We start from the raw sequence: 72089 nt of genomic DNA on the forward strand, positions 1-72089 counted from the left end.
TGGGCCTGATGGATGGCAGCAGCAGCCTCAACATCTTCTTCCTCGACACCCTGGCCAAGATGGGGAATTCCTTCTCTACCCTGCAGCCCTCACCCATCGGCTTCCATGGGCTCGTACCGAGATATACGCTCCAATATTTGTACTAATGACTCATGAATCCACAAGAAATTGGGCTATACATGGACTAAATCAAGCACATATATGGGCAAAGAGGAGATAAGAGGAGCCAAGTGGGAGGCACAACAAGTGCACCAGAGTGCAAGATGGCATCTCATATGACTGCACATGCTTGTATGTGCGGTTGTATGAGGTGTCCACGGCACCGTCTTGTCCAGCCCTACAACTATTATTAAAGGGCCAACACCAGAATCAGATTAGAACAACTCGCAATCATAGAGAGACGCCGCAACTCCATCTTCATCATCAGGAGTATCCATAAACCCTAGTCACCGCCATTTCCATCTCCATAGCCATAGCCACCTCCATCATCATCACAACAGCATTCATCCCCAAGTTCGCCACACCTTGTAATCGTGTATCGCATCGGGCAATTATTGTAATACCATATTATCAATCATTCATTCATGTTGATGTGTTCTTCAATGGTTTCTTCTTGCAATCTGATCACTAAGTGTGAGTGATTCGGTAAGGTCATGGGTTGAGGCATAGCCCTACAACCCTATGTAATTGTTGGAGGGGTCAATGAAAGTACTTTGAATTCAGGTCCCGTATGTGTGAAATAAACTTATCTTCTAATTATCTATTGTCTTGTCCGCGTTCTTCGTCCCTGCAAGTACCTAGAATCATAGAGATCGAGCAACGAAGGGGCTAAGGGAAGGAAGACCGTGAAGTGCTATTTTGAACACCCGGTGATAGGAGGGTTAGTATGGTAGCATGGATCATTTCACTGAGGATACAACATGTGTAGTCATTAAACGTCCAATGCTTTTGTCTGAGTCTATCTTAACTATCGAGGTAACCCCACGTGATGGATAGGACCTTTGGTTGGACAACTCACTCTTGATGCAGGGCGCGTTTCGGTCCAGACGTTATTTGGACACATCCTTCAATTGGATACGTCGCAAGCACATCTTGACGGGTATCTTCCAAGACACAAATTAATATCACAATGATCTCATTCGTCAATATACGGTGAATCAAGTCCTCATACCCATGTCTATTTTTGCTATAAGTTTCGCACCAAACTGACTATCGCGTACAAGTTTTATAGGACTGTCAGTGTATTTACCTCTTCCTAAAATCATGCAAAATAGTGAGTCCTCTCCCTAAGTTCGGCGAGAATCATTGGGGATTCTACCGCGAGCTGCACGAAGCCATCGGTTAGCACAACGTCCTTGAAATTCTGAATCATCGCAATGAAGCCGATACACCGTGCCTTGAGCTCGGCGCAGTTGTGCGTCTCGGCCAAGCGTAGCATGTCGACGACCGAGTCGACCGACACGGTGCTCAGCAGCCTATGGGTGCACTCGAGCTTGAGGCCGTCAAGCGCGAACCGGTCGGCCGCGGCGAGGAGACGTTCCAACACAGTGCGTGGTGGGCGCGGGCGGTCTCGCCGGCGACCTCAAAGGCGACGTCGGTCCAGGCGGCCGAGCTGGTTCGACAAGGAAGCGTCTCGCGCAACCGTGACCCTCCACATGACAGTCATGTCGTTGACGTTGAATTGGGTGTCGGCGGGGATGAACTCAGGAAACCCGCGGGGACTCCTACAACCGCGGTCGTCCGGCGAGTAGACGTGCACGCATTGGTTGTGGTGGGACGGTGGCGACGATCCGTCGCCGTGCACGGCGAAGGCGTCGAAGGTGGCCATCACGGCATGCGTCGGATGGCTCACGAGCTCGAGGTAGATGGAGGCGAAGCGGGTGAGGGCGGGTACGCGTGGAGCGTCCCCGTACGGGTAGCAGGCCAGCCTCCAGCAGTGGCCGCCGACGGTGGCCATCGGCGAGTAGACGCGGACCAGGCCCTGGCCTATGGCTCGGTGGCTGTGGGACTTCGAGCTGATCTCGAACGCCATGAAACCAGAGCTCGACATTGCCGATGGACGGATTGATGCGCTGCGCAGAACCGTGGTGCCTCCGTCGGAATAAATAGGTGGCTTAGCACGCTTGAAATCACAACCGACTTGATGGAATTTGGAAACACAATAGCACGTCGGTTCAGCATGATTATGGCAAAGACGAACCATTGATGGATTTCTAATCCGTACAGGGTTAGGTAGCTGTTTCTTCCAACATGACTTATTGTTCCGAACCATTTACTGAGCCTCCTGGTTAAGTTTGCGTGTATATTAGGAAAAATGCAAATCCTATAATCAGGAGTTTCTCTGGCAAAAAATGAGCTCAACAGGCCATGCAAGTCCAACCTACATCGATCAGGTCATTCATGGGAAGAAACAGAAGGTAAAACGAACAGAAGACGTTTCAATCCAAAAAAACAGGTCATCCTGTGTGTTCGCTTGCTGGCTCTGTGCTCTTGACTGTGGGTTCCATGAGACCGCGCCCAGGTTATGTAAAACGGGACAGCACCGTTCTGTGCATTATTCAAGAACTCGACAAGAATAGGCTTCATCCTCCTAACTTTACAGCAACATTGTGGTCGGGTTCTCGATGTAGCCCTTGAACGCTTTCAGGAATTCCGCCCCAATTGCACCTACAGATAAACATCATTATTTGTTGAGTTCCCGCCCACATTTCAACTGACTCACGATTTATATGTCACAAAAGATTAAGAGCGTACCATCAATAACCCTGTGATCGCAGCTCATTGTTACTGACATGTAGGAACCAAACTCGTACTGACCATCCGCGCTGCCTGGTATCACCCTCTTCTCAGCTGCTCAAAAAAAAGGATCAGGTAAGCACTGAATAAATCCCTATGGGAGGACTAAGGACATCACAAAATGAATAATGGATCAAAGTAGCAGAAACTAGATCTAACTATGCTACAAAGTAGAATACAGAAACAAAAAGCACAGAACATTAGGACAATGTTCAAGTCCTGCCTACAGAACTAACTGAAGGTTACTCAGAAGTAAGAACGGACTAGGATATAGAATGCCAAAGTAAAGGATCATGCAATTGTCTAGGTCAATGTACTGGGCTTCCAATAGCAGGTTCTGGTAAAAGGTCGACAGGACTATGTTATCCATAACAATGGTAAAATACTGACAAATGCCAAACTGTTATGTACACAATGCAAACTAAGTAGCAACAGCATTTTTGTGGCCAACGTATTGGCAGTACATGACCAAAGTGTAACACGGCTTCTTACCAGAACCAATGGCCAAGATTGCTGACTGAGGAGGATTTATAATAGCACAGAACTGTTTAATTCCAAAAGGACCTCCCAAGTTTGATACTGTGAACGTGCCACCCTGAAACAGAGAACGAAAATGGTCAATGAAAAATGTTGTTGATTTCATACTTATCATCTACTATGCGATAAATACCTCGTAATCTTGTGGTTTTAAGCTGTTATCCCTTGCTCTTTGAGCCAACTGCTTCACCTCCTCACCGATTGTACCAAGTCCCTTCTTGTCTGCATCCTGCACCACAAGTAATAAGTTAAGAGAACGGGGGGAAATGCACAAAACCGAACTAGCTAGCTTTGACTAGCTTACCCTAACTACTGGAACAAACAATCCATGCTCAGTTTGTACAGCTACATTTATGTTCACATTGTGGTATCTGCATGAGATGTACATTTGTCATATCACATTTCTTGCCAATATAATTTGAGTGACAGGTATAAATGCTCCGTAGGAACTCACTGGCGAATAAAATCATTCATCCAAGAACTGTTGCACTCAGGGACCTTTCGAAGAGCCAAGGCTGCAGCCTGCGCAGAACGTAGAGGTAAATTTAAAACTGGAGATCACAGAATCCACATGAGCCCAATACGACTTACAAGGCAACAATGTACGTATAAGAACCGGTGAGTACCTTTATAACAAGGTCGTTAATAGATATCTTCTTTCCACCAGATGCTTCCTGCAGTGGGTTCAGTTCCCCTCGCAACCTGTAGCACAACAAAATGAAAAACTCTTCTTTAGACAAAAGTTCGGTACTAAAATTATCCACTGCAAGTTTTACAAAATCAGGCCTGAAACATACTTGATAAGTTTGTCGACACATGTGTCAACTGTCAAGTAGTAATGTGGGATGGTTTGTTTAGAAGCTAGGAGGCGGTTTGCAGTAACCTGAAAAGAATAAGAGTTAAAACACTACAAGGCAGATAGGATCAACGAAAAAAGTCTCAGCGGCATTCTTCAATGCTGAAACATACCTTTCTTATCTGCGCATTTGGAATATCAGTGTAATCTAATCCTGAAGCTGCGAAAGACTCACTCTTGCCACCCTTGGCTACAGAAGATTTGTTAAGCAAAAATAATCATTAGACACTGGTTGGATCCCATTTGATTCACATAATAGAAGCAAAGCTAAATGCATGACATAATGGGCTGCATGCCCCTAGAGGAAGGGATCAAGCCTAGTTCAGAAATTTTACTTGGATCTCAATAGAATGCTGGTAAAAAAATTGAATACTACGCAATTCGTCCACACACTTTGCAGTAGAAAACTCACGCGATGAAAAAGAAAAAGGAACAGAATCAAGAATGGCACATAAAAAGCATGGAGTTGTTTTTTATGAGAGCGGGTATAGAGGTCTTTACGACATCCAATTGTGTATGTGATCGCCTTAAAGAGCAACAGCAGACTATAAATGAATTTCAGTGGCAAAACTTGAACATCAGTCAAGCTAATTCAGATCACAATGCAAAGGTTTTCTGAACATGGATTGATTTGGTTGATGCTGTCCATGGATACGAGCAAGCACAGGCCAAAAAGGAGTATGGATGACACGCGTAAGAGTTGCAACTTTTTTTCCAGAAAAGTTTCCGGCTCAGCGACTCCCAACTGCTGCTATTTGCAGGACTCTAGGATAGCTAGCAGATAGCACGAGAAGTGTATGTGATGCGCATTAATTACAAAATCCTGTAACCATAGACACTCATATATGTAGTCTTTTGGAGAACAAGTCCAGCTCTACGGAGTTCCATTTTCTAAGCACACATGAAATGAAATGCACTAGCATGTACCACATAGCTTGGAAGGTCAGTAAGTAGTAGACTGTATTTTGCATAACTAGTTAACCTAATTTGGCATGCACATGCAATTAAATGTGTCAAAAATCAATTCTCTGAGCTCTAGAAAATCACACTTAACAAGAACACACAACTACACGGCAAGTCAACAACATAGTACAACCAAAAAAACCTCCAAATCAACAGACATCAAGATTTAAGATCAAGTGCATAGCCAGGTAAATGTCTAGTTAAAATTCAATTTGTATAATGGTCAATGCTGAAGATTTACTCAAGCAGTCATTATACTAAGTTTCTACAAGCAAGAGATACTAGATTAGATCAAAGAACCATTCATCAATCTCAGGAATGCAATTAGAGGAGAAAATAGCATACCCAAGTAATCTTCAATGTCTGCCTTCAGAATACGGCCATCAGGACCAGTGCCTTTTACACTTGACAGTTGAACCTGTTTGAAAGAACACATCCATGTTTTCATTGACTGCACTGCATACAGCAACTACCTAGACTAACTCAAATAAAGACTTACATTGTTATCCTCTGCTAATTTCCTTGCAAGGGGGCTGGCGAATATTCTATCACCAGATCGAGAAGCTTTTCCGGCCTTTGGGGCCTTCGGTTCAGGAGCCTTGGCAGGTACTTTCTCCTCCACTTTTGGCGCTGCAGGTTCTGGTGTAGCCTTTGATTCTGAAGGAGCAGCAGGCGCATCTGCAGCCGACGGTTTGTAATCTTTAAACTTTTCGATGTCACCTTCTTCTTCCACGGTCACACAGATGACCTAAGATCATAGGCCACATAATGCAACCAATATATGTCAGCAAAACATGCAAGCAGTAGTACTGCAATATGAAATAATAGGCAGACAATTATAGGTTCTTTGGACAGTAAATGCATACCTCGCCAACTTTAATCTCTTTGGCACCATCACCCTGAACAATCTTAGCAAGATAGCCCTCTTCCATGCACTCCATCTCTACCGTGGCTTTATCCTAATTAGATGAAATGCATACAGATGTTATTTAGCTTCTGCTGCAGCTGTAAGTATGTGCTGACTAAGAATATGGAACTTGGAGATGAAGAATCTTACCGTTTCCACCTCACACAGAACTTCACCAGGTGAGACTTTGTCTCCTTCCTTCTTAATCCACTTGGCAATGTTTCCCTGCAGACAATACAAGTATCATATTGTACTATAATTTTAAGGAATAGAGACACAGAATTCTGGGTTCAATCTAACCATTATTATAATAATAACTTTGGATGACAAATACCTCAGTCATTGTAGGTGACAGTGATGGCATCCCAATTTCTTGATGTGGTGGCAGGTCTGGAATAAGCAGTATGTTAGGACATCTGATATGGGATCTGGCTTATGCTATACTAATTGGGGTTCTCAAAGAATTGTGATACAGGAACCAAAATGATGGCGGAGATGTGGGACCCAGAATTCAAGATACTATAACTTTTGTACAAAGCAAACAAAATGCTTAGATGCGGCACAAAAGAGAACTACCCTGAAATTTTATATGGAAATAGATGTGGAAAAAATCCTAATATGTTGTAATGCTTAGATATGGATGGAAGGCAGCCTTCTGGCATAATAGTTGCCCGAAAAAAGATACCAAATCTGTTACAAGATTCACAATTTCTGGTTATCGAATGATGTTATTTGATTCAAAGGGCATAAACGAACATCCAAGAGCGGGTGCGGGAGTACCTGCACTACTTGAGAAAGACCTTGCTGAAGCTACTCGCCCACTGAAAAAGGACAACAAAAAAGACAAACACCTTCAAAGTGGTATTCTTGTACATTATAAAGGAAAGAGTACAGCCATCGCGCATTTCTGATAGGAACCACTCTAAATGGACAACGAAAACTCCAATCATAAACTGGGTTAGCTATTGTGCTATAGAAAAGTAAATCACTCTTCATGTATATGACTGAAAAGTGGTGAGGAATGCAACGACTTTTTGCAAGATACGGTTGGTTTTTTCATGATTTATATTAATTAATTGTCAAATATTTCAAGTTAATGTTCCCCTTTTTTGAAGGTGGTTATCCTTTGATACATTGGCATGCAGAAATGTAAAGGCAGCAACGGTGTAACAAGAAAATCACACTATACCATGACAATGAACCATTGAGGCCAGTAACAGCACTTGGGGCACGGTTGATGAGCATTCTTCTACAAGTGGAGCTTCCGTTTACTCCTCCTAGTGACACCTGAAAAATAGAACAAGAAATTAGAATCTCAGGACAAGATGGTAGGATTTCAATTACAGAGCAGAATTTACAGGGACATAACCTTGAAGGTCTCGAGCTCTTTCCCAGGTTGCTTGTACTGAGAAAATCTGGCGCCTCCAATTCTTTTCTCAACACCTGCAGAAACCATAAGGACTAGATTATATATCACCAATAGTGACACACACACTTCTCACTGTGCACGTAAATTCCCAGAGAAATAAAGAGAGCTACTGACTGCAGTAAACAGCAGGGGCACATCTAAAGTAGATAGATGACAAACCACACCATAATATAAATAACAGGGATTAACTCAGTCAGCTGAAGCATGTCTAGTGGGAATACAAAGAATAGTAAAGAGAGTAATGGCACTGGAAACAAGAATGACACATCTACTTAATCTACATTGTCATCTTTTGTTTGTAAAAATGTAAGCATACCAATCAACTATGGTTCATGTTATATACCTATGTACTAGACCCTGCACATTATAAAATACTGTTTGTTATACCCCAAGCTGACTGAGAAAAAAGAAGAACATTGCATGGTCTTCTAGAGGATCTGGGGCAACCAATATCAAACAGCAAGCACAGGCACAACTAGCCAGTAACAGGACACTTACATGCTTGGGTAACATAAGAGTTATAGCAATAGTAAGTCATCGGACAGGGCGTCTCCAACTTAATTCTAAAACAGATCACAGAGGCATAGTAATCACTGGAAGAAATAAGGATCAAGCATAAAATGGCGAGAAACAAGCATACCATTTTCCTTTACGGCAGAGGACCCAGAACCAGTAGAGAAGTAGCGAGCAAGGCTGGTGCGCTCGCAATCTACAGCATTCCGCAAGCTCCGCAGCTGCATTACCAAAAGCAGACGGCAAAGCCACGGATAGTTAGCCAATGGCGTGTTCACAACGTAAACGCATCGACAGGTAATTAGATGCACAAGAAATGTAACCCATGGTTATTACGCGGTTACTAAGCTTACATCAGAGATGAGAGGCAACGGCCATAGAGAGTCAGCCAGTGGGACATAACGACAAGTAATCGGATGAGGAATGTACCAAACAGTTGCACACGGTTACTATCTCAGGGGCTTAATTAACCGGTCCAAGTGTGTGTGGCGCCGCAGCAAGGAATCTACAGCAGTACCTTGCATTTCTACTAGCAAATAATTGGAAGGAGCACCATTGAATCCGAGGGTATCTAGCCCGATGATCATAATTCGCACCAAAGCAAGCGTCGAACGACCTATGATTCTGCCGGTTAGAAACGAACGGGCCGATCCATGCTTGTAGAATTGCACTACAAATCAATCATCACAGGAATAAAGCAAACACATCCGGCCGATTCCTCAGTCTCTGTCGTGGCGCGTCACACCCAACCCGAAATCGCGCCACCGGGGCGTCGGATCTCCCTCCCGATCAGAACGGCGCCGCGCCGCGCATGGCTACCTACCTGCCTACTACTCCTGCCCGCTCGCCCGGAAGCCCGTCGAGCGGGATCCGGCGAGGACACGGCATTGCGCGGCCGGATTCCGGGGGCTACGGCGCGACGCGAGATCGCTCTCCCACGGGGGGGGGGGGGGGGGGGGGGGGGGGGGGGGGGGGGGGGGGGGGGGGGGGGGACACGGACCTTGCGGGAGTGGCGGAGGAGCTGCGCGGCGGACATGGCGGGCGGGCGGCCGGGCGCGGAGAGGCGGCCGGGGTTGGGATGGGACGGCCGACGAGCCTGGCCTAGGGTTTGGCCGGTGGCGGGGGAGGGAGGGGGAAGGTGGAGATGGATGGAGATGGGCGGGGGTCGCCGTTCCGTTCTGTTATGTACGGGATGCGGTGCCACGTCAGCCCGCCAGCCCGGCCCAGGGTCGCCGTAGGGACGGGGGAGGGAGAGGAGGGTTGGCTTTTGGCTTCTCCTTGTTTTCAAGAGGCAAATTCATGAAAACAATTCAAACTTAGATTTTCACAAGAGGCAAATGGAAACAATTCAAACTTAGATTCTCGTGTGGGAGACAATTCTAAAGAACGGACTCTTAATTCGAACTTAGATTCTCGTGTGAAAAACTAAATTACTACAAGTGGCGAGCTTTCGAGACACGCCCAAATTTTTACTAGTGTTGTTGGCTGAATATAGGTTACTATGAGGTATGAGAGATGAGCTCCCCTTGTATAGAAGGTAAATGGTTGTGATGGGAAACATCAGGTTCATCCTTAACCATGTATTCACATTAAGTAAGGTCTGAAATTACATCGACTCATATTTAATTCGATTGGAAATCTTCAAGTATCCGGTCAGCGATAAGACATGAGCATGAAGCCGCGCAGAATAAGGGAGCTATGGCGGACCCATGCCCTGCGCGAGCCCCATGCCCTGGGGTGTGCCAATATGCCTCATGGCCCCACATGGTGCCCTCGGCGTTTCTCTTCAGTCTCATCACTTGTATGTTCAAAATACTTTTATGTCATGTTTACATGGTGATGCATCAGTTGACACGTTGCGCTTACTCGAGCGTGGTTGAATCAACCGGTTGCATGCCTTCTCCCTTGAGACAACCGCAACACCCATCATCTGAAGGTGGGCCCGAGTCATCCGCCCGGCCCGAGGGCATCACAGATGCAAGCACTGAGTAGTAGAAAAATATATTAAGATTGAATAAGGTTTCTCCAATGGCTTATTTCTGACCATTCATGATAGATGTAAATGATATAGAACAATTAATTTGTTGACCATGATATAGTATTGGATCTTTTACCTTTTTGTATTTTAAGAAAAATCCACGAAAAGTAAGGATGGCTATTAGATTTAGGAACAAAGATAATAAATCATATAAGAATAACGAGAAAGAAACCAAGGCAAAAAAAAATAATCCCCACAGAAATATATATTTGATGCGTAATCTAGATGTTGCAGAACGAACTTTCATATTAGCATTTGGAGAAATATCAGTACTGATCATAATGCTCTACATACAATTGTTTATCCAAAAGAATCTCGAACATAACCCCTGCCACATGTGTTCAATCTTATGAAATGCTCAGCATGGGCAAAAAAGTATGCACTTGATCATGCAATCCTAATCAATGAATTTACCAACCAGCTCACCACATCTAGCTTTTGTGAATGCTGAAGAGAGAGAAGCGGTCAGGTGTAAGTTACATCGAGAACGACAATGAGTAAACCATCACCTTCACGAATCTGTGTAATGGTTGGTTCAAATTCTCAATGTAACTTACACCCACCACCTCTCCCTCCTCGGTATTCTCAAATGGACAATTGAAGGACTTATTGCTACAAGTGTCAAGCTTGACACACCAAAAGCTAGATTTTACTAGTGTTGTTGGCTGAATACAGGTCACTTGGAGGTATGAGGAGAGGAACTCCCCTTTTATAGATGGAAAAGGGTTGTAACCCGAAACGTTGAGTTCATCCTTATCCATTCATTCACATTAAGTACGATCCAAAATTACATTGGTTCCTATTTGATTCGATTAAAAGCCTCCAAATATCAACTAGCATTAAGTTATGAGCATGAGTCGCGCATGACAGGGGCCATACCCACAAGGGACCCATGTCATGGGATGTGCCACCATGCATCATGGGCCCCACATTGCACCCTCCGTGTTGCCCTTCGGTCGTATCACTTATATGTTCAAAAAAAATTATCCAATGTTTACATGGTGCCGCATGGCCTGTCAGGTCGTGTTGGACTGACGATGGTTGAATGAGTCGCCCGCCTTCTCCCTTAAGACGACCGCCACATCCATATGGGAGGTGGGCTCAATTCATACACCAGACCCAAGCCATGGTTATTGGGCCGACATTTAACATGTGTGACCCTACTCGAGTGCCACATCCTTGTCAAACACTGCTACAATTTTTTTAAGTGATTTTTGATAGTTTCATTGGCAAAGTACATGTTTGATGTTGTGAACAAACAAAGCATCACGTATATAAAATGCATGTCGAACCGTATGAAGACATAAGGAGATGTGGAGAGCACCGGAGCAAGGATGGCTTAAAGTTAACACGGATGGGGCACTATCGAAGCATGCAGACAGAGGACGAGGAGGTGTGGTTCTCAGGGATCATTCTGGAGCTTTTAGGGATGGGTGTCATATGCTTTTCCAAGTGTATCCAATCCATAGGTAGCCGAAGCCTTGGCCTACCGTCTTGCAATTCTGATGGCGACTCAAGAAGGTGCCACAAAGGTTCATGTGGTAGTAGATAATAAGGAGCTAGTAGTGATGTTGAACGAAGAAGACAAAGAACATGTCAGTGATAGGGCCAATCGTTGAGTACATAGAGAAACAACTGATGGGTTTTGATGGTGTTAAAGTATCTTGGGTGAGAAGGTCAACTAATAAAGGGCCTCACATCCTGGTGAGAGAGGGTGCTTCTTTTGAACTTGATAGATTTTGGCTTCAAGAGCAACCAGATTGTATTTTGCATATTATCTCAGATGAGATCCCAAGTATGGGATGATTAATAAAGGTTGACTAATTCTATAAAAAAGACATAAGGAGGGGTTTGCACCTTGGGCCTTAGCATGGTGGGCAACACACGTGATAGACCGAGTGGGCTGGTCGAACCGAACCTTTAGTATTTTGACATTCTAAACTTGGAGAAGGTCCTAAAATTCGAAGTTGGAAAAACATGGATTCATATAAAAAAGTCATAGTTTCAAAATCACGGAGATGCGCATTCAAAAGAAATAGTGTCATGAACCGTTCCAAGCAACAATCACATTTTAACAACAAGAGATTAGATGCACGCCATGACTACACTCTAGTACAACTATTAAGCTTCATCAAAAGAGGCCTTGTGGTGCAATGGTGCTTGAGGCCTACTTTTCGCAGGTGCTATAAGCAAAGCAGATGGGCTAGTTATGTAGGGATCTTGGCCCAACTTGTACGTATGTATGGTGTGCGTGTAGATCTTTCGCATCACTGGTGGCATGGTTAGTTGAGCTGTAGTCCGCGCATGTGTGAAATGGGCGGCTTTAGTCTCTGCCAATTTTTGCTGCCACTGCCAGTGTAGGAACGGGTGTCATGCATCTTCCTCGACGAAGAAAGGGGTTCATTGAGCAACCAGCCTTTCGTTCTTTTGCACGACACGGGCAACACTTAAAAAATTACACAAATAGAAAAAAAATCCCAAAGCAGCACAACAAAGCACACGACAATTTCTAGGCGCTTGTAAAGATGAGCAAACCAGAAAAAAGAATAAATACTTCGAAAGCGCAATGTTTGTCTGGTATTATAGGACAAAACAATTGTACTAATAAACATCGTAGGGACTTAAGATGATACTTTGGATTTGTTCTGACACGAGTGTTACAACTACAAATAATCAAAAACAATTCTTTTTCCTAACATTACAGTGTTTGGGTCCATATTATAGGTTGTTGTTTTCTTGGTTAATATCTAATCTGTTGGTGTTAAGACGCCTTCTTCGTGGCTCGCGGGTGTCATCATCGTAAAGGTTTCCACTATGATCTCAACCTCCTCCTCCATCGTCCTTTCTGCCTTTGTGTTGGTTGTGTCTTGTTTGGCAAGAATTAGAATTCTCGATCCCTCTCAACCTCTCTTTCAATTTGTGGAAGGAACATACACCCTTGAATCTTATGCTGCATCATGTAGTAGAACAACTTTCACTCGCAAAGAAATTTGAGCAAAACTAGATTAATTTCTTGATTACTATCCCCAATGGTATTATGTGCGGTCAACCGTTGTTCTTTTTTTATCTGAATTGTATTTGTGACATTTTAGGGGGGGGAATGTTCATTAAAAAACTCAAATGACTCTTGCTCTCAAAATTTAATCCCTTTGTAAATTAATATAAGATGTATTAAAATAAATTCAAACTGTATTTGAACTCAAATGGCTATTACCCTTAAATAAACTCAAATTGAATTTGAACTCAGTTGTATTTATGTCATTTCGAAAAAATGTTCATTAGAAAAACTCAAATTACTGTTACTCTTAAATTGTACTCTCTCTGTAAAGTAATATAAGACGTATTAAAATAAATTCAAATTGTCTTAGAACTCAAATGACTATTACTCTTAATAAACTCAAATTGAACTTGAACTCAAAGGTTTTTTTAGTAAAAAACAAATTTGAGCTAAACCACTACACTTATTTTGGATCGGAGGGAATATTATTTATGCAAGGATTTAGTAGTATTTATACAAAGTCAAAGTTGTTTCAAAATTGGGACTGTTCTTTTCTTTAGAAATGCACTAGCGTTCTTTGCAAACTAGAGGGAGGGAGAGAGAGAGAGAGAGCACGGACCTTGCAGGTGTAGGGGAGGAGCTGCGCGGCGGATGTTGAGTATATGTGTTTTGTGCATATTGTGTATTGGGTCCACCTCCTAGTTTCCTTGTATAGTCGAGGATCGTGGTCCATCATTGTACATCATATATGCGTGCAATTGCACCTGATCAATACATCATGCAATTCCATCATCATACAACGAACAAGGCGGTCGGACGTGGAGTGGCGGCCTAGGGTTTGGCCGGTGGCAGGGGAGGGAGGTGGAGATGGATGGAGATGGGCGGGGGTTGCTGTTTTGTTATGTATGGGATGTGGTGCCACGTCAGCCCGGCCTAGGGTCGCCGTAGGGACAGGAGGGAGAGGAGGAGGGTTGGATTTTGGCTTTTAATTCTTTTCAAGAGGCAAATTCATGAAAACAATTCTTCTTTTTTGAACACATGAAAATAATTCAAACTTAGATTCTCATGCAGTATAAAATTGTTTTCTCGCCTCACCAAACCCTTGCAGAAAAAATCGAACTTAGATTCTCGTGTGGGAGACAATTCGAAATAAACGTTTTTCAATTCAAACTTAGATTCTCATGTAGAAAATTGAATGACTAATTACTACAAGTCAAAAGCTTTAGAGACACACCAAAAATTTATATTTTACTAGTGTTGTTGGATGGATATAGGTTACTGGAGGTATGAGGTGAGGAGATGAACTCCCTTTATATAGAAGGGAAATGGTTGTAACCAGAAACATCAAGTTCATCCTTAACAATTTATTCACACTAAGTAAGATCTAAAAATACATCGGCTCCTATTTGAATCGATTAAAAACCTCCAAGTATTCAGTGAGCAATAAGATATGAGCATGAAGCCGCACAGAACAAGGGAGCCATGGCAAGCCCCATGCCATATGGTGTATGTCTCACGGGCTCCACATGATGCCCTTGGCATTTCCCTTCAGTCTCATCACTTATATGTTCAAAATACTTTTATGTCATGTTTACATGGTGGCGCGTGAGCCACCACGTCATGCCTGGCCGATGGTGGTTGAATCAACTGGTTTCCTGCCTTCTCCTTTGAAACAGCTGCAACCCCCATATGATAGTGGGTCCGGGTCATCCACCCAACGCAAGTCATTTTGTCAGGCATTCGGTCTATGTGATCCTATCCTTGTCAAGCATTGCTACAATATTTTTGTAAGTGATTTGGCCATCTCATTCCAAAGTACACATTTGATATTCTTAACAGATAGGGCATCACATATGCAAACATTGACTAGTAGAAACATACATTAAGATTGGTTAAGGTTTCTCCAATGGCTTATCTTTTGACGATCCATGATAGATGTAAATGATATAGAACAATTCATTTGTTGACCTTGTTATAGTATCAGATCTTCTACCTTTTTGAATTTTAAGAAAATTCTAGGAAAAGTAAGGCTGGCTATTTTTTTGGCGAGAAGAACCCCAAATTATATTGAAAATAAGCATTGGTACAATGCCACCCTAGAAAAATAAGAGATTACAAATAGCACCATGGGGAACCAATCTAGCCACACCACCAACGGGGATGAGGATGCACCGCCGCTCCCTGCCGGCGAAACACTTGGCTGTGCGCACAGATTAAAGACATTGGGAAGTCATCCTCAGTCCAGGAGGACCAGCATGCCAGAGATAGGTCAGATTGGAACTGCGTCGCCACTTGCATCGGCTTGTTGAACGACGACGATGAAAGCGCTGCCACCGATGGGAGGCTACAAATCCGGAGTCGACACGCTCCTACAAAAGCTCCATGCCCCCATGTCGACGCTAGAGCGCATGTCATCACAACGGCGGGGCCAGGGCATAAAATCCACCTCGAGTTCGGCATCGCCGCCGCACCAGTCTCGATTGGTTAGCCTGCTACCAGATCTACCAACGATCGCCTCACAACGACCCACGGAATCGAATCTGAAGCAAATTTATTCCACGCCACCACCACCATAACCATCAAGACAACAACGGTGGAACGACGACAAGCACACATTGCCATCAACTCCGAGGTGCCGCCATGAAGGTCGTCGACGGTGTGGGAATAGAGTTGAGCCAGATTTATTCGCCCGGACGCTGCCCCGACCACCCCAACCCTAACCCTACCTACTAGGCCAGAACGGAGGAGGAGATCCCCCCCTCCCAATAAATCGTACAAGAATAACGAGAAAGAAACCAACGCAAAAATAATCCCCATAGAAATATATATTATACGCGTAATCCAGATGTTGCAGATCGGACTTCCATATTACCACTTTGAGAAAATACCAGTCCTGATCATAATGCACTATGTACAATTCTTTTTCTAAAAGAATCTTGAGCATGACCCTGCCACATGTTCTTAATCTTATGTAACGAACATCATGGGCAAAAAAAAGTATGCACTGGATCATGCACTCCTAATCAATAAATGTACCCATCGGCTTACCACATCTAGCTTTTGCGAATACTGAAGAGGGAGCCGCGGTCAGGTGTAAGTTACATCGAGAACGACAATGAGCAGAACATCACCTTCTCCTATCAACGAAATGGTTGGTTCAAATTCTCAATGTAACTTACACCCACCGCCTCTCCCTCCTCGGTATTCTCAAATGGACAATTGAAGGACTTGGTACTACAAGTGTCAAGCTGTTGTTGGCTGAATATAGGTCGTGGAGGTATGAGGAGAGGAACTCCCCTTATATATAGAAAGAAATTGGTTGTAACCCAAAACTTCAAGTTCATCCTTATCCATTTATTCACATTAGGTATGATCCAAAATTACATTGGTTCCTATTTGATTCAATTAAAAACCTCCAAGTATCAGTGAGCGCTAAGATATGAGCAAGAACCGCGCAAAACAAGGGGCCCATGCGCTGGGATGTGCCACCATGCCTCATGGGCCCCACATTGCACCATAGGCGTTGTCCTTCGGTCGCATCACTTATATGTTCAAAATATTTATGCCATGTTTACATAGTGCCGCGTGAGTCGCCAGGTCACGTTGGACCGATGATGGTTGAATTATCCACCTACCGCCTTCTCCCTTAAGGCTCATAACAGCTGTTTGGGAGGTGGGTCCGAGTCATCTGTCAGGCCCACACGACGGTTGTTGGGCCAACATTCGGCATGTGTGACCTTCATCGAGTGACACATCCTCGTCAAACATTGTGACAAATTTTTTGTAAATGACTTTGATAGTTTTGTTGCCAAAGCACACGTTTGATGTTGCAAACAAATGGAGCATCACATATGTAATGCATGCAGGACCAAATGAAGACATAAGGAGGGGTTTGCACCTTGGGCGTTAGCGTGGCAGGTCGCACATGCACTAGCTCGAGTGGGTTGGTTGAATCGAACCTTTAGTAATTTTACATTATTAACTTGGAGAAGGTCCTAAAAATTCAAACTTGGAAAAACATGGTTTAAAAAACCATAGTTTCAAAATCACGAATTTGTGCTTTCAAAACAAATAGTATCATGAACCGTCCCAAGCAGCAATCACATTTTAACGACAAGAGATTAGATGCACGCCATCACTATACTTTAGTACAACTAATACTGGTGGTTTGGCCTTAGCGCTCTTCTTCCGTCAAGTCGTCTTTCTGCCAGATGTCGACCTCTTGGTCTTGGATCTAGCCGCTGATGAGTTTCGGTCTTCCCCATCGGAGATCTATACAGATTGGCGTATGTTGCCCCTAGATATCTAGATCGGAAAGGCTTCGGTCGCGCGCGCTCATATTATCAGGCAGTACGGCCTCAAGAGGGCGCGTCGTGAAGCTTCACTTTCTTATTGGTGCCATGGGACATGTCTAAGTCAAGATTATCAAGGCATTGATAGATGTGGAGAAAGTCATGAAGGTTGCGATTGGAGGTCTTGAAGCTCTGTTGGAAGGGTGTTTTGAATGCGATGAAGACCGTGTGCCAGGTGTTTGCTGACTTGCAACAACGGCCTCAACAAGCGGGAATGGAAGCACTAGAGGGCTACTTTTTTTTGGTGCTCCTCGAGTACCAAGTCTCGATTCCCAGGATGAAAACCCAAGGTTTGGCCTTTGTTGGTTGTACCTGGCAATGACCTTGTTGAAGGCATTACTTTTTGGGTGAACTCGGACTTTCTTCATGGTGAAAACCCAACATCTTCGATCGGGCAACAACAACGACGCCTGTGTATTGTTCCCTTCTTGGAGGCATTGCTTTTGGAGAACCTCTTTTGTAATTTGGTTGTTGTCTTCAGTGGTGATTAGAGTGTTGTTGATGTTGGGGAACGTAGTAATTTCAAAAAATTTCCTACGCACACGCAAGATCATGGTGATGCATAGCAACGAGAGGGGAGAGTGTGATCTACGTACCCTTGTAGACCGACAGCGGAAGCGTTAGCACAACGCGGTTGATGTAGTCGTACGTCTTCACGGCCCGACCGATCAAGCACCGAAACTACGGCACTCCGAGTTTTAGCACACGTTCAGCTCGATGACGATCCCCGGACTCCGGTCCAGCAAAGTGTCGGGGAAGAGTTCCGTCAGCACGACGGCGTGGTGACGATCTTGATGTACTATCGTCGCAGGGCTTCGCCTAAGCACCGCTACAATATTATCGAGGATTATGGTGGAAGGGGGCACCGCACACGGCTAAGAATATGATCACGTGGATCAACTTGTGTGTCTAGGGGTGCCCCCTGCCCCCGTATATAAAGGATCAAGGGGAGGAGGCCGGCCGGCCCCTATGGCGCGCCAAGGAGGAGTCCTTCTCCTAGTAGGAGTAGGACTCCTACTAGGAGGGGGAAAGAAGTGGGGAGGGAGAAGGAAAGGGGGGCGCCCCCCCCCCCTCTCCTAGTCCAATTCGGACCAGGGGGGAGGAGGCGCGCGGCCCACCTTTGGCTGCCCCTCTCTCTCTCCACTAAGGCCCATATGGCCCATTACTTCTCCCGGGGGGGTTCCGGTAACCCTCCGGCTCTCCGGTTTTCTCCGAAATCACCCGGAACACTTCCGGTGTCCGAATATAGCCGTCCAATATATCAATCTTTATGTCTCGACCATTTCGAGACTCCTCGTCATGTCCGTGATCACATCCAGGACTCCGAACTAACTTCGGTACATCAAAACTCATAAACTCATAATATAACTGTCATCGAAACCTTAAGCGTGCGGACCCTACGGGTTCGAGAACAATGTAGACATGACCAAGACACGTCTCCGGTCAATAACCAATAGCGGAACCTGGATGCTCATATTGGCTCCTACATATTCTACGAAGATCTTTATCGGTCAGACCGCATAACAACATATGTTGTTCCCTTTGTCACCGGTATGTTACTTGCCCGAGATTCGATCGTCGGTATCTCAATACCTTGTTCAATCTCGTTACCGGCAAGTCTCTTTACTCGTTCCGTAATACATCATCTCACAACTAACTCATTAGTTGCAATGCTTGCAAGGCTTATGTGATGTGCATTACCGAGAAGGCCCAAAGATACCTCTCCGACAATCGGAGTGACAAATCCTAATCTCGAAATACGCCAACCCAACATGTACCTTTGGAGACACCTATAGAGTACCTTTATAATCACCCATTTACGTTGTGACGTTTGGTAGCACACAAAGTGTTCCTCCGGCAAACGGGAGTTGCATAATCTCATAGTCATAGGAACATGTATAAGTCATGAAGAAAGCAATAGCAACATACTAAACGATTGGGTGCTAAGCTAATGGAATGGGTCATGTCAATCAGATCATTCACCTAATGATGTGATCCCGTTAATCAAATAAGAACTCTTTGTTCATGGTTAGGAAACATAACCATCTTTGATTAACGAGCTAGTCAAGTAGAGGCATACTAGTGACACTCCATTTGTCTATGTATTCACACATGTATTTCCGGTTAATACAATTCTAGCATGAATAACAAACATTTATCGTGATATAAGGAAATAAATAATAACTTTATTATTGCCTCTAGGGCATATTTCCTTCAGTTTCCCATTTGCACTAGAGTCAATAATCTAGATTACACAGTAATGATTCTAACACCCATGGAGCCTTGGTGCTGATCATGTTTTGCTCGTGGAAGAGGCTTAGTCAACGGGTCTGCAACATTCAGATCTGTATGTATCTTGCAAATCTCTATGTCTCCCACCCGAACTAGATCCCGGATGGAATTGAAGCGTCTCTTGATGTGCTTAGTTCTCTTGTGAAATCTGGATTCCTTTGCCAAGGCAATTGCACCAGTATTGTCACAAAAGATTTTCATTGGACCCGATGCACTAGGTATGACACCTAGATCGGATATGAACTCCTTCATCCAGACTCCTTCATTTGCTGCTTCCGAAGCAGCTATGTACTCCGCTTCACATGTAGAACCCGCCACAACACTTTGTTTAGAACTGCACCAACTGACAGCTCCACCGTTTAATGTAAACACGTATCCGGTTTGCGATTTAGAATCGTCCGGATCAGTGTCAAAGCTTGCATCAACGTAACCTTTTACGACGAGCTCTTTGTCACCTCCATATATGAGAAACATATCCTTAGTCCTTTTTAGGTATTTCAGGATGTTCTTGACCGCTGTCCAATGATCCACTCCTGGATCACTTTGGTACCTCCCTGCTAGACTTATAGCAAGGCACACATCAGGTCTGGTACACAGCATTGGATACATGATAGAGCCTATGGCTGAAGCATAGGGAACATCTTTCATTTTCTCTCCATCTTCTACAGTGGTCGGGCATTGAGTCTTACTCAACTTCACACCTTGTAACACAGGCAAGAACCCTTTCTTTGCTTGATCCATTTTGAACTTCTTCAAAACTATGTCAAGGTATGTGCTTTGTGAAAGTCCAATTAAGCGTCTTGATCTATCTCAATAGATCTTAATGCCTAATATGTAAGCAGCTTCACCGAGGTCTTTCATTGAAAAACTCTTATTCAAGTATCCCTTTATGCTATCCAGAAATTCTATATCATTTCCAATTACTAATATTTCATCCACATATAATATCAGAAATGCTACAGAGCTCCCACTCACTTTCTTGTAAATACAGACTTCTCCAAAAGTCTGTATAAAACCAAATGCTTTGATCACACTATCAAAGCGTTTATTCCAACTCCGAGAGGCTTGCACTAGTCCATAAATGGATCGCTGGAGCTTGCACACTTTGTTAGCTCTCTTTGGATCGACAAAACCTTCTGGTTGCATCATATATAACTCTTCTTCCAGAAATCCATTCAGGAATGCAGTTTTGACATCCATCTGCCAAATTTCATAATCATAAAATGCGGCAATTGCTAACATGATTCGGACAGACTTAAGCATCGCTACGGGTGAGAAGGTCTCATCGTAGTCAATCCCTTGAACTTGCCGAAAACCTTTTGCGACAAGTCGAGCTTTGTAGACAGTAATATTACCGTCAGCGTCAGTCTTCTTCTTGAAGATCCATTTATTCTCCATTGCTTGCCGATCATCGGGCAAGTCAACCAAAGTCCATACTTTGTTCTCATACATGGATCCCATCTCAGATTTCATGGCTTCAAGCCATTTTGCGGAATCTGGGCTCACCATCGCTTCTTCATAGTTCATAGGTTCATCATGATCTAGTAGCATGACTTCCAGAACAGGATTACCGTACCACTCTGGCGCGGATCTCACTCTGGTTGATCTATGAGGTTCAGTAGTATCTTGTTCTGAAGTTTCATGATCATCATCATTAGCTTCCTCACTAACTGGTGTAGGTGTCACAGAAACAGTTTTTTGTGATGCACTACTTTCCAATAAGGGAGCAGGTACAGTTACCTCGTCAAGTTCTACTTTCCTCCCACTCACTTCTTTCGAGAGAAACTCCTTCTCCAGAAAGTTTTCAAACTTAGCAACACAAGTCTTGCCTTCGGATCTGTGATAGAAGGTGTATCCAATAGTCTCCTTTGGATATTCTATGAAGACACATTTCTCCGATTTGGGTTCGAGCTTATCAGGTTGAAGCTTTTTCACATAAGCATCGCAGCCCCAAACTTTCAGAAACGACAACTTTGGTTTCTTGCCAAAGCATAGTTCATAAGGCGTCGTCTCAACGGATTTTGATGGTGCCCTATTTAACGTGAATGTGGCCGTCTCCAAAGCATAACCCCAAAACGGTAGCGGTAAATTAGTAAGAGACATCATAGATCGCACCATATCTAGTAAAGTACGATTACGATGTTCGGACACACCATTACGCTGTGGTGTTCCGGGTGGCGTGAGTTGCGGAACTATTCCGCATTGTTTCAAATGTACACCAAACTCGTAACTCAAATATTCTCCTCCACGATCAGATCGTAGAAACTTTATTTTCTTGTTACAATGATTTTCAACTTCACTCTGAAATTCTTTGAACTCTTCAAACGTTTCAGACTTATGTTTCATTAAGTAGATATACCCATATCTGCTTAAGTCATCTGTGAAGGTGAGAAAATAACGATATCCGCCACGAGCCTCAATATTCATCGGACCACATACATCTGTATGTATGATTTCCAACAAATCTGTTGCTCTCTCCATAGTACCGGAGAACGGTGTTTTAGTCATCTTGCCCATGAGGCACGGTTCGCAAGTACCAAGTGATTCATAATCAAGTGGTTCCAAAAGTCCATCAGTATGGAGTTTCTTCATGCGCTTTACACCGATATGACCTAAACGGCAGTGCCACAAATAAGTTGCACTATCATTATCAACTCTGCATCTTTTGGCTTCAACACTATGAATATGTGTGTCACTACTATCGAGATTCAATAAAAATAGACCACTCTTTAAGGGTGCATGACCATAAAAGATATTACTCATATAAATAGAACAACCATTATTCTCAGGTTTAAATGAATAACCATCTCGCATCAAACAAGATCCAGATATAATGTTCATGCTTAACGCTGGCACCAAATAACAATTATTTAGGTCTAATATTAATCCCGAAGGTAGATGTAGAGGTAGCGTGCCGACTGCGATCACATCGACTTTGGAACCGTTTCCCACGCGCATCGTTACCTCGTCCTTAGCCAATCTTCGCTTAATCCGTAGTCCCTATTTCGAGTTGCAAATATTAGCAACAGAACCAGTATCAAATACCTAGGTGCTACTGCGAGCATTAGTAAGGTACACATCAATAACATGTATATCACATATATCTTTGTTCACCTTGCCATCCTTCTTATCCGCCAAATACTTGGGGCAGTTCCGCTTCCAGTGACCAGTCTGCTTGCAGTAGAAGCACTCAGTTTCAGGCTTAGGTCCAGGTTTGGATTTCTTCTCTTGAGTAGCAACTTGCTTGTTGTTCTTTTTGAAGTTCCCCTTCTTCTTCCCTTTGCCCTTTTTCTTGAAACTAATGGTCTTGTTGACCATCAACACTTGATGCTCCTTCTTGATTTCTCCTCCGCAGCTTTCAGCATTGTGAAGAGCTCGAGAATAGTCTTATTCATCCCTTGCATATTATAGTTCATCACGAAGCTCTTGTAACTTGGTGGCAGTGATTGGAGAATTCTGTCAATGACGCAATCATCTGGAAGATTAACTCCCAATTGAATCAAGTGATTATTATACCCAGACATTTTGAGTATATGCTCACTGACAGAACTGTTCTCCTCCATCTTGCAGCTATAGAACTTATTGGAGACTTCATATCTCTCAATCCGGGCATTTGCTTGAAATATTAACTTCAACTCCTGGAACATCTCATATGCTCCATGACGTTCAAAACATCGTTGAAGTCCCGATTCTAAGCCGTAAAGCATGGCACATTGAACTATCGAGTAGTCATCAGCTTTGCTCTGCCAGACGTTCATAACATCTGGTGTTGCTCCAGCAGCAGGCCTGGCACCCAGCGGTGCTTCCAGGACGTAATTCTTCTGTGCAGCAATGAGGATAATCCTCAAGTTACGGACCCAGTCCGTGTAATTGCTACCATCATCTTTCAACTTTGCTTTCTCAAGAAACGCATTTAAAATTTAACGGAACAACAGCACGAGCCATCTATCTACAATCAAGCATAAACAAGCAAGATACTATCAGGTACTAAGTTTCATGATAAATTTAGTTTCAATTAATTTACTTAAAGAACTCCCACTTAGATAGACATCCCTCTAATCCTCTAAGTGATTATGTGATCCAAATTAACTAAACCATGTCCGATCATCACGTGAGATAGAGTAGTTTCATTGGTGAACATCACTATGTTGATCATATCTACTATATGATTCACGCTCGACCTTTCGGTCTCCGTGTTCCGAGGCCATATCTGTATATGCTTGGCTCGTCAAGTATAACCTGAGTATTCCGCGTGTGCAACTATTTTGCACCCGTTGTATTTGAACGTAGAGCCTATCACACCCGATCATCACGTGGTGTCTCAGCATGAAGAACTTTCGCAACGGTGCATACTCAGGGAGAACACTTCTTGATAATTAGTGAGAGATCATCTTATAATGCTACCGTCAATCAAAGCAAGATAAGATGAATAAAAGATAAACATCACATGCAATCAATATAAGTGATATGATATGGCCATCATCATCTTGTGCTTGTGATCTCCATCTTCGAAGCACCGTCGTGATCACCATCGTCACCGGCGCGACACATTGATCTCCATCGTAGCATCGTTGTCGTCTCGCCAATCTTATGCTTCCACGACTATCGCTACCGCTTAGTGATAAAGTAAAGCATTACAGCGCGATTGCATTGCATACAATAAAGCGACAACCATATGGCTCCTGCCAGTTGCCGATAACTCGGTTACAAAACATGATCATCTCATACAATAAAATTTAGCATCATGTCTTGACCATATCACATCACAACATGCCCTGCAAAAACAAGTTAGACGTCCTCTACTTTGTTGTTGCAAGTTTTACGTGGCTGCTAAAGGCTTAAGCAAGAACCAATCTTACCTACACATCAAAACCACAATAATAGTTTGTCAAGTTGGTGTTGTTTTAACCTTCGCAAGGACCGGGCGTAGCCACACTCGGTTCAACTAAAGTTGGAGAAACTGTCACCCGCAAGCCACCTATGTGCAAAGCACGTCGGGAGAACCGGTCTCGCGTAAGCGTACGCGTAATGTCGGTCCGGGCCGCTTCGTCCAACAATACCGCCGAACCAAAGTATGACATGCTGGTAAGCAGTATGACTTATATCGCCCACAACTTACTTGTGTTCTACTCGTGCATATAACATCAACATATAAAACCTGGCTCTGATACCACTGTTGGGGAACGTAGTAATTTCAAAAATTTCCTACGCACACGCAAGATCATGGTGATGCATAGCAACGAGAGGGGAGAGTGTGATCTACGTACCCTTGTAGACCGACAGCGGAAGCGTTAGCACAACGCGGTTGATGTAGTCGTACGTCTTCACGGCCCGACCGATCAAGCACCGAAACTACGGCACCTCCGAGTTTTAGCACACGTTCAGCTCGATGACGATCCCCGGACTCCGGTCCAGCAAAGTGTCGGGGAAGAGTTCCGTCAGCACGACGGCGTGGTGACGATCTTGATGTACTATCGTCGCAGGGCTTCGCCTAAGCACCGCTACAATATTATCGAGGATTATGGTGGAAGGGGGCACCGCACACGGCTAAGAATATGATCACGTGGATCAACTTGTGTGTCTAGGGGTGCCCCCTGCCCCCGTATATAAAGGATCAAGGGGAGGAGGCCGGCCGGCCCCTATGGCGCGCCAAGGAGGAGTCCTTCTCCTAGTAGGAGTAGGACTCCTACTAGGAGGGGGAAAGAAGTGGGGAGGGAGAAGGAAAGGGGGGCGCCCCCCCCCTCTCCTAGTCCAATTCGGACCAGGGGGGAGGAGGCGCGGCGGCCCACCTTTGGGCTGCCCCTCTCTCTCTCCACTAAGGCCATATGGCCCATTACTTCTCCCGGGGGGTTCCGGTAACCCCTCTGGCTCTCCGGTTTTCTCCGAAATCACCCGGAACACTTCCGGTGTCCGAATATAGCCGTCCAATATATCAATCTTTATGTCTCGACCATTTCGAGACTCCTCGTCATGTCCGTGATCACATCCAGGACTCCGAACTAACTTCGGTACATCAAAACTCATAAACTCATAATATAACTGTCATCGAAACCTTAAGCGTGCGGACCCTACGGGTTCGAGAACAATGTAGACATGACCGAGACACGTCTCCGGTCAATAACCAATAGCGGAACCTGGATGCTCATATTGGCTCCTACATATTCTACGAAGATCTTTATCGGTCAGACCGCATAACAACATATGTTGTTCCCTTTATCATCGGTATGTTACTTGCCCGAGATTCGATCGTCGGTATCTCAATACCTTATTCAATCTCGTAACCGGCAAGTCTCTTTACTCGTTCCGTAATACATCATCTCACAACTAACTCATTAGTTGCAATGCTTGCAAGGCTTATGTGATGTGCATTACCGAGAGGGCCCAGAGATACCTCTCCGACAATCGGAGTGACAAATCCTAATCTCGAAATACGCCAACCCAACATGTACCTTTGGAGACACTTGTAGAGTACCTTTATAATCACCCATTTACGTTGTGACGTTTGGTAGCACACAAAGTGTTCCTCCGGCAAACGGGAGTTGCATAATCTCATAGTCATAGGAACATGTATAAGTCATGAAGAAAGCAATAGCAACATACTAAACGATCGGGTGCTAAGCTAATGGAATGGGTCATGTCAATCAGATCATTCACCTAATGATGTGATCCCGTTAATCAAATAACAACTCTTTGTTCATGGTTAGGAAACATAACCATCTTTGATTAACGAGCTAGTCAAGTAGAGGCATACTAGTGACAATCCGTTTGTCTATGTATTCACACATGTATTATGTTTCCGGTTAATACAATTCTAGCATGAATAATAAACATTTATCATGATATAAGGAAATAAATAATAACTTTATTATTGCCTCTAGGGCATATTTCCTTCAGTTGATGCTAGTGATTGATCACCATGGCGGGGGCTTGTTAGTTGTGTGTATCCTTCTATTCTTTCTATTCTCTTGTTTGCTTGTGTGTATCCTTGATGTCTTTGGACATCTTATTGGTACAAAGACTGAGTGTAATTGATATATGCGCGATATTAACATATCCCCTTTGTCGAAAAGGTAAAAGAACTTTCACTTGGTAAGTGATACGTTCATTCTGCATCCTGCTTTTATATCGATATTTATTGCATTATGGGCTGTTATTACACATTATTTCACAATACTTATGCCTATTCTCTCTTATTTTATAAGGTTTACATAAAGAGGGAGAATGCCGACAGCTGGGATTCTGGGCTGGAAAAGGAGCAAATATTAGAGACATATTCTGCACAGCTCCAAAACTCCTGAAACTTCACAGAAAACGTTTTCAGAATATATAAAAAATACTGAGCGCGAGAAGTTCACCAGGGGGGCCACACCCTGCCCACGAGGGTGGGGGCGCCCCCTACCTCGTGGGCCCCCCTGGTGGCTCTCCAATGGCCATCTTCTGCTATATGGAGTCTTTCAATGAGGAAAAAATCATAAGCCATTTTCTTGGACGAAACTCCGCCGCCACGAGGCGGAACCTTGGCGGATCCAATCTAGGGCTCCGGCAGAGCTGTTCTGCCGGGGAAACTTCCCTCCGAGAGGGGGAAATCATCGCCATCGTCATCACCAACGCTCCTCTCATCGGGAGAGGGCAATCTCCATCAACATCTTCACCGGCACCGTCTCCTCTCAAAACCCTAGTTCATCTCTTGTATCCAATTCTTGTCTCCAAGTCCGGGATTGGTAATAGGTTGCTAGTAGTGTTAATTACTCCTTGTAGTTGATGTTAGTTGGTTTATTTGGTGGAAGATCATATGTCCAGATCCTATATGCATATTAATACCCCTCTGATTATGAACATGAATATGCTTTGTGAGTAGTTACGTTTGTTCCTGAGGACATGGAAGAAGTCTTGCTATTAGTAGTCATGTGAATTTGGTATTCGTCCGATATTTTGATGATATGTATGTTGTCTAGCCTCTAGTGGTCTTATGTGAATGTCGACTACATAACACTTCACCATTATTTGGGCCTAGAGGAAGGCATTGGGAAGTAATAAGTAGATGATGGGTTGCTAGAGTGACAGAAGCTTAAATCCTAATTTATGCCACTACTAGGGAAAACCCTAGCAGTAGCGCTGGTTTTGTGCTCACTAGTAGCGCGGGTAGGCGCACTACTAATAAGGCGCTACAGCTATTGCTTAGCAGTAACGCGTGCCGCACACGCTACTGCTAGGACAAATAGCTGCAGCGTTTGTTCACTCCCACGCTGCTGCTAATGTAACTACTGGCAGCGTGTTTTCTTTCCGTCGCTACTAGTATTTTTTTTATTTTTTATTTTTAGTGTATTTATGCGCCATCGTACAAATATTGGTACAATACCAGGTATGAGGTTTTACATCATTATGTCCATAACAGTGTGTCAAATGAAGGTGGATTAGGTTCAAGTGGAGGCAATATGTGGTGCATGTCAAAAGTATATTACTAATTCAAACTTGATATAGTTTGGACTAGTAGTACTTTCGATGTGCACCACATGTTGCCTCCACTTGAATCTAATCCACCAGCACAAGCTATTTAATCATCATCATAATCATTAGCACCAACAATATTTATTTAATCACCACTAACACTAGCTAATAATAATCATCAGTCATTACCACCAACACTAGCTATTTTATCATCATAGTAATAGTGTAGCACATCATCATCCTCAAACTCATTTCTAGCTAATCACTCCTGCTGCTCTCTCTTAGGTAAAACAACATAAAACATGTGTAGCTCTCCTCCTTAATCAAGTTGGAGCATGCAGATGAACCTGTCTCCTAATTTTGGGTAGCACATCTGTTTGCTGCCCCCTAGTACTTGTCTGCGCTCCCCCATCACATATCTGGTTCAGTCTTGCACTATTAAGCATTCATCGCTGATCTTGAATGCACTAAAGTAACATGTAGGATATCTTGGCCGTAAGCTAATAATACTCATGGTACCTTTAGTCTCGATCCCATAAGGCACAACATTCATCGGGAGTCCCTGTTGAAAAACATCGTATGGTCACATACTTAGCAATGAAGTTTAGCTTCACAAATAATGTATGGAAAAGATGCACTGAGGACAAATAGTAAAAATCTTACCATCCTTCCTAAATAGATGTGACCGTAGTTCATGACGAACACTATTGGTCGCACGTTTTCAGTACTAAGATTTCTAAGTCCAGGAAGAAAATTTGTCTTGACAGTATCAAGATCCTCAAGCCATGAAACATAATGACTTAGCTCCTCGCAGTTTAGTTCAGCCCCGGGACAGTAGTAGGTCCTGTCTACCAAGCGCTAGACATGTTTGCTTGCACCGAAATAAGCTGACAATACAAATTAGTTGTCAACTATTTTTGAATAAACAATATCAAAGACATAAATATGGTTGAGAAACTTACATTTTGGTGTAACTGGAGGCGTCTGCACATCGACCCAGATGTCGGTATTACCTTCAATATCATCTTCCGGACGAATATCAAAGGTGATAACCATATCAGGCTGAAATGCATAAGTCTTGCATAGTGCTCACCATGTTTTGCATCCAAAATAGGTGTAGTCGTCTGAATTGTATAATTTTGCGTGGAAAATATAACCATGCTTGGTCTTCAAATAAACTTTCTTTACCTCCATAGTATGACTGAAACCTATCTTCTCCAATACAAAAACTCTTGCATGGCAGGGGATACGCTAGTAGAATAGTAGAAAAAATATAAGTTGAAGCAAATGAAGCATATGTCATGCTTAATTACGAAAAAAGACTTGTCGTTGTGACTTACTGTATCCACTTCGAAGTTCTCGTCTAGCTTGATGCTGAACCGCCTATCATCATCTAGGAAGATTCACGGAAAAATCCGGCATGACCTTTGCTAAAATAGGATATATTGAGCGCCTGAAATTTGCCGGAACGGAAATGAATCAACACTCCGGCAAAACATAGGCCACTCGGAGGTGTAACCTGCAAACATGACCGGCCACTTGGATATTGAGCAACACAAGATATACATTTCAAAATATCTTATAAGACTCAAATTAGCATGCATTCAATAAGCAAAAGTAAATCATCTCATGCGTCCGTACATCATCGAATATTATCACTAATACATCCCGAATAGTGTCATACATATAACATCACTAGTACAACTAAAACCCTAGCACACGACGGGTATCGGCGCGGGCGGTGGACACCCACAGAGAAGGAACCATCACGGGATCATAGCTCCAATGAGATCCCTGGAGAACCTGCCAGGTATTGGAGAACCTGTGCTCCAACGCAAACAAGTAGCGACGGACGTGCGCGTCCTCCTCACTGACACGGTGGCGCACCACCTCCGCGGAGTCCTCGAGCCTCTGGATCGTCACTGGCCCACGCGACCGCCACCAAAGAAGGTTCGGGTCAACGACAGGCTGGCTCCTCACCAACCTGCGCCCCCCGGTAGGTAGCGCCTCCCAGTACCACCCCGGCAGAGCCCAGTCCCGGACATGGCCCATCTGGTCAAGCAGGTGTCGTCCTCCGCCGACTCGACGACGAGGATGCGGGATAGGCATCGTCCACGTCGATGCGGGAAAATTGCTTTAACTAAAAAAATAGCAACAAGTTCTTACTAACTAGTTCTATTAATTCAACTAGTTCTTACTAAAAATAAACTTACTATAAATAAAAATATTCTAGTACCTAATTAGTACCTAGTTCTTACTAACTAGTTCTTACTAACTAGTTCCAACTATAAAGTGAAATAAGTGGTCAAATTTTACTCGTTTTATGATTCATCTTAGAAATTTGATTCGTTTCCACCCTTACATGAACCCTAACTCATTCGAGCCGCATCCGCATCCGATTCGTTTCCACCCTAACTAATTTGATGGAGGTAGAAACCCTAGGCAGAGGTAGGGGAGAGGGAGGAGCAGGCGTGCTCACCTCGGGTGCCTGCGACGAGGGAGGGGCAGGCGGCGTCGAGGTCGTGGTCGGGGCTCCGGGGCGGCGTTGAGGTCGGGGGGCGGGGGCGGCGTCCGGGGCAGCGTTGAGGTCGGGGTCGGGGGCGGCGTCCCGGACGGCGTTGAGGTCGGGGGCGGGGCCGGCGTTGAATCTGGAGTCGGGGGCGGCGTGGGGAGAGCGCGCGGCGGCCGAGGGGCGACGGCGGCGGCGAGAGTGGAGTTGATTTGGGGGATGAAGTGGCCGTGGGGAAGGACGAACCGCGTGGTTAAGTCAGAAGTACCAGTAGCGCGTTCCAGAAAGGGCGCTGCTGCTACGTTAGCTACAGCGCGTTCTGGAATACACGCTGCAACTATAGCGATTAGCAGTAGCGCTGGGCCATTATACGCGCTACTGCTAGGTTGGGCTAGCCATGTGCGCCCAGTTCAAACGTAGCAGCAACGCTTTTCGCTAGTACGCGCTACTGCTAAAGTCATAGCAGTAGCGCGGTTTATTTACGCGCGCTGCTACTAAGTAGCAGCAGTGCTTGATTTTGTACAACGCTACTGGTAAAATTCTGTGTATAGGCTTTTCCCTAGTAGTGTGCGTTGCTTCGTAAGGGGCTGATTTGGATCCATATGTTTCATGCTATGGTTAGGTTTACCTTAATACTTTTGTTGTAGTTGCGGATGCTTGCAATAGAGGTTAATCGTAAGTGGGATGCTTGTTCAAGTAAGAACAGCACCCAAGCACCGGTCCACCCACATATCAAATTATCAAAGTATCGAACGCGAATCATATGAACGTGATGAAAACTAGCTTGACGATATTCCCATGTGTCCTCGGGAGCGCTTTTTTCTATATAAGAGTTTGTCCAGCCTTGTCCTTTGCTACAAAAAGGATTGGGCCACCTTGCTGCACTTTATTTACTTTTGTTACTTGTTGCTCGTTACAAATTATTCTATCACAAAACTATCTGTTACCACTTATTTCAGTACTTGCAGAGAATACTTTGCTGGAAACCGCTTATTATTTCCTTCTGCTCTTTGTTGGGTTCGACACTCTTACTTATCGAAAGGATTATGATAGATCCCCTATACTTGTGGGTCATCAGTAAGACAATTGAGCAAAGCTAGAATAATTTACGAAAATTGATTCAAATCACTCAGAACGACGCGTACGTCTGCTGGCTCAGTGGCCGTCGGATCAGATTTTAATCAAATGGCTCATGAGCAACTTTTTTACCTAGACTAGATTTTGCGAGTGAGCAGTTGTTGCAATCTCCCCCACCGCAACAAGTGATGTGTTGTGGGATCTAAATCTGGATTCCCTCGTGAGTGGTCGCGTCCCGTGCTCTCCCGAGCTCCCGGACAAGCCGACACCTCCATGCGCTGCTTCGACCGTCACCATTGCTGCTCAACGCCGGCAGCACGCCGAATAGGACACCGGAAGGCATGCAGACGAAGTCGCCTCTCCCCATGTCCATGTGTCTGCTCGTAACTAGTGTCCATGGCCGTCGTCACCTAGCTATCCCGCTCTAGTCGCGTGCCGCATTGCCTCCACCATGATCATCATTGCATAGGCAACACCCCTCCTTCCTTCCCCAACTAGACCGAGCTCCTGCTCAAGGCCATGACTGCAAGCAATGCAACACGATGACTTTCTACAACAAGACATCTGCTGCAAAAAGCTTTGCAACAAGAGCTTTGTTGCAGAAAAATATATGCAAAATAACATTTGTTTCAAATGTTTCTGAAATGAGACTTGTGCTGCAAAAGGATTCTCCCAACACGACTTCTGTTGCAAAAGTGACGACGACGCTTGGCCAAGAATTGCGTCAGATCGGACGGCTCTTAGACTAGCTCCGCCGGTCGACATGTAGCCCCACCCTTAATTTATTGATTACTATTCCCAATGGTATTTTGTGCAGTCAATTGTTGTTTTCTTTTATCTCAATTGTATTTGTGTCATTGTGAAAAATTCATTAGGAAAACTGAAATGACTGCCACTCTTAAAATTTAATCCCTTTGTAAGTTAATATAAGATGTATTAAAACAAATTCAAATTGTATTTGAACTCAAATAGCTATTATTCTTAAATAAACTCAAATTGAATGTGAACTCAATTGTATTTGTGCCATTCCGAAAGAAAATAATGCTCATTAGAAAAACTGAAATGACAGTTACTCTTAAAATTTACTCGCTCTGTAAAGTAATATAAGACATATTAGAATAATTTCTAAATTTATTTTTACTCTAAATAAACTCAAGCCGAATTTGAACTCAAAGGTTTATTCAAAAATTTAATAAACTCAAATTCAAAGTAAAACCACAGCACTTACTTTTGATCGGAGGGAGCATTATTTATGCAAGGATTTAGTAAAAATTATTCAAAGTCAAAATTGTTTCAAAATTGGGACTGTTCTATTTCTTTTAGAACTGCAAACCAGAGTGCACCGAGCGGCCCAGATCAACCGAAGCCAGCCAGCCCACCCGACGGCATTCTCCCCTCCGGCAAGCTCCGCGCGAAACCCTAGCCAGCCCCGCCGGCCGCCGCCGCCGCCGCCCCCCTCCCGTCCACGCTCCACCCGCGACTTCCCGAGGCCACTCCGGCCACCGGAAGCCATGGCGCAGAGGGCGGCGGGCGCGCTTCTGCGGCGGTCCCTCGGGCTCGCGCCGCCGACGGTCCCCAGGGCCCTGAGCACCAGCGCCGCGGCGCCGGCCGCGGCCGAGGGAGAGGCGGCGGCCAAGGCGAAGAGGAACAAGAAGAAGAACCTGTTCGACGTGGTGCAGTTCCTGCCGGACTGGGGCGTCGGCTACAAGGTCGCCAAGACCACCTGGCGCGACGTCTCCTACCAGATCACCAAGATCAACCTCTACAAGGTCATCATCCTTCTCGCTCGAAATTAATCTCTTGTATGTTTGTATCCATCTCCCTAACTTTGTTGTGATCCATGTAGGATGGCCGCCACGGGAAGGCGTGGGGGATTCGGCACAAGGCCGGTGAGTCTCTGCTCTCTCCCCTGCTTAATCTTGCCCCTGATTGATTAGTAAGGCGATGCGCAGCTTGAAGATCGATGTCGCTGTGCTGTTCTTGACTGAATGATGCCCGCTAATTGGTAGTTTGGTCGAGTGTGAGAGATTCGACAAGGTCCCCGGTGAAATGGTAGTTTGACCCCGGGGCATCAATCTCTGCAGTTGTGTGCACTGGTATCTGATGTCGCCGGTGTCAATAGTTTAATATCCCCCTGAGCGATTAGTAAGGCGATGCGCGATTTGAAGATCGATGCCGCTGTGATGCTCTTGAATGAATGATGCCCGTTAATTGGTAGTTTGGTCGGGTGTGAGAGATTCGACAAGGTCGCAGGTGGAATGGTAGTTTGGCCCCTGGATGGAAGACTACTTATGCTGGTCATCAATCTGTGCAGTTGTGTGCACTAGTATCTGATCATTCTGATTTCAGACAACATTTTCATAGTGGTTTGTAGCTGTCTTGACTAGTTAGTTTGATATGTATACAGTGCAGTGAGTTTAGCGCTTTAGGCAAGGTAACAATAGATTTCCTCGCTCAAATACTTGATGTGGATATGCAATGTGACTGACAATTCCTAGCTGTGCATACTGTAGAGTGTAGACTGTAGTGTATGGTACATTTCCTGGGGCTAATGTCTTACCAAGTAGCAACTTTATGAAGATACCCGACAACACAAAAACGTACGCGTGACAGTTTAACCAGGTTTAAATGGATGCATGAAATACAGTCGGTATGATTTTCAACATCGCTAACAAATCATTCCTGAGAAGTAACTGACCACTATCGTGTTAATGTTACAGGGATAATATGATTCCTCCACTAGCTTAGATATTATATAAATTCTGATTAATATGAAACTTCATGTTGTATCTGCCTCTCTTTCATTAACATGGAAGATTCTACACCGACTTCTTCTTTGAATTAGACAGGCAGATGATATTGCCTCCAAAAGCAAAAAAAAAAAAAAAGTTTGCTCTGGCTCATGTTCAGTGCTGTGCCAAAATATTCAGTTGATTGCTGCCCCGGTTACCCAAGCTATTCTCTTTTCCTTTTCATATATGTCAAGACCAGATAGATAGGTGTTATTAACTGCCCTTTAATCATGTTTTCATGTTGCTGTTTGCACATGTAGAAACCTGCCACACACATATAACTTAACATGTTCCCAAACCATGTAGAAACTTGCCACACACATAGAACATGGCATAGCTGAAATAAGTAATTGATGTCAGGATTATTTTCACCGGGTGAGGGATTCCTCACTTTAGCTGATCTATGTTTCTCTTGCAGGTGTGCAAGTTGCTGACGCTCCAATAAAACTCAGCGGAGTGAACAAGCGTGGGTGGAAGTACATAAAGACGTCACAGAAGACGGTGCAGGATATCCCCGCAGCAGAGACGCCAGCTGCTGCCACCTCCACTGCTTAATTCATTACAGGCTAGAACATTTGAAGGTGGCAAAACTTGCTCCTGTAGAAGTGTAGCGTTGAACTGTTCAGATGGTTGGTTGATGTGCCATCTCCACTCTTTCGTAGTTTCCATGCTTTCCAGGGTTTTAGGCATAGTTGAAAGGGTTTTTGTGTGACCCCGGATTGTCATTCACGCCACGCTTTCTTGTTGAAGCTAAAGATGATGTAGCGCCCAAAACATTTGTTTTTTTTATTTTTTTACATTTTTGCAATGCTGCATTTCCATCAGAAACAAGTGTGTTGCCTTGACATTAGTTTGGTTGGGTGGATCTCATGTAATAAAAGTTGGATCTGTCTAGGACACATCTAGATGTGACATAGTTAACCTGATGTCCACTATGTTTGTGATCTGTTGTTTTTTTGTCCCAACTTTTTTTTTGTTCCTTGTTGCTACGTCACTTGTGGGAGATAGATGTGACATCCTTAAAAAACATCTAGATGTGAATTAGACAAACTGATAAAAGTTTATTCTTGCTATGGTTTTTTGTTCCTTTTTGGACAAGGATTCTTGTCCTGTTAATACTCTGGGACAGGGAAGCAATTAGCATCTACTACCTGTTTCTTCATGCACTGCAGAGTGACGATTACCTGGAGTGATCCACGAGTGTTTCTTCTGGCTGTAAAAGCCCATCTTTGTTGCAGACCATTTGCTTGGTTTATCATAACCAGACATTGCCCATAAAACTAAATATAGACACTTTATACAATTCATGTGAGCTTTGGCAAAGAACTCATCACTCTGACCCTGGAAAACGTTGATCTAACTGAATTCAGTCGAATACCTGAATCATATACAACTCTGAACCTTGCTCAGTAAACAGCATCCAACTTCTTATCACCAGCGACTCGACTTGCTCCAGCAGTCTTGCGCTGCGCCCGAGTGAGTCCCTCGCACCCTGAGATACATCCTTTATCAATCTGCGCGAATGGGGGAGATGAGTTAGCGCAGAGTCGCCGTTTCGAGCAGATATAGCAGCGATAGCTGAAATAGAATGGCCAAGTGGTTTACAGTCAATCCCTTCCTTCGCTATGTAGCGTCTCTCACCTTTTGATATTCCCACCACCCTTAAGCAGGCTTGACTTCTTCTCAATTTCCTCAACTGAACATTGCACTATCTTATCTATGCCCTCCTTAATAGGCACTGGGTGTGGCCTCATCACCCACCGAGTCATTCGTCCTCCTATCGGCCTTTCATTTGAAAGAGGAAAATGGAAAATGTGTATGATAAGGAATTCGAGCGACAAATTAATTTTCCTCATCCAGAAGACATACATGGTTCTGATTTGAGCAATGAACCAAAGAGGCATAATGCTTTCATTTGAACATAATGCTTACTCCACGAACATTTCCTATGGAGAAAACTGTTTAGAATTACAAATTAAGATGCAACATCTACCAATACCCACACGGTGCAACTATGCAACTTCAAAATATTTCATAACTCGAAGGTTGCAGCACATTTTTTTTTCACCGGAATAATAGCTTCGGAATGTTATAAAGCACTGCAAGTATCGATTCTATCTGGAACTAATAAGCTGCAGACAGCTCAAAAAAAAAAGCTGCAGACTATATGACTTGCAGGCATGAACTGCTACCTGCATGTTTTTTTTGTGTAAAGTACTTCTTTTTATTATTCTACAGCCTGAAAATCTCGCACACCATTTTTTTATTTAAAAGATGTAGCATAGCTGTGATTTTTTTTTTTTGCTGCAAACAAACATAGCTGGACATCTGGCGAGTTGTCGTCATGGTTCTCCTAGCCGGTGCATAATCCATGTTATAATTCAATAAGAAGTTCAATTCTTCTATTTTTTTTGCTTTTCGTTCAAATCTTTTAAGCTATGGAACAGGGGCATAAATCAATTTGCATAGTGTGATTTTAACATGGCACAAAACATGGGTCAATGGCTCTCAGCGAACCCAGGCTCTTCTAATTGGGAGAGGTTTTAGTTCTAATTTCTCGTCTATCCAAGGAGAACGAGTCAAATGAGAGTTGTATACAAATCGACAGAGAAAAAAGACCCAAAAAAGATTTTCCCTAAGAGAGCAAGGAATTTTTTATTTCTTTTATATAATTCTCCTTCTTAGGGAATTTTTGAACCACACTTTAAGGCAATTTTCTTGACAAGCATAGCTCCCCCCCTATTGCCCCCGCCGACCGGCTATCCGCCCGGGCATGCATACCCCCCACCCCCTCCCCCCCCCCCTTATTCCCGCGCCCCTGTACCCCTACCACTATACCCTAACCCTACGGTATCTATACTCTCTGCCCTACTGTATCCTATACATTCTACTCTTACTCTACTTGGTGATGAACCTGCTGAGACACATGTCTATAAACTTTACTACAGTGGTCGGTGACGTCCTCCTCCTGCTCCCGCATCGAGACTCCACCACCGAGGGATTTTATGATGGCGCCACAGCCTCCGATGTGCGCACCGTTATTCTCCCCCATCTTCAGTGTCGACGGCCGACGTCCTTGGGCACGCCAGTGCCCTGGCCGGCCGGCCATACCACAACATTTTCACATAGAAGGGGAACAATTTCCTCACCGACATTCTCTTGGATTTGGGGATCGACTCGCTCGGGGAGACGGAGCGGATGAAAAGGCTATATCTCGTTTGTAGGAAGACGGTAGGACTCTTACCCAAGCACCCAAGGATTTTTTTTTGCGGGAGCACAAGGATTCAACCCAAGACCTTCTGGGTGCTTCGCAACGTTACTAGCCACTAAGTCACAGTCTGGTTTGTGTTAAATTAGAACGGCGCGTCCAACTTGAAGGAAAACAGCCGGGTCTCCACTGTTTTTTTTTTGCTTTTGTTTTTCTTGTTTTTTCATCGATATTCCTTTGCTTCTTTATTTCGATTTACTGGATTTTTCTTTTCTTGTTTTTCTTTCCTTTTTTTCTCGGTTTTCACTGCCTTTTTTTATTTTCATTCTTTTTTTTTCATTTTGCTTTGGTTTTGTTTCTCTTTCTCGTTTTTCATCGGTTTCCTTTTGTTTTCTCTTGGGTTTTCACTGTTTTTCTATACACAGTTTTGGCATATATCTAATACAATTTCTAATACACGTTTAACATTTTTCAAATACAAGATTAACATTTTTAATACATGGTCAACATTTTTTCTATACACATTTAATATTTTTAAATACTATATCTACATTTTTTTAGTATATGGTTAACATTTTTTATATATACATTTAACATTTTTTCAAATGCTCGAGTAACATTTTTCAAATCCAGATCAACATTTTTTAATAGATGGTCAAACTTTTTTTCTATACACATTTGACATTTTTTTTCAAATGCTTGATTAACATTTTTTAATACATGGTCATTTTTTTATATACAAATTTAACATTTTTTCAAATAATTGTTAATTTTTGTGAAATTATTGGGTTAATGTTTTTCAAATACATGATCAACTTTTTTCACACACATTGTTTTTTTGTATACATGAGAATCATTTTCTCTGCACACATTTAACATATTTTAAATGCTTGGTAACATTTAGAAAAAAATTATATAAATATTTTTTTATATATTTAGAATATTTTAGAGTATAAATGAAAATGAAAAAAGTGAAAAAATGAAAAAAGAAACTAGGTTGTGGGCTCCCTGCGCCTGGGCTGGCTGGCGCCTCGCTTCAGGCAAGTCTTCCCTGGGACTCGTTAGAAGCGAGGTATAGCAGATGTCAAGTGGAATTCGGCCCTTAAGCGCCCTTTTACCTCATCACAAATGGCGCACACCTCCTCGTCATGTTGGGCTGGCCCAGCTAGCGCCTCGTTTCCCGTGAGTTTGGTGCGAAATCACTAGTTATTGAGAGTACTCGTGTTTCTCAAAAAAAAAGTTAATGAAAGTACTCGTTGCAAAGATCACCCAACCTTCCAGGTTGTGACAAGTGACGCGCTGCATGTGCGCCATTTGTCGCAATATGTGAGTTTTTCCTTTTTTCGTAGATTCATTTATTCAAAACGTTTTCTCTTTTGAACCGTGCGTCCAAATCTCGAACCGCTTTCATCGTTGTATTCCTCGCGTTGAGATCTTTAAAACTAAATCCCATGTTGGTAGATTTTGACAATTTTTTTTTAGAAAAAAACCGTACGAAAAAACTGAATCAGGACCACGGGTTTTTTCTCTTTCCAAAAGAGTCACGTTCGTGCCTCTCACGAAATCACAACCGTGCCTCTCGCAGAAGTAAAACCGTGACTCTGCAGAAGGAAAAGAAAAGAAGAGAAAAACTGTTTTTTCCTTTTCGATGAGGCACGACCGTGACTTTCGTGAAAGCACAATCGTGCATTTCGCGGAAGCAAAACCGTGACTCTCGCACAAGAAAAATAAAACAAAAAACATATTTATTTTTCGTTTCCGAGAGGCACGACCATGACTCTCGCGGAAGTAAAACCATGACTCTCGTGAAAGAAAAAAAACAGAAAATACATTTTTTTTGTTTTCGAGAGGCATGGCCGTGACTCTCGCTAAAGCACAACTGTGTCTCTCGCGGAAGCAAAATTGTGATTCTCGCGAAAGAAAAAAAAATAAAAAACGTGTTTTTTCCATTTTTCGAGAGGCACGGCCATGACTCTCACGAAAGTAAAACTGTGTCTCTCGCGAAAGCAAAACCGTGACTCTTGCGAAAAAAACAGAAAATGCGTTTTTTTTCGTTTCTGAGAGACAATGTCGTGACTCTCGCGAAAGGGAAAAACGCCTTTTTACGTAATTTTTTTAAAATTATTTTTTATCGAAAAACTAAGGAAGACCGGTGAAAAACCAAAATGTAAAAAAAAAACCGTTTAAAAGGCCCAAAACGTGCGGAAAAAAAGCAAAATCCAAAGAAAGTGTCTAGAACGCGACACGTGGTGAATGGCTGAGAGCATACTAAGTGACGCTGATCGTTGCGAGGCTCTCAAAGAAGCGCTCGTTAATTTGTTGCTCTCGTCTTGCTGAGCCTCGCTAGAAGCGCCGGTTTTGATTACTGGCGCTCGAAGGTGGTCCTACTTGGGCCGGCCCAGCAAAACGTCGTTCGCTCGCTTGCTGGCAGCGCCAAAAAATAACACAAAAAGTAGCGCTCCGCGATTAATAAAGTACGATTATGGCTAACCACCGCACCAACTAAATACTAGCAGCTAATTACAGGGCGAAACTTTTAAGAGCACCGTAACAGCACATTTTATTGCACACTTGGTCCATTTACAGTGGCGCTTTGATACTCGAACTATTTTAAAACATTTTTGGAAAAATGTGTTTTAATAACAAAAAATGTTTACAGCTCTCTAAAAAAGTTCGCATATTAAAATAAAAAGCATGACTACTCAAACGCTCATGTGTTAAAAAAAGTTCAAAAATGAAAAAAGTCATGAAATTGAAAAAATCACACTAATTTGGGAAAAAGTTCATCGATTTTGACAAATGTTTACAAACTTTTTTGAGAAAAAATCTCGGTGGTCGGATTTGAAAAAAAACCATTGAATTTGGAAAAAGTTCATCAAATTTGGAAACAGTCCATCAAAATTTAAAAAAGTTCATCGATTTGGAAAAAACTTCATCAAATTGAAAAATAGGTTCATCGAATTTGAAAAAAGTTCACCTTAATTGAAAAATAGTTCATCGGTTTGGAAAAACTCATCAATTTTGAAAAAAATGTTCACTGATTTTAAACAATGTTCATTCTATTTGAAAAAAACTCATCAATTTGAAAAAAGTTCACAGATTTTCAAAAAGGGTTCACGAATTCGAAAAGGTTCAAATTTTAAAATAAAAATCATGAAATTGAAAAAAGCACACTAATTTGGGAAAAAGTTCATGAGTTTTAAAAAAAACTTTATCGATCTTGAAAAATGTTCAGGAACTTTTTGGGAAAAAATCTCGGTGGTCGGATTTGAAAGAAACCATCCAATTTGAAAAAAAGTTCATCAAATTTGGAAATAGTCCATAAAAAATGAAAAATGTTCATTGCATTTGAAAAAAGTTCATCGATTCCGAAAAAAGTTCATAAAAATAGGAAAAAAAAGTTCATAGAATTTGATTAAAATCAGTTTATTTGAAAAATAGTTCATCGGTTCGGAAAAAAATCATCAATTTTGAAAAAATGTTCTCAAATTTAAAAAATGTGCATTCGATTTGAAAAAAGTTCACGGATTTTCAGAAAGGGTTTTAGGAATTCAAAGGGTTCCAAATTTTGAATAAAATTCTCAAATCTGAAAAAAATCACCTTATTCGAAAAATAGTTGATCGATTTGGAAAATAAATTCATCTATCTTGAAAAATATTCACTGATTAAAAAAATGTTTATTTGATTAGAAAAAAATCATTAATTTGAAAAAAAGTTCACGGACTTTCAAAAAGGGTTTATGAATTAGAAAAAGTTCAAAATTTTGATAAAATCTTTATGAAATTTGAAAAAAGTTCATCAAAATTGGTAATACAATTCACATAACTTTTATAAAGATTATTCATTTTTGCAAAAAATGCTCATGCATTCGAAAAAAATAAGAAATTAAAGAGAAAGAAAAATGGAATAAAAAATCATCACAAAAAGCTGTCCCGAAAAAACAAAAACAAAAAACCCCGGCTGGTAGCTTCCCAAAACCGAGGTTCCGCAAACTGAAGACAGAATAAGAAGAGAACCGAAGAAAGTTGTCACACGTATTGAGGAACTCGCAGTGGTTAGTGCCTTTGTTTATGAAAGGAGGTGGGGTGTGCGCCCGTTTGCGCCAATGCCTGTATCGAGAGGAAATGCCTAGAAGTGAGGTATATAACTTGACTAAAAAAACGAGGTATAGCCGCTGTCAAGTCCTATTTGACGCCTTATTAAGTGCCCTTTCCTTTGTTATTTACAAACGGCACACAACCCCTCATCATGTTGGGACGGCTCCACAAGCGCCTCGCTTTAGGCGAGTCTTCGTGAAATCACTAATTGAGAAGTACTCATTTTAAAGATCAGTTTCATCTCCCCAGGTCGCAACATGAGAGTTTTTCCTTTTTCTCGTAGATCCATTTATTCAAAATGTTTTATCTTTTAAACCTTGCGTCCAAATCTTAAACCGTTTTCACCGTTGGATTCCTCGTGTCGAGATCTTCAAAACTAGATCTCATGTTGATAGATTTTGAAGAACATTTTTTCATGAAGAGAAAACGCGTCCTCAACCCACTTCTAAATGATTATTGGAAGGCTCCCGAAGTAGCACTCGTCAATTAATTGCTTCGGAGTCTTCGGGAGTAGCCAGGTGGGATATATGCAGCTGCAGCAATCTCACCTGGGCTTGGGCCAGATGTCAAGACATGGTACCCGGCTTTCTTTTGTTTTTGTTTTTTGAGCAAATTGGTAATTTTTGTTTTTCCCTCAATTTTTTCTTTTTTTGCGGGTGATCCCTCAAAAATTGTAATACTAGCTTTGGCAATCGATGGAGCTGTGTGCTTTAGGTTTTTCTTTCACTGATGTCCTGAAAATTTAACGGCTTGGATCAACTTGTTTTCTTTCACTGATGGAGCTTGTGTCTCGTTTGGTGGTGGTTTAGGTTGATCCTTCAGCGGCAAAGCCATGCAGAAACTAAACTTTTTGTAAGCAAGCATGCTTCGCTATCAATTGACATCAGCTTGTTAACAAAATGAAAATTTAAAATTGCCAAGGGCATCAAACGGTAGTTTGCCGAACACAAAAGTCTAACTACCATGACTTTGTTTTTTCTAAAAAATGCTTCCATATCACAAATATTGTTTCATTGTAGCATCTCTTCCGTGGGGGAAACATTTGTTGTGTTTTCCTACATGCTTTCCTTTTTCTCTCTGAAATGCACTTTGAAATAATATTGTTGTAAATAAACTAGAAATGTTTTTATCCTCTTCTCTTTTATTATTGGCATGCTAAAGAGACATTATAATTGTTATAATTGTAGGTTGAATTTTCAAACGATCCCCAATAACCGATTAGAGGAGTAGAAATACTACCCGTGGCAGGTCCGGTTCCACAGCGTGACGGCGCACCTCAACTTCCCGTGGGGGACGGCTCCCGCCCACCTCGTCCCGCTGCCACGGGGGGTGGTGGATGCGGCAATGGCTCGGGAGGACCGAGAGGCGAGGGAGCGTCTCGCAGCGGAGGCCGCCGCCGAGGCGTACATGGCCAAGCTCCGCCGCAAGCACCCCGAGCCGCGGAGCGGGCCATCTTCACGGAACGGGCGGTCAACAGCGAGGTCATCATCATTTCTGACGACGAGTAGCAAGGCGGCGGTGACGGCAAGGTCAAGGAGTTCGACGCTGAGGAGTGGCGGCGCATCTTCCCTGACTCCGACGACGACGTCACTGGCCCGGACCCCATGGATGGTGGCATGTCGAGGCAAGATTGGCTCGATCTCTACTATGGCAAGGATGAGGATGAAGATTAGTTTAGTTTTAGTTTATGTTTAGTTGTAGTTTTAAGTTTAAGTTTAGTTTAAATTTTGGCTGTCAAGACAATGATTTAAATTTCGGTTGTTTACATTCGGTTGTCGAGACAATGTGACCAATTTCGGCTGTTTAAATTGAAAGTAGGTTGAGTTATTATGCAAATTTGAATTGTACTCCATTATGTATAAGGGATCGAATAGGTCCGGTCAAATCTTAGTGAAATAAAAATACTCCACTAAGATTTTGCTCAGTCGGATCCTCCACTATTTTTAGAGAATCGGTTAGAGTTGCCCTAACCACTGACACTTTGCAGTTGTTCCGCGTGTTGGAATGACTGCCACGACGAGGGTGCGAGACCTTGACGAGAGCATGCGACGACCTAGCAAGGACGGTTCACACCTAACCAAATTTGTGTCCCCCGTGATCAGCCATGCCCAAGGACAAGTCCAGCTGCAGAGTCGGTGGCGTGTCCTTGCAATATGTCCGTCTTGACTGACTTGAAAAACCGCGTCGATCGGTCGGGTCAAGATTCCATAAATTCAGGGATGAAATAATCACGATGCGATGCTATATAATCCGTCGCTCGCTACACTCCATGTCCATGCACACCACTCATCAGTCTCGCTGTCCACTCCACAGTACGTCCACACCCAGCTCATATCAATGGCCGCTCTACCATGGTTCATCCGCACTCCCTTCTTCATCCTCGTACTACTACTACTCTCCACCGTCTCATCTTCTTCGTCTTCCCTCACCCCGGCCAACAGCAATGGCGGCGACACCGACCTCGCCGCCCTGCTCGCCTTCAAAGCCCAGCTCTCCGATCCTCTCCGCGTCCTGGCCCTCAACTGGACGACCGGCACGTCCTTCTGCCGCTGGGCCGGCGTCTCGTGCGGCCGACGCAGGCAGCGGGTCACCGCTCTATGGCTGCCGAACACGCCCCTCAACGGATCAGTGTCGCCGCACATCGGTAATCTCTCTTTCCTCTCCGTCCTCAACCTCGCCAACACCAACCTCACGGGCTCCATTCCAGCAGAGCTTGGCAGGCTCCATCGTCTTAGATACCTCGTCGTTAGAGGCAACAGCCTCTCAAATGCCATACCAGCTTCCCTAGGCAACCTCACGCGACTCGATTTCCTTCACCTAGGTTTCAACAGACTCTCTGGCCAGATCCCTCCTGAGATGCTGCAACGTATGCACAACCTCACGATGATTAGTCTGGCCGTCAATGACTTGAGTGGCCAAATACCACCGCATTTGTTCAACAACACGCCCTCTTTGAGAGAAGTCTATTTGGGAAATAACAGCCTTTCAGGTCCTATACCACACTCTATTGCATCCCTATCCATGCTTGAGATCTTGGCCTTGCATGTTAATCAACTCTCTGGCGTGGTACCACAAGCCATGTTCAACATGTCAAAGTTGCAGGTCCTTGCAATCGCAGGAAACTACAGACTAACTGGAATGTTTTCGACCAATCAAAGTTTTAGTCTCCCAATGCTGCAAGTTATCGACCTTGGTAACAACAATTTTGTTGGCCGGTTTCCATCGGGGCTTGCAACATGCCAGTACCTAGAAAGAATTTCTTTGGCTGGCAATTCTTTTGTGGATGTTGTGCCGACATGGGTAGCCAAATTGCCAAACCTGAAAATTCTTCGATTGGGTTCTAATAACCTTGTGGGCTCGATCCCAACTGCTCTTAGCAATCTCACCGGTCTTACCACGCTAGCACTCGACTCTGGCAACCTAACAGGGGAGATTCCACAAGAATTGTCTCTTATGCAGGAACTCTCGACTCTGGGTATTTCATCCAATCAATTGACAGGTGAAATTCCGGCTTCCCTTGGTAACTTATCCAAATTGTCTGTTCTGACATTGGATAATAATCGGTTGTCCGGTCAAGTACCAACAACACTTGGAAAAAATGGAGCTTTGAACATGCTTCTTTTGGCACGTAACCATTTAGAGGGGAACCTAGACTTCTTGTCAACTCTTTCCCAGTGCAGACGACTCCAAGTCCTTATAATAGGAGCTAACTCTTTCACAGGCGTCCTGCCTAGTCTTGTGGGAAACCTCAGTTCACGATTATATGAGTTCAGTGCATTTGAAAACCAGTTAATAGGTGGACTCCCAGTAGAAATTTCAAACCTAAGCAGCCTTGTACGGATTGATCTTAGTGACAACCTACTCACCAAGCCAGTCCCAGAATCTACCGCGATGTTGGAGAATCTTGTATATCTTGATCTCTCCAACAATAACATGTTAGGCCCTATACCAACACAAATGGGCATGCTCAGGAGACTAGAGCGAGTTTCTTTCCGTGCAAACAAATTATCAGGCTCTATACCAAGCAGCTTTGGTAATCTTAGTTTGTTAGAAGAGATCGACTTGTCGAGTAACCAGTTAAGTTCAATGATACCTTTGTGCTTTTTCCACCTAGATAAACTTCTCATACTAGATCTCTCAAATAATTCCTTCACTGGTGCAGTGCCGGCCGATGTTTCATATCTAAGACAAACATATCGAATGGACCTTTCTTCCAACTTCTTGATAGGAAGCATCCCGGAATCACTCGGACAACTTAACATGCTAATCGACTTAAATCTATCACACAACTTCTTCAAAGGCTTAATTCCAAGCCCACTAGAAAATTTAAAAAGCTTAGCATCATTAGACCTCTCATTTAACAACCTCTCTGGTACCATTCCCATGTTCCTTGCCAATTTTACCTACTTGACTATCTTGAACCTCTCATTCAATAGTCTAGAAGGCCAAATACCCGAGGGTGGTGTTTTCTCAAACCTCACGTTGCAATCTTTGATTGGGAATGTTGGGCTATGTGGCGCTCCACGCCTACAGTTTTCGCCATGTCTTGACATACCTCGCTCAAGTAACAAGCACTTCTTACCAATTCTACTCCCAACGCTCACACTAGCTGTTGGCGTCATTGTCATTTCCCTATACATATGGTTCAGAAAGAAACTTAAGAAGGGAGAGGACATGGTTGCTGCCGATCCAACTGATGTCACAGGCCATCAAATAGTCTCCTATCATGAGCTCGTTCGTGCCACCAATAGTTTCAGCGAAGATAACATTTTAGGTTGCGGAAGCTTTGGAAAAGTATTCAAGGGCCAATTGAGTACCGGTTTGGTGGTTGCAATAAAAGTTCTTGACATGCAGCTGGAGCAGGCCATTCGAAGTTTTGATGCTGAATGTCGAGTGCTTCGCATGGCGCGACACCGCAACCTGATAAAGATACTCAATACATGTTCAAATCTGGATTTCAGAGCGCTAGTGCTCCAGTACATGCCGAATGGAAACTTGGAGACACTCCTGCACCGATCTCAGAGTTCATGGCGCCTAGGGTTCCTTGAGAGACTAGGCATCATGCTCGACGTCTCGATGGCAATGGAGTATTTGCACCATGAGCATTATGAACTTATCTTGCACTGTGACTTGAAGCCTAGCAATGTGTTATTTGACGAGGATATGACAGCGCATGTGGCAGACTTTGGCATTGCAAGGTTGATTCTAGAGGACAACTCTATGACATGTGCGAGCATGCCGGGAACAGTGGGATACATGGCTCCAGGTACCTAACTAGCTAGCCCTTGTTATCTTGTTTGACCAACCACTTTGCAAACCATTTATAGATTAGTCTCGACCTAAACAATATGGTCAAGTAATTTTGGTTCAATTTTTGTTAATGTTCTATTGAGCAGAATACGGGTCTCTTGGGAAAGCATCATGGAAGAGCGATGTGTTCAGTTATGGAATTATGCTTCTTGAAGTGTTCACTGGAAGGAGACCCACTGATGCTATGTTCGGTGCACAACTAACCCTTAGGCAGTGGGTCCATCATGCATTTCCTTCTGAGCTCATCCAAGTCGTTGATGGCCAGCTACTGCACGGCTCTTCTATTTCTAGCTCCAGCTTGGATGATGGTTTTCTTGTGCCGGTCTTCGAGTTGGGATTGCACTGCTCCAGCGACTTGCCTGATCAAAGGATGGCGATGCGCGATGTAGTCGTGACGCTGAAGAAGATCAAAGCCGAGTACATCAAATTGACAGCAACCATACCACATTGTGGAACACAATGATTGATATCAGTGTGCTTGCTTATGTCTCATCTATAACTATGTATAGATGCGTCTGATTCTACTTCTGCACTCAGAACACTCACAAAAGCATTTGGGATGGCAAATGACTGAGATAAGCTGTAATGGGTGTATCATACGTCTTGCGTGTATTCTTCTCTCCGACTGTGAGAGTAGCATTCTCTCGTTCCTTTCTGAAATCTGAACAAAGACCAAAGGCACGTGCATATTTAACTGGGCACCAAAGATGTCTGAACAAAACCAAACTCTCATAACAATCAACTAGTAGTAGGCAACCGAATCATGTTCCATCTGTAGTGAGAGAGAGAGAGAGAGAGAGAGAGAGAGAGAGAGAGAGAGACATAGTGAATATTGTAGCATATCACTCCCCCAGGCTGTTCAAGCAGGTCATTAGCGAATAGTGAAGCTTTAGCCTGACAAAATATCATAGTACATCACAAAAGATGACAAGAGTGCGCTTCCTAGGTGCTATCTCCTCTGCTCAAGTGCCTACAGAAAGTCAAGACTCCATGAACCACGCTTGGCAAACAAAAATGTTACCCCAGAAGACAAGCTAGCTATTTCTTTTCGGGGAAAAACAAGATAAGCTATTTTCGACTGCCGCCGGAGCAGAGTTCACCGCAGAGCTCCCAAGTCTCGCCAGAATGCCGACGGATGTGGTACTGAAATGGTGACCGATGATTACTTGTTCTTTTCCCTGAATGAAACGGGGTTGTTGCTAACTGAGATTTAGAGATTTAGGGGAAGTCTCGGTCAGGTACTCAGCCGTAGGCGTAGCGGCCTGGTTAGGAGTACTAATGGCCTGTTCTGGGTTCTCTTTTGTCGTGTTTGTTTGTATTTGTAATTTTGTATTGAGCGAGCAGGCCTTTTTTTATAATTTGTTTACTGCCTGCTCATTTCTTTCGCCCGGCGTTGTTTGGTCGTCAGGCTGGTGCAAGATGAGTCAACAAGTCTTAGAGCCCTTTCAGGAGGCATAAAAATCACCGCCTGGAGGCGAGCCGGCGGTAGAATCGGCGCTGGGGTGATTGGGCATTCAGCCGTCGCCCTCGGTCACCGATATCGGCCCATTCGCGGCCGCTTTATGGCCTAGATAAATTAAAAAATGGCCCGATATCGGCGAGAAACGACCCATATTCGACGTGGTTCGGCGTTGAATTCTCAACCTAATAATTTTTTTATTACATAGTTTATCACAGAAAATCAAATAATTTAACAAAATAGTGCAACAACAAATAGTTCAATACAAATTATATAGTTCAACAAATAAAAACTCATCACACGTCGAGCTAGGCGTTACCCTTGATCCTCCACAGGTGCTTCACCAGATCCTGCTGCAGTTAATGATGCACTTGTGGGTCTCGGATCTCCTGACGCATACTGAGATAGGCAGTCCAGGTTGTCGGTAGCTGGTGATCAACTTCGGCTAGAGGACCCTGCCTGTAGTATGGTTCAGTACTGTCAAACACTGGCTCTTCCTACTCGCTCTCGATGATCATGTTGTGCAAGATGACACTGCAAGTTATGATCTCCCACATTTGATCTTTCGACTAGGTCTGAGCAGGGTACCGGACAAAAGCAAATCGAGATTGGAGCACACCAAATGCCCGCTCGACATCCTTTTTGCAAGCCTCCTGCACCTTGGCAAAGTGGGACTTCTTGCCTCCTGGCACATCGTTTGAGATAGTCTTAACAAATGTAGACCATCTAGGATAGATGCCATCAGCTAGGTAGTACCCCTTATTGTAGTGCCGCCCATTGACCTGGAAGTTCACCGGAGGAGAATGACCTTCAACAAGCTTGGCAAAGACAAGGGAGCACTGCAGCACGTTGATGTTATTGTGAGTTCCTGACATACCAAAGAAGAAGTGCCAAATCCAGAGGTCCTGTGTTGCCACCGCCTCAAGTACCACACTGCAACCGCCTTTGGCGCCTTTGTACATCCCCTGCCAAGCAAATGGACAGTTCTTTCATTTCCAATGCATGCAGTCGATGCTTCCAAGCATCCTAGGAAACCATCTTGCTGCATTCTGTGCTAGGATCTGAGCAGTGTCTTCCGCATTAGGTGTTCGCAAGTATTGCGGTCCAAACACTGCCACCACTGCCCAACAGAAACTTGTAGAAACACTCAATGGTGGTGGACTCGGTCATGCGCCCATAGTCGTCGAGTGAATCACTGGGAGCTCCGTATGCAAGCATCCTCATCGCTGTCATGCACTTCTGGATTGAGGTGAATCCAAATTTGCCGGTCCAATCCTTCTTGCACTTGAAGTAGCTGTCGAACTCCCGGATGGAATTCACAATCCTGAGGAAAAGCTTTCGGCTCATCTGATAACGGCGCTGAAATGTTTTGTCGCCGTGCAGTGGAGAGTCGGCGAAGTAGTCGGAGCAGAGCATGTAGTAGCCCTCGAGATGATGCCGGTTCTTTGCTTTTATCCACACGGCGCCGAGCCACCTCGCCGCAGCTTTTCATTGCTCACCAGCAGGTCGGCGAGGGCGGCGAGGACCATGAGATGTTCCTCTTCCTGGACGTCGGCATCGGCTTCCTTCTCCAGCAACGCGACGAGCGCTTCCTCGTTGTCCGAGTCCATTGCCGAGGCAGGCAAATCGTCGAACACCTTGCGGGCGCGTACGCGCCGCTACACCGCCCCTCCGCGGCTAGAAATGCCGGAAAAATCGCCCAACCGGTGGTGGAGAAGCTGCCTCGGCGAAACCTTTGCTCTTTTTCTGGCGGGGATGAGCTATCTAGCGGTGGCGGACGGTGGGCGGCGTCGGGATCAGCCGGTTGGCGGCTAAGCGCGCGGGGGGGGGGGGGAGGCGAATCTGGAAGAAAGACTTGACTTTTCGCCTGATGATGTGGGCCAGACGTGTTTTCTCCTCGCGCCGGAGCCCCTGAGCGCCCCCAGTGCGCCGGGTTCGGCCTGCGATCGCCGGGCCCAAAAACGGGCCGAGCCGGTGGATTTGGGTGTCCCGGGGACGCGACTGGGACGTTTTTTGGAGCCGGTGCCAAAAAAATCGCCCGAGGGGCCTGTTAGGGGCGCGGCTGGGGATGCTCTTATCGGGGACGCCGAAGGATGACGCTGACTTGATGACCTCTCCTTCCCTCTGCAGCACGTTTTTTTTTTCAGTCCCACTCTGCAGCACATGTGTCAGTATGCGCAGCTACAGCAATCTCACTTGGGCTTGGGCCATACGTCATGATGCGGCCCACTTACCCATATTCATTCGACCAGGCCAGAGATGGTACCATGCTTTTATCTGCTTTTGATTTTGTCTTTGCTTTTTGAGCCACCTGGTAATTTTTCCTAAAATGGAATGCAAACTTATTTTTTTGAGAAAAATGGAAAACAAACTTAATACTGCATCATCCCTCAAAATAGTTTTAATACTACTGTGTGCTCTGGTTTTTCTTTCATTTATCCACAGAAAATATAACGGCTTGGATCAACGTGAGCTTGTGTCTGGTTCAAGTTGATCCTTCAGCGGCAAAGCCATGCAAAAGTTATTATTATTTTTAAGCAAAAGCTTGCTTCGCTCTCATTTGACATCAACTTCTTTCTTTTTAGATGAACAGGGCGGCTTCTCCCTGACTCCATTATCAGAATGAAACCAAACCATAATCTCATACAATCAGCTCACTGAAAGGAGCAGCTCAGCAAGGAATAAACTTTGAAAGTAAAAGCACATCTTCAAAAGATGTTTTTTTGGCACGCAGGCCGGGAAAGAACAAACAAACACTAACTACCCCCTCTCGCTCTCAGCAGACCGTGACCACCTCATGTAACACCCCGGATGTAATTTACCTTATTTGTACTCCAACTCTTGCCGTTTCCGGCCCTAAGTTATTCTATTTCCTCGTTGTCGGGTTTTTGCCTCCGTGTGTTGTTGTCTTTGTCATGCATCTCATATCATGTCATCATGTGCATTGCATTTGCTTACGTGTCCGTCTCATGCATCCGAGCATTTTCCCCGTTGTCCGTTTTGCATTCCGGCGCTCCTATGTCCTCCGGTGGTTCTTTCTACCTCTTGTCGTGTGCGGGTGTTAAACGTTTTCGGATTGGACCGATACTTGTCATGCGGCCTTGGTTTACTATCGGTAGACCGCCTGTCAAGTTTCATACCATTTGAACTTCGTTTGATACTCCAACGGTTAACCGAGGGACCGAAAAGGCCTCGTGTGTGTTGCAGCCCAACACCCCTCCAAAGTGGCCCAAAACCCACCTAAATCCTCTCCATCATCTAGAGTGTTCGATCACGATCGCGTGGCCGAAAACCACACCTCATTTGGAGCTTCCTAGCTCCTCCTACCTATAAATATAGACACTCCCCCAAAATTTCGGGTCATTTCCAACCCTAACCTAGCTCTCTCTCCCTCTGCGCGGCCAGACAACGTCCGCCCGCGCCGGACAAGACCGCCGCCACCAATCCCGTCGCGCCATGTGGCACAGCGGCCGCCGCCGCCGCCGAGGCCCGGGAAGCCCGAGTCGGGCCCTCGGAGCCCATCGCGCCCCGCCGCCGCCTCCATCCTCGCCCGCGTCCGCGCCCGATCCCCGCCGCCTTCTTCCCGCCGTCCGGCGCCGCCGCGGGCAGCTCGCCGGACACCGCCGCCTCGCCCCTCGACCCCGCGGCCGCCGCCCCTTCACCGACTCGCTCCGGCGCCGCCCACCGCCGTCGTCCGCCGCCCCCTCGTCGCCCGCGCCGTCGTCCAAGTCCGGCGACGATCCCTCACTCCGGCGACTCCTTTCTCCGGCGAGAACCATGACTCCGGACGGCCATCCTCGTCGCGCGTGCAGCTGCTACAGTACCGGATCCGGATCTGGATCTGGATTCAAACTCGGTTGACCTAATTTCCCTCGAAACCCTAATTTTCTTGCATACTTTGACATGCCATAACTTCCTCATCATAGTTCCGATTCGCGCGTGTAGCATATCAAAATGTTCGTCTCGACGAGTACATCGTTTCATCTCATTGCATCATTTTTTTAGCTCATCTTGATGCCCGAAATGCTATTGGAAGAGGGTTATGTGATGAATTTGTCAGATCTGTTTCAGCAAATGACCTTTTGTCATTTTTGCCATGATTAATGTGTGCATGCTATGATCCTGAGCTCTACATGTGTTTTGTTAAATGCCATGCCATGTATTTTTGTGATATTTGTGGTGACTAGTACAAGCATGCAAAGTAGCATAATCGTTGATGCTGATTCCAGGGACTTAGAATTTCTCTAAGTCCTTGTCCTGTTTTTGTTTTTATGCCATATGTTCATGTTGTTTCCTATGTTGGAAACGTGACATGCACCCTCACCCACGCGTGCAACAGGATGGCCCGAGTCCTACGGCGCCCACGCTTCCGCTCACGTCGCCTTCGCCCACGTAGCCACGCCTTGCGTTATCTTCGATTCTGTTGTAACGATAGCCTCTCTCCCTCTTGTGTAAACCTGCTATATAAGCAGCTGTAATGTGTACTGATGAGATATACAGTGAGTTCATCTATCCAACTTGGTATCAGCTTCTTTCCGATCCTCTCCAGCTTCCGCCATGAGCATCCGACGCCCTCTCCGCCGGACTTGTTCGTTCGGGGACGCCGACGCCGTCTTCATCCTGCCGGAAGTCGCCCCCACCCCGCGCCGGCTGCCGCCCCGGCGCCCGTCGCCCCCGTTCCTGTCGCCCCCACGCCTGCCTCACCCAACGCCCGCGCTCTGCGCCGGGCACCTGCTGCTCCCGTGGTGCCTCCTCTCCGGGCTGTCCGACCTCACGCCGACATCCTGGCTCTCCCGCCGCCCCAGGTTCCCCTTGCCCCTGCTCCGTCCATGCATCATGTTAACATCGCGTCCTACATCCCGTTCAAGCTCTCCATGGACTCTGGGAACTACTCGAAGTGGCGCCACCTCTTCTGGTACGTGTTGTGCAAGTACCGTGTCGAGGATCACGTCTTGGAGGAGGTGGAGCCGCTGCGCGCCGACGCGACCTGGCGCAACGATGATATCACGATCGTCCTGTGGGTGTACGGGACGATCTCCGACGAACTCTACGAAACCATCCAGTCGCTGGAGAGCACCGCCTCCCATCTCTGGCAGCAGCTCGAGATCTTCTTCCGCGACAACGCCGCCGGCCGCGCCGTCCACATCGGCGCCGACTTCCGCGCCATGATCCAGGGCGACATGACGGTGGCCCAGTACTGCCGTCGTTTCCAGCAGCTCGCCTCCGCCATGGCCGACGTGGGAGAGCCGGTCACGGACCGCTCGCTCATGCTACAGTTGATCCGAGGCCTGAACCGCCGCTTCCACGTCATGGCGATGCTCCTCCCGATGCAGGAGCCATTCCCGACCTTCCTCCAGGCCCGGTCGCGGATGCTCCTCGAGGAAATCGCCATCACCGAGCGCGAGCGGGCTGTGGGCGCCACGGCCCTCGCCGTTGGGCACGGCGGGTCCTCCTCCTCCGATGAGCCACCCTTCGGTGACCGCGCGCCTCCTCCGTCGCCAACAGACAAGGGCAAGTCTCCAGCCACTGGGAGTCCGTCGGCTGATCGACAGCGTGGTGGCCGCGGCCGCGGGCGTGGCCAGTGTTGGGGAACGTAGCAGAATTTTAAAATTTTCTACGCATCACCAAGATCAATCTATTGTTGGAAATATGCCCTAGAGGCAATAATAAAATGGTTATTATTATATTTCTTTGTTCATGATAATTGTCTATTGTTCATGCTATAATTGTGTTATCCGGAAATCGTAATACATGTGTGAATACATAGACCACAACACGTCCCTAGTGAGCCTCTAGTTGACTAGCTCGTTGATCAAAGGATAGTCATGGTTTCCTGACTATGGACATTAGATGTCATTGATAACGGGATCACATCATTAGGAGAATGATGTGATGGACAAGACCCAATCCTAAGCTTAGCTCAAAGATCATGTAGTTCATTTGCTGTAGCTTTTCTAAATGTCAAGTATAATTTCCTTAGACCATGAGATTGTGCAACTCCCGGATACCGTAGGAATGCCTTGGGTGTGCCAAACGTCACAACGTAACTGGGTGACTATAAAGGTACATTACAGGTATCTCCAAAAGTGTCTGTTGGGTTGGCACGAATCGAGACTGGGATTTGTCACTCCGTATGACGGAGAGGTATCTCTGGGCCCACTCGGTAATGCATCATCATAATGAGCTCAATGTGATCAAGTGGTTGATCACAGGATCATGCATTACGGTACGAGTAAAGTGACTTGCCCGTAACGAGACTGAACAAAGTATTGGGATACCGACGATCGAGTCTCAGACAAGTAACGTACCGATTGACAAAGGGAATTGTATACAGATTGATTCAATCCTCGACATCGTGGTTCATCCGATGAGATCATCATGGAGCATGTGGGAGCCAACATGGGTATCCATATCTCGCTATTGGTTATTGACCGGAGAGGCTTCTCGGTCATGTCTGCATGTCTCCCGAACCCGTAGGGTCTACACACTTAAGGTTCGGTGACGCTAGGGTTGTAGAGATATTAGCACACGGTAACCCGAAAGTTGTTCGGAGTCCCGGATGAGATCCCGGATGTCACGAGGAGTTCAGGAATGGTCCGGAGGTAAATATTCATATATAGGAAGTCCAGTTTCGGCCATCGGGAAGGTTTCGGGGGTCACCGGTATTGTACCGGGTCCACCGGAAGGGTCCCGGGGGTCCACCGAAAGGGTCCCGGGGGTCCACCGGGTGGGGCCACCTATCCCGGAGGGCCCCATGGGCTGAAGTGGGAGGGGAACCAGGCCCTAGTGGGCTGGTGCGCCCCCCTTGGGCCTCCCCCTGCGCCTAGGGTTGGAAACCCTAGGGGTGGGGGGCGCCACCCTTGCCTTGGGGGGGGGGGGCAAGGCACCCCCTTTGGCCGCTGCCCCCCCCTAGGAGATTGGATTTCCTAGGGTTGGCGCCCCCCTAGGCACCCTATATATAGTGGGGGGGGGGAGGGAGGGCTGCGCATCCAAGCCCCTGGCCTCTCCCTCTCCCTCCCGTGACACTCCTCCGTCTCCCAGCGCTTGGCGAAGCCCTGCCGAGATCACTGTTGCTTCCACCACCACGTCGTCGTGCTGCTGGATCTTCATCAACCTCTCCTTCCCCCTTGCTGGATCAAGTTGGAGGAGACGTCTTCCCAACCGTACGTGTGTTGAACGCGGAGGTGCTGTCCGTTCGGCACTTGGTCATCGGTGATTTGAATCATGTCGAGTACGACTCCATCAACCCCGTTCTCTTGAACGCTTCTTCGCGCGATCTACAAGGGTATGTAGATGCACTCCTCTCTCCCTCGTTGCTAGATGACTCCATAGATTGATCTTGGTGATGCGTAGAAAATTTTAAAATTCTGCTACGTTCCCCAACAGTGGCATCATGAGCTAGGTCTATGCATAGTTACTATGCACGAGTAGAACACAAAGTAGTTGTGGGCGTCGATATTGTCAATTATCTTGCCATTACTAGTCTTATCTTGATTCGGCGGCATCGTGGGATGAAGCGGCCCGGACCAACCTTACATGTAGGCTTACGTGAGACCGGTTCCACCGACTGACATGCACTAGTTGCATAAGGTGGCTGGCAGGTGTCTGTCTCTCCCACTTTAGTCGGATCGGATTCGATGAACAGGGTCCTTATGAAGGTTAAATAGAAATTGGCAATTCACGTTGTAGTTTTGGCGTAGGTAAGAAACGTTCTTGCTAGAAACCTATAGCAGCCACGTAAAAACTTGCAACAACAATTAGAGGACGTCTAACTTGTTTTTGCAGCAAGTGTTTTGTGATGTGATATGGCCAAAGGTCGTGATGAATGATGAATGATATATGTGATGTATGAGATTGATCATGTTCTTGTAATAGGAATCACGACTTGCATGTCGATGAGTATGACAACCGGCAGGAGCCATAGGAGTTGTCCTAATTTATTTATGACATGCGTGTCAACATAAACGTCATGTAATTACTTTACTTTATTGCTAAACCGCTAGCCATAGTAGTAGAAGTAATAGTTGACGTGACAACTTCAAGAAGACACGATGATGGAGATCATGGTGTCATGCCGGTGACAACGATGATCATGGAGCCCCGAAGATGGAGATCAAAGGAGCAAATGATATTGGCCATATCATGTCACTATTTGATTGCATGTGATGTTTATCATGTTTTACATCTTATTTGCTTAGAACGACGGTAGCTTAAATAAGATGATCCCTCGTAATAATTTCAAGAAAGTGTTCCCCCTAACTGTGCACCGTTGCGAAGGTTCGTTGTTTCGAAGCACCACGTGATGATCGGGTGTGATAGATTCTAACGTTCGAATACAACGGGTGTAAGACAGATTTACACACGCAATACACTTAGGTTGACTTGACGAGCCTAGCATGTATAGACATGGCCTCGAAACACAGAAGACCGAAAGGTCGAGCATGAGTCGTATAGAAGATACGATCAACATGAAGATGTTCACCGATGTTGACTAGTCCGTCTCACGTGATGATCGGACACGGCCTAGTTAACTCGGATCATGTTATACTTAGATGACTGGAGGGATGTCTATCTGAGTGGGAGTTCATTTAATAATTTGATTAGATGAACTTAATTATCATGAACTTAGTCTAAAATCTTTACAATATGTCTTGTAGATCAAATGGCCCACGTTGTCCTCAACTTCAACGCGTTCCTAGAGAAAACCAAGCTGAAAGACGATGGCAGCAACTATACGGACTGGGTCTGGAACCTGAGGATCATCCTCATAGCTGCCAAGAAAGATTATGTCCTAGAAGCACCGCTAGGTGACGCACCCGTCCCACAGAACCAAGACGTTATGAACGCTTGGCAGACACGTGCTGATGATTACTCCCTCGTTCAGTGCGGCATGCTTTACAGCTTAGAACCGGGGCTCCAAAAGCGTTTTGAGAGACACGGAGCATATGAGATGTTCGAAGAGCTGAAAATGGTTTTTCAAGCTCAAGCCCGGGTCGAGAGATATGAAGTCTCCGACAAGTTCTTCAGCTGTAAGATGGAGGAAAATAGTTCTGTCAGTGAGCACATACTCAAAATGTCTGGGTTGCATAACCGCTTGACTCAGCTGGGAGTTAATCTCCCGGATGACGCGATCATTGACAAAATCCTTCAGTCGCTTCCACCGAGCTACAAGAGCTTTGTGATGAACTTCAATATGCAGGGGATGGAAAAGACCATTCCTGAAGTATTTGCAATGTTGAAATCAGCAGAGGTAGAAGTTAAAAAGGAACATCAAGTGTTGATGGTGAATAAAACCACTAAGTTCAAGAAAGGCAAGGGTAAGAAGAACTTCAAGAAGGACGGCAAGGGAGTTGCCGCGCCCGGTAAGCAAGCTGCCGGGAAGAAGCCAAAGAATGGACCCAAGCCCGAGACTGAGTGTTTTTATTGCAAGGGAAGTGGTCACTGGAAGCGGAACTGCCCCAAATACTTCGCGGACAAGAAGGCCGTTATCACGAAAGGTATATGTGATATACATGTAATTGATGTGTACCTTACCAGTACTCGTAGTAGCTCCTGGGTATTTGATACCGGTGCGGTTGCTCACATTTGTAACTCAAAGCAGGAGCTGCGGAATAAACGAAGACTGGCGAAGGACGAGGTGATGATGCACGTCGGGAATGGTTCCAAGGTCGATGTGATCGCCGTTGGCACGCTACCTCTACATTTACCTACGGGATTAGTTTTAAACCTCAATAATTGTTATTTAGTGCCAGCTTTGAGCATGAACATTGTATCAGGATCTCGTTTAATACGAGATGGCTACTCATTTAAATCCGAGAATAATGGTTGTTCTATTTATATGAGAGATATGTTTTATGGTCATGCTCCGATGGTGAATGGTTTATTCTTAATGAATCTCGAGCGTAATGCTACACATATTCATAGTGTGAATACCAAAAGATGTAAGGTTGATAATGATAGTCCCACATACTTGTGGCACTGCTGCCTTGGTCACATAGGTGTCAAACGCATGAAGAAGCTCCATGCAGATGGACTTTTAGAGTCTCTTAATTACGAATCATTTGACACGTGCGAACCATGCCTCATGGGTAAAATGACCAAGACTCCGTTCTCAGGAACAATGGAGCGAGCAACCAACTTATTGGAAATCATACATACTGATGTGTGCGGTCCAATGAGTGTTGAGGCTCGCGGTGGCTATCGTTATGTTCTCACCCCCACTGATGACTTGAGTAGATATGGGTATGTCTACTTAATGAAACACAAGTCTGAGACCTTCGAAAAGTTTAAGGAATTTCAGAGTGAGGTTGAGAATCAACGTGATAGGAAAATCAAGTTCTTGCGATCAGATCGTGGGGGAGAATACTTGAGTCACGAATTTGGCACACACTTAAGAAAATGTGGAATAGTTTCACAACTAACGCCGCCTGGAACACCTCAGCGTAATGGTGTGTCCGAACGTCGTAATCGAACTCTATTAGATATGGTGCGATCTATGATGTCTCTTACCGATTTACCGCTATCATTTTGGGGCTATGCTTTAGAGACTGCTGCATTAAATAGGGTTCCGTCGAAATCCGTTGAGACGACACCGTATGAATTATGGTTTGGGAAGAAACCTAAGCTGTTGTTTCTAAAAGTTTGGGGATGCGATGCTTATGTCAGGAAACTTCAACCTGAAAAGCTCGAACCCAAGTCGGAAAAATGCGTCTTCATAGGATACCCTAAATAAACTGTTGGGTATACCTTCTACCTTAGATCCGAAGGCAAGATCTTTGTTGCCAAGAATGGGTCCTTTCTAGAGAAAGAGTTTCTCTCGAAAGAAATAAGTGGGAGGAAGGTAGAACTTGATGAAGTATTACCTCTTGAACCGGTAAGTGGCGCAACTCAAGAAAATGTTCTTGAGGTGCCTGCACCGACTAGAGAGGAAGTTGATGATGATCATGAAACTCAGATCAAGTTGCTACTGAACTTCATAGGTCCACAAGGATACGTTCCGCACCAGAGTGGTACGGCAACCCTGTCTTGGAAATCATGTTGTTAGACAACGGTGAACCTTCGAACTATGAAGAAGCGATGGCGGGCCCGGATTCCGACAAATGGCTGGAAGCCATGAAATCCGAGATAGGATCCATGTATGAAAACGAAGTATGGACTTTGACTGACTTGCCCGTTGATCGGCGAGCCATAGAAAATAAATGGATCTTTAAAAGGAAGACAAACTCGGATGGTAATGTGACCATCTATAAAGCTCGTCTTGTCGCTAAGGGTTATCGACAAGTTCAAGGGGTTGACTATGATGAGACTTTCTCACCCGTAGCGAAGCTGAAGTCCGTCCGAATCATTTTAGCAATTGCCGCATTCTATGATTATGAGATATGGCAAATGGACGTCAAAACGGCATTCCTTAATGGTTTCCTTAAGGAAGAATTGTATATGATGCAGCCAGAAGGTTTTGTCGATCCTAAGAATGCTGACAAGGTGTGCAAGCTCCACTCGATTTATGGGCTGGTGCAAGCATCTCGGAGTTGGAACATTCGTTTTGATGAGATGATCAAAGCGTTTGGGTTTATGCAGACTTATGGAGAAGCCTGCATTTACAAGAAAGTGAGTGGGAGCTCTGTAGCATTTCTCATATTGTATGTGGATGACATACTGTTGATGGGAAATGATATAGAATTCTTGGAAAGCATAAAGGCCTACTTGAACAAGTGTTTTTCAATGAAGGACCTTGGAGAAGCTTCTTATATATTAGGCATCAAGATCTATAGAGATAGATCGAGACGCCTCATTGGTCTTTCACAAAGTACGTACCTTGACAAGATATTGAAGAAGTTCAAAATGGATCAGTCAAAGAAGGGGTTCTTGCCTGTATTGCAAGGTACGAGATTGAGCACGACTCAATGCCCGACCACAGCAGAAGATAGGGAAAAGATGAGTGTCGTCCCCTATGCCTCGGCCATAGGGTCTATCATGTATGCTATGCTATGTACCAGACCTGATGTAAACCTTGCCGTAAGTTTGGTAGGAAGGTACCAAAGTAATCCCGGCATGGAACACTGGACAGCGGTCAAGAATATCCTGAACTACCTGAAAAGGACTAAGGAAATGTTTCTCGTTTATGGAGGTGACGAAGATCTCGTCGTAAAGGGTTACGTCGACGCTAGCTTCGACACAGATCTGGATGACTCTAAGTCACAAACCGGATACGTGTATATTTTGAATGGTGGGGCAGTAAGCTGGTGCAGCTGCAAGCAAAGCGTTGTGGCGGGATCTACATGTGAAGCGGAGTACATGGCAGCCTTGGAGGCAGCACAAGAAGTAGTCTGGGTGAAGGAGTTCATTACCGACCTAGGAGTCATACCCAATGCGTCGGGCCCGATGACTCTCTTCTATGACAACACTGGAGCTATTGCCCTTGCCAAGGAGCCCAGGTTTCACAGGAAGACCAGGCATATCAAGCGTCGCTTCAACTGCATTCATGTAAGTGTTCAAAGTGGAGACATAGAGATTTGTAAAGTACATACGGACCTGAATGTAGCAGATCCGTTGACTAAACCTCTCCCTAGAGCAAAACATGATCAACACCAGAACTGCATGGGTGTTCGATTCATCACAATGTAGCTAGAATATTGACTCTAGTGCAAGTGGGAGACTGTTGGAAATATGTCCTAGAGGCAATAATAAAATGGTTATTATTATATTTCTTTGTTCATGATAATTGTCTATTGTTCATGCTATAATTGTGTTATCCGGAAATCATAATACATGTGTGAATACATAGACCACAACACGTCCCTAGTGAGCCTCTAGTTGACTAGCTCGTTGATCAAAGGATAGTCATGGTTTCCTGACTATGGACATTAGATGTCATTTATAACGGGATCACATCATTAGGAGAATGATGTGATGGACAAGACCCAATTCTAAGCTTAGCTCAAAGATCGTGTAGTTCGTTTGCTGTAGCTTTTCTGAATGTCAAGTATCATTTCCTTAGACCATGAGATTGTGCAACTCCCGGATACCGTAGGAAGGCCTTGGGTGTGCCAAACGTCACAACGTAACTAGGGGACTATAAAGGTACATTATAGGTATCTCCGAAAGTGTCTGTTGGGTTGGCACGAATCGAGACTGATTTGTCACTCCGTATGACGGAGAGGTATCTCTGGGCCCACTCGGTAATGCATCATCATAATGAGCTCAATCTGATCAGGTGGTTGATCATGGGATCATGCATTACGGTACGAGTAAAGTGACTTGCCCGTAACGAGACTGAACAAAGTATTGGGATACCGACGATCGAGTCTCAGACAAGTAACGTACCGATTGACAAAGGGAATTGTATACGTATTGATTGAATCCTCGACATCGTGGTTCATCCGATGAGATCATCGTGGAGCATGTGGGAGCCAACATGGGTATCCAGATCCCGCTGTTGGTTATTGACCGGAGAGGCTTCTCGGTCATGTCTGCATGTCTCCCGAACCCGTAGGGTCTACACACTTAAGGTTCGATGACGCTAGGGTTGTAGAGATATTAGCACACGGTAACCCAAAAGTTTTTCAGAGTCCCGGATGAGATCCCGGATGTCACGAGGAGTTCCGGAATGGTCCGGAGGTAAAGATTCATATATAGGAAGTCCAGTTTCGGCCATCGGGAAGGTTTCGGGGGTCACCGGTATTGTACCGGGACCACCGGAAGGGTCCCGGGGGTCCACCGGGTGGGGCCACCTATCCCGGAGGGCCCCATGGGCTGAAGTGGGAGGGGAACCAGCCCTAGTGGGCTGGTGCGCCCCCCTTGGGCCTCCCCTACGCCTAGGGTTGGAAACCCTAGGGGTGGGGGGCGCCACCCTTGCCTTGGGGGGGCAAGGCACCCCCTTTGGCCGGCGCCCCCCTAGGAGATTGGATCTCCTAGGGCCGGCGCCCCCCCTAGGCACCCTATATATAGTGAGGGGGAGGGAGGGCTGCGCACCCAAGCCCCTGGCCTCTCCCTCTCCCTCCCGTGACACTCCTCCGTCTCCCAGCACTTGGCGAAGCCCTGCCGAGATCACCGTTGCTTCCACCACCACGCCGTCGTGCTGCTGGATCTTCATCAACCTCTCCTCCCCCCTTGCTAGATCAAGTTAGAGGAGACGTCTTCCCAACCGTATGTGTGTTGAACGCGGAGGTGCTATCCGTTCAGCACTTGGTCATCGGTGATTTGAATCACGTCGAGTACGACTCCATCAACCCCGTTCTCTTGAACGCTTCCGCGCGTGATCTACAAGGGTATGTAGATGCACTCCTCTCTCCCTCGTTGCTAGACGACTCCATAGATTGATCTTGGTGATGCGTAGAAAATTTTAAAATTCTGCTACGTTCCCAACATCTATGGAGTCATCTAGCAACGAGGGAGAGAGGAGTGCATCTACATACCCTTGTAGATCACGCGCGGAAGTGTTCAAGAGAACGGGGTTGATGGAGTCGTACTCGTCGTGATCCAAATCACCGATGACCTAGCGCCGAACGGACGGCACCTCTGCGTTCAACACACGTACGATTGGGAAGACGTCTCCTCCAACTTGATCCAGCAAGGGGGGAGGAGAGGTTGATGAAGATCCAGCAGCTCGACGGCGTGGTGGTGGAAGCAACGGTGATCTCGGCAGGGCTTCGCCAAGCTCAGGGAGAGGGAGGAGTGTCACGGGAGGGAGAGGGAGGCGCCAGGGGCTAGGGTGAGGCTGCCCTCCCTCCCCCCACTATATATAGGACCCCTAGGGGGGCGCCGGCCCTAGGAGATTGAATCTCCAAGGGGGGCAGCCAAGGGGGGTGGAGTGCCCCCAAGCCAAGTGGGGCGCCCCGACCCCTAGGGTTTCCAACCCTACGCGCAGGGGGAGGCCCATGGGGGGTGTACCAGCCCACTAGGGTCTGGTTCCCCTCCCACTTCAGCCCATGGGGCCTTCCGGGATAGGTGGCCCCATCCGGTGGACCCCCGGGACCCTTCCTGTGGTCCCGGTACAATACCGATTACCTCCGTAACCTTCCCGATGGCCGAAACTTGACTTCCTATATATAAATCTTCACCTCCGGACCATTTCGAAACTCCTCATGACGTCCAGGATCTCATCCGGGACTCCGAACAACTTTCGGGTTACCGTATGCTAATATCTCAACAACCCTAGCGTCACCGAACCTTAAGTGTGTAGACCCTACGGGTTCGGGAGACACGCAGACATGACCGAGATGACTCTCCAGTCAATAACCAACAGCGAGATCTGGATACCCATGTTGGCTCCCACATGCTCCTCGATGATCTCATCGGATGAACCACGATGTCGAGGATTCAATCAATCCCGTATACAATTCCCTTTGTCAATCTGTACGTGACTTGCCCGAGACTCGATCATCGGTATCCCAATACCTCGTTCAATCTCGTTAGCGGCAAGTCACTTTACTCGTACCGTAATGCATGATCCCGTGATCAACCACTTGGTCACATTGAGCTCATTATGATGATGCATTACCGAGTGGGCCCAGAGATACCTCTCCGTCATACGGAGTGACAAATCCGAGTCTCGATTCGTGCCAACCCAACAGACACTTTCGGAGATACCTGTAGTGTACCTTTATAGTCACCCAGTTACGTTGTGACGTTTGGCACACCCAAAGCACTCCTACGGTATCCGGGAGTTGCAAAATCTCATGGTCTAAGGAAATGATACTTGGCATTCGGAAAAGCTATAGCAAACGAACTACACGATCTTTGAGCTATGCTTAGGATTGGGTCTTGTCCATCACATCATTCTCCTAATGATGTGAACCCGTTATCAATGACATCCAATATCCATAGTCAGGAAACCATGACTATCTTTTGATCAATGAGATAGTCAACTAGAGGCTCACTAGGGACGTGTTGTGGTCTATGTATTCACACATGTATTACGATTTCCGGATAACACAATTATAGCTTGAACAATAGACAGTTATCATGAACAAAGAAATATAATAATAACCATTTTGTTATTGCCTCTAGGGCATATTTCCAACAGACTCCCACTTGCACTAGAGTCAATAGTCTAGTTACATTGTGATGAATCGAACACCCATGCAGTTCTGGTGTTGATCATGTTTTGCTCTAGGGAGAGGTTTAGTTAACGGATCTGCCACATTCAGGTCTGTATGTACTTTACAAATATCTATGTCTCCATTTTGAACACTTTCACGAATGGAGTTGAAGCGACGCTTGATATGCCTGGTCTTCATGTGAAACCTGGGCTCCTTGGCAAGGGCAATAGCTCCAGTGTTGTCACAGAAGAGAGTCATCAGGCCCGACGCATTGGGTATGACTCCTAGGTCGGTAATGAACTCCTTCACCCAGATTGCCTCTTGTGCTGCCTCCGAGGCTGCCATGTACTCCGCTTCACATGTAGATCCCGCCACAACGCTTTGCTTGCAACTGCACCAGCTTACTGCCCCACCATTCAAAATATACATGTATCCGGTTTGTGACTTAGAGTCATCCAGATCTGTGTCGAAGCTAGCATCGACGTAACCCTTTACGACGAGCTCTTCGTCACCTCCATAAACGAGAAACATATCCTTAGTCCTCTTCAGGTACTTCAGGATATTCTTGACCGCTGTCTAGTGTTCCATGCTGGGATTACTTTGGTACCTTCCTACCAAACTTACGGCAAGGTTTACATCAGGTCTGGTACACATCATAGCATACATGATAGACCCTATGGCCGAGGCATAGGGGACGACACTCATCTTTTCTCTATCTTCTGCCATGGTCGGGCATTGAGCCGTGCTCAATCTCGTACCTTGCAATACAGGCAAGAACCCCTTCTTTGACTGATCCATTTTGAACTTCTTCAATATCTTGTCAAGGTACGTACTCTGTGAAAGACCAATGAGGCGTCTCGATCTATCTCTATAGATCTTGATGCCTAATATATAAGAAGCTTCTCCAGGATCCTTCATTGAAAAACACTTGTTCAAGTAGGCCTTTATGCTTTCCAAGAATTCTATATCATTTCCCATCAACAGTATGTCATCCACATACAATATGAGAAATGCTACAGAGCTCCCACTCACTTTCTTGTAAATGTAGGCTTCTCCATAAGTCTGCGTAAACCCAAACGCTTTGATCATCTCATCAAAACGAATGTTCCAACTCCGAGATGCTTGCACCCGCCCATAAATCGAGCGTTGGAGCTTGCACACCTTGTCAGCATTCTTAGGATCGACAAAACCTTCCGGCTGTATCATATATAATTCTTCCTTAAGGAAACCATTAAGGAATGCCGTTTTGACGTCCATTTGCCATATCTCATAATCATAGAATGCGGCAATTGCTAACATGGTTCGGACGGACTTCAGCTTCGCTACGGGTGAGAAAGTCTCATCGTAGTCAACCCCTTGAACTTGTCGATAACCCTTAGCGACAAGCCGAGCTTTATAGATGGTTACATTACCATCCACGTCTGTCTTCTTCTTAAGGATCCATTTATTTTCTATGGCTCGCCGATCATCGGGAAAGTCAGTCAAAGTCCATACTTCGTTTTCATACATGGATCCTATCTCGGATTTCATGGCTTCCAGCCATTTGTCGGAATCCGGACCCGCCATCGCTTCTTCATAGTTCGAAGGTTCACCGTTGTCTAACAACATGATTTCCAAGACAGGGTTGCCGTACCACTCTGGTGCGGAACGTGTCCTTGTGGACCTACGAAGTTCAGTAGCAACTTGTCTGAAGTTTCATAATCATCATCATTAACTTCCTCTCTAGTCGGTGCAGGCACCTCAGGAACAATTTTCTGAGCTGCGCCACTCTCCGGTTCAAGAGGTAATACTTCATCAAGTTCTACTTTCCTCCCACTTATTTCTTTCGAGAGAAACTCTTTCTCTAGAAAGGATCCATTCTTGGCAACAAAGATCTTGCCTTCGGATCTGAGGTAGAAGGTATACCCAATAGTTTCTTTAGGGTATCCTATGAAGACGCATTTTTCCGACTTGGGTTCGAGCTTTTCAGGTTGAAGTTTCTTGACATAAGCATCGCATCCCCAAACTTTTAGAAACGACAGCTTAGGTTTATTCCTAAACCATAATTCATACGGTGTCGTCTCAACGGATTTCGACGGAGCCCTATTTAAAGTGAATGCGGCAGTCTCTAAAGCATAGCCACAAAATGACAGCGGTAAATCGGTAAGAGACATCATAGATCGCACCATATCCAATAGAGTGCAATTACGACGTTCGGACACACCATTACGCTGAGGTGTTCCAGGCGGCGTGAGTTGTGAAACTATTCCACGTTTCCTTAAGTGTGTGCCAAATTTGTGACTCAAGTATTCTCCCCCATGATCTGATCGCAAGAACTTGATTTTCCTGTCACGTTGATTCTCAACCTCACTCCGAAATTCCTTGAACTTTTCAAAGGTCTCAGACTTGTGTTTCATTAAGTAGACATACCCATATCTACTCAAGTCATCAGTGAGGGTGAGAACATAACGATAGCCATCGCGAGCCTCAACACTCATTGGACCGCACACATCAGTATGTATGATTTCCAATAAGTTGGTTTCTCGCTCCATTGTTCCTGAGAACGGAGTCTTGGTCATTTTACCCATGAGGCATGGTTCGCACGTGTCAAATGATTCGTAATCAAGAGACGCCAAAAGTCCATCTGCATGGAGCTTCTTCATGCGTTTGACACCTATGTGACCAAGGCGGCAGTGCCACAAGTATGTGGGACTATCATTATCAACCTTACATCTTTTGGTATTCACACTATGAATATGTGTAACATTACGCTCGAGATTCATTAAGAATAAACCATTCACCAGCGGAGCATGACCATAAAATATATCTCTCATATAAATAGAACAACCATTATTCTCGGATTTAAATGAGTAGCCATCTCGAATTAAACGAGATCCTGATACAATGTTCATGCTTAAAGCTGGCACTAAATAATAATTATTGAGGTTTAAAACTAATCTCGTAGGTAAATGTAGAGGCAGCGTGCCGACGGCGATCACATCGACCTTGGAACCATTCCCGATGCGCATCGTCACCTCGTCCTTCGCCAGTCTCCGCTTATTCCGCAGCTCCTGCTTTGAGTTACAAATGTGAGCAACCGCACCGGTATCAAATACCTAGGAGCTACTACGAGCACTGGTAAGGTACACATCAATTGCATGTATATCACATATACCTTTAGTGTTGTCGGCATTCTTGTCCGCGAAGTATTTCGGGCAGTTCCGCTTCCAGTGACCACTTCCCTTGCAATAAAAACACTCAGTCTCAGGCTTGGGTCCATTCTTTGACTTCTTCCCGGCAGCTTGCTTACCGGGCGCGGCAACAACCTTGCCGTCCTTCTTGAAGTTCTTCTTACCCTTGCCTTTCTTGAACTTAGTGGTTTTATTCACCATCAACACTTGATGTTCCTTTTTGATTTCCACCTCTGCTGATTTCAACATTGAATATACCTCAGGAATGGTCTTTCCATCGCCTGCATATTGAAGTTCATCGCAAAGCTCTTGTACCTCGATGGAAGCGACTGAAGGATTCTGTCAATGACCGCGTCATCCGGGAGATTAACTCCCAGCTGAGTCAAGCGGTTATGCAACCCAGACATTTTGAGTATGTGCTCACTGACAGAACTATTTTCCTCCATCTTACAACTGAAGAACTTGTCGGAGACTTCATATCTCTTGACCCAGGCATGAGCTTGGAAAACCATTTTCAGCTCTTCGAACATCTCATATGCTCCGTGTCGCTCAAAACGCTTTTGGAGCCCCGGTTCTAAGCTGTAAAGCATGCCGCACTGAACGAGGGAGTAATCATCAGCACGTGACTGCCAAGCGTTCATACCGTCTTGGTTCTCTGGGATGGGTGCGTCACCTAGCGGTGCTTCTAGGACATAATCTTTCTTGGCAGCTATGAGGATGATCCTCAGGTTCCGGACCCAGTTCGTATAGTTGCTGCCATCATCTTTCAGCTTGGTTTTCTCTAGGAACACGTTGAAGTTGAGGGCAACATTAGCGTGGGCCATTTGATCTACAAGACATAATGTAAAGATTTTAGACTAAGTTCATGATAATTAAGTTCATCTAATCAAATTATTCAATGAACTCCCACTCAGATAGACATCCCTCTAGTCATCTAAGTGAAACATGATCCGAGTTAACTAGGCCGTGTCCGATCATCACGTGAGCTGGACTAGTCAACATCGGTGAACATCTTCATGTTGATCGTATCTTCTATACGACTCATGCTCAACCTTTCGGTCTTCCATGTTCCGAGGCCATGTCTTTACATGCTAGGCTCGTCAAGTCAACCTAAGTGTATTGCGTGTGTAAATCTGGCTTACACCCGTTGTATTCGAACGTTAGAATCTATCACACCCGATCATCACGTGGTGCTTCGAAACAACAAACCTTCGCAACGGTGCACAGTTAGGGGGAACACTTTCTTGAAATTATTACGAGGGATCATCTTATTTAAGCTACCGTCGTTCTAAGCAAATAAGATGTAAAACATGATAAACATCACATGCAATCAAATAGTGACATGATATGGCCAATATCATTTGCTCCTTTTGATCTCCATCTTCGGGGCTTCATGATCATCGTTGTCACCGGCATGACACCATGATCTCCATCATCGTGTCTTCTTGAAGTTGTCTCGTCATCTATTACTTATACTACTTTGGCTAACACTTTAGCAATAAAGTAAAGTAATTACATGACGTTTATGTTGACACGCTGGTCATAAATAAATAAAGACAACTCCTATGACTCCTGCCGGTTGTCATACTCATCGACATACAAGTCGTGATTCCTATTACAAGAACATGATCAATCTCATACATCACATTTATCATTCATCACATCCTTTTTGCCATATCACATCACACGGCACATGCTTGAAAAACAAGTTAGACGTCCTCTAATTGTTGTTGCAAGTTTTTACGTGGCTGCTATAGGTTTCTAGCAAGAACGTTTCTTACCTACGCCAAAACCACAACGTGATATGCCAATTTCTATTTACCCTTCATAAGGACCCTTTTCATCGAATTCGATCCGACTAAAGTGGGAGAGACGGAGACCCGCCAGCCACCTTATGCAACTAGTGCACGTCAATCGGTGGAACCAGTCTCACGTAAGCGTATGTGTAAGGTCGGTCCAGGCCGCTTCATCCCACGATGCCGCCGAATCAAGATAAGACTAGTAACGGCAAGAAAATTGACAATATCGACGCCCACAACTGCTTTGTGTTCTACTCGTGCATAGAAACTACGCATCGACCTAGCTCATGATGCCACTGTTGGGGAACGTAGTAGAATTTTAAAATTTTCTACGCATCACCAAGATCAATCTATGGAGTCATCTAGCAACGAGGGAGAGAGGAGTGCATCTACATACCCTTGTAGATCGCGCGTGGAAGCGTTCAAGAGAACGGGGTTGATGGAGTCGTACTCGTCGTGATCCAAATCACCGATGACCTAGCGCCGAACGGACGGCACCTCCGCGTTCAACACACGTACGGTTGGGAAGACGTCTCCTCCAACTTGATCCAGCAAGGGGGAAGGAGAGGTTGATGAAGATCCAGCAGCACGACGGCGTGGTGGTGGAAGCAACAGTGATCTCGGCAGGGCTTCGCCAAGCTCAGGGAGAGGGAGGAGTGTCACGGGAGGGAGAGGGAGGCGCCAGGGGCTAGGGTGCGGCTGCCCTCCCTCCCCACCACTATATATAGGACCCCTAGGGGGGCGCCGGCCCTAGGAGATTGAATCTCCAAGGGGGGTGGAGTGCCCCCCAAGCCAAGTGGGGCGCCCCCCACCCCTAGGGTTTCCAACCCTAGGCGCAGGGGGATGCCCATGGGGGGCGCACCAGCCCACTAGGGGCTGGTTCCCCTCCCACTTCAGCCCATGGGGCCTTCCGGGATAGGTGGCCCCACTCGGTGGACCCCCGGGACCCTTCCGGTGGTCTCGGTACAATACCGGTTACCTCCGAAACCTTCCCGATGGCCGAAACTTGACTTCCTATATATAAATCTTCACCTCCGGACCATTCCGAAACTCCTCGTGACGTCCGGGATCTCATCCAGGACTCCGAACAACTTTCGGGTTACCGTATGCTAATATCTCAACAACCCTAGCGTCACCGAACCTTAAGTGTGTAGACCCTACGGGTTCGGGAGACACGCAGACATGACCGAGACGACTCTCCGGTCAATAACCAACAGCGGGATCTGGATACCCATGTTGGCTCCCACATGCTCCTCGATGATCTCCTCGGATGAACCATGATGTCGAGGATTCAATCAATCCCGTATACAATTCCCTTTGTCAATCGGTACGTTACTTGCCCAAGACTCGATCGTCGGTATCCCAATACCTCCTTCAATCTCATTACCGGCAAGTCACTTTACTCGTACCGTAATGCATGATCCCATGATCAACCACTTGGTCACATTGAGCTCATTATGATGATGCATTACCGAGTGGGCCCAGAGATACCTCTCCGTCATACGGAGTGACAAATCCCAGTCTCGTTTCGTGCCAACCCAACAGACACTTTCGGAGATACCTGTAGTGTACCTTTATAGTCACCCAGTTACGTTGTGACGTTTGGCACACCCAAAGCACTCCTACGGTATCCGGGAGTTGCACAATCTCATGGTCTAAGGAAATGATACTTGACATTTGGAAAAGCTATAGCAAACGAACTACACGATCTTTGGGCTATGCTTAGGATTGGGTCTTGTCCATCACATCATTAGGATAATGATGTGATCCCGTTATCAATGACATCCAATGTCCATAGTCAGGAAACCATGACTATCTTTTGATCAACGATCTAGTCAACTAGAGGCTCACTAGGGACGTGTTGTGGTCTATGTATTCACACATGTATTACGATTTCCGGATAACACAATTATAGCATGAACAATAGACAATTATCATGAACAAAGAAATATAATAATAACCATTTTATTATTGCCTCTAGGGCATATTTCCAACAGCCAGTCGGGGCAGACGCCCTGGATGGGGTACTTCGCCCCCTTTGGCGCCCTGCTGCCCTCGCCGCAGCAGTGGCGCGCGCCCTGGACTCCGCCCAACGCCGCCGGGGTGCTGGGGCCGCGTCCAGGCGCACCGCACCAGGCCTATCCCGTCATCGGGTCTTCCTCCTCCGTGCCGCACTGGGACAACGCCGTGATGATGCAGCAGTAGTTCGCCAACCTGCAGATGCAGCAGCCACTGTCCGGGTCCGAGTGGTACATGGACACCGGTGTCACCTCCCACATCGCCGGCTCGTCAGGTAACCTCGACAGTGTCTCGTCTGCATCGCATTATCCTTCAAGCATCACTGTTGGTGATGGTTCTGTTCTCCCTGTAGTTGCTCGCGGTTCTGCTTCTCTCCCTCCCTTTCATCTCAATGACATACTCGTTTCTCCCGGCATCATCCAAAATCTAATTTCTGTTCGTCGTTTTACATGTGATAACTGGTGTATTGTGGCTTTTGA

General features: G+C 45.3%; 3 protein-coding genes across 3 annotated transcripts; 2 read left to right on the forward strand and 1 right to left on the reverse strand.

Annotated features, from left to right (window-relative positions):
- Nucleotides 1-2285: 2285 nt before the first annotated feature.
- On the reverse strand, nucleotides 2286-9183 carry LOC125513274 (dihydrolipoyllysine-residue acetyltransferase component 2 of pyruvate dehydrogenase complex, mitochondrial-like). The gene is made up of 19 exons (XM_048678345.1): nucleotides 9002-9183; nucleotides 8129-8222; nucleotides 7429-7502; nucleotides 7249-7346; nucleotides 6840-6880; nucleotides 6394-6449; nucleotides 6210-6284; nucleotides 6019-6111; nucleotides 5652-5900; nucleotides 5498-5570; nucleotides 4303-4379; nucleotides 4131-4216; nucleotides 3960-4035; nucleotides 3788-3855; nucleotides 3638-3704; nucleotides 3467-3562; nucleotides 3289-3391; nucleotides 2755-2850; nucleotides 2286-2667 (listed from the first exon to the last, which is right to left on the reverse strand). The coding sequence occupies exons 1-19, from the start codon at nucleotides 9035-9037 to the stop codon at nucleotides 2597-2599; spliced, it is 1629 nt and encodes a 542-aa protein (XP_048534302.1). The 5' UTR covers nucleotides 9038-9183; the 3' UTR covers nucleotides 2286-2596.
- A 23871-nt stretch (nucleotides 9184-33054) lies between these two features.
- Nucleotides 33055-35453, forward strand: LOC125515827. Its single transcript, XM_048681327.1, has 3 exons — nucleotides 33055-33484; nucleotides 33562-33604; nucleotides 34926-35453. Exons 1-3 carry the CDS (start codon nucleotides 33227-33229, stop codon nucleotides 35060-35062), a joined length of 438 nt encoding a protein of 145 aa, XP_048537284.1. The 5' UTR covers nucleotides 33055-33226; the 3' UTR covers nucleotides 35063-35453.
- Nucleotides 35454-44124: 8671 nt separating this feature from the next.
- Nucleotides 44125-47681, forward strand: LOC125515953 (probable LRR receptor-like serine/threonine-protein kinase At3g47570). Its single transcript, XM_048681431.1, has 2 exons — nucleotides 44125-47079; nucleotides 47210-47681. The coding sequence occupies exons 1-2, from the start codon at nucleotides 44151-44153 to the stop codon at nucleotides 47584-47586; spliced, it is 3306 nt and encodes a 1101-aa protein (XP_048537388.1). The 5' UTR covers nucleotides 44125-44150; the 3' UTR covers nucleotides 47587-47681.
- The last annotated feature ends 24408 nt before the right edge of the window (nucleotides 47682-72089 follow it).

This window comes from Triticum urartu, chromosome 6, assembly GCF_003073215.2.
Source record: "Triticum urartu cultivar G1812 chromosome 6, Tu2.1, whole genome shotgun sequence".
Taxonomy (NCBI): Eukaryota; Viridiplantae; Streptophyta; class Magnoliopsida; order Poales; family Poaceae; genus Triticum; species Triticum urartu.

Bases quoted from the DNA above. Each gene is read 5' to 3' on its own strand.
- LOC125515827 (XM_048681327.1), top strand. From the start codon at position 33,227: ATGGCGCAGAGGGCGGCGGGCGCGCTTCTGCGGCGGTCCCTCGGGCTC. The intron at 33,485-33,561 runs GTCATCATCCTT...TGATCCATGTAG, and splicing joins CCAAGATCAACCTCTACAAG to GATGGCCGCCACGGGAAGGC. The intron at 33,605-34,925 runs GTGAGTCTCTGC...TTTCTCTTGCAG, and splicing joins GGGGATTCGGCACAAGGCCG to GTGTGCAAGTTGCTGACGCT.
- LOC125513274 (XM_048678345.1), bottom strand. From the start codon at position 9,037: ATGTCCGCCGCGCAGCTCCTCCGCCACTCCCGCAAG. The intron at 7,503-8,128 runs GTATGCTTGTTT...TGGTTTCTGCAG, and splicing joins CTCTGCCGTAAAGGAAAATG to GTGTTGAGAAAAGAATTGGA. The intron at 4,217-4,302 runs GTATGTTTCAGC...TATTCTTTTCAG, and splicing joins CAAATGCGCAGATAAGAAAG to GTTACTGCAAACCGCCTCCT.
- LOC125515953 (XM_048681431.1), top strand. From the start codon at position 44,151: ATGGCCGCTCTACCATGGTTCATCCGCACTCCCTTCTTCATCCTCGTA. The intron at 47,080-47,209 runs GTACCTAACTAG...TCTATTGAGCAG, and splicing joins AGTGGGATACATGGCTCCAG to AATACGGGTCTCTTGGGAAA.